The sequence below is a fragment of the Parambassis ranga genome, chromosome 4 (assembly GCF_900634625.1).
Source record: "Parambassis ranga chromosome 4, fParRan2.1, whole genome shotgun sequence".
In the NCBI taxonomy this organism is placed as follows: Eukaryota; Metazoa; Chordata; class Actinopteri; family Ambassidae; genus Parambassis; species Parambassis ranga.
The window spans coordinates 11,493,883-11,547,354 of NC_041025.1; the positions used below are offsets into that span (position 1 = coordinate 11,493,883).

At 41.2% G+C, this 53,472-nt stretch overlaps 7 protein-coding genes across 15 annotated transcripts; 4 read left to right on the forward strand and 3 right to left on the reverse strand.

The window, feature by feature from the left end:
- Positions 1-299: 299 nt before the first annotated feature.
- Positions 300-20,722, reverse strand: LOC114434227 (AP-3 complex subunit delta-1-like). Of its 6 annotated transcripts, none has more exons than XM_028403260.1 (35): positions 20,412-20,722; positions 17,640-17,735; positions 16,959-17,039; positions 16,641-16,721; positions 16,436-16,543; positions 16,195-16,324; positions 15,853-15,992; positions 15,511-15,584; positions 15,343-15,392; positions 15,001-15,050; positions 14,598-14,646; positions 13,144-13,289; positions 12,826-12,974; positions 12,477-12,707; positions 11,992-12,223; positions 11,756-11,901; positions 11,393-11,534; positions 11,028-11,099; positions 10,556-10,631; positions 10,209-10,408; positions 9,923-9,996; positions 9,544-9,567; positions 8,043-8,211; positions 7,733-7,876; positions 7,262-7,315; positions 6,064-6,177; positions 5,642-5,797; positions 5,237-5,284; positions 4,754-4,774; positions 4,242-4,431; positions 4,009-4,097; positions 3,788-3,873; positions 3,379-3,500; positions 3,180-3,259; positions 300-3,088 (listed from the first exon to the last, which is right to left on the reverse strand). In XM_028403260.1, the coding sequence occupies exons 1-35, from the start codon at positions 20,505-20,507 to the stop codon at positions 2,993-2,995; spliced, it is 3,816 nt and encodes a 1,271-aa protein (XP_028259061.1). In that variant the 5' UTR covers positions 20,508-20,722; the 3' UTR covers positions 300-2,992. The 6 variants fall into 6 exon arrangements, with proteins under 6 accessions (XP_028259061.1, XP_028259060.1, XP_028259063.1 ...); XM_028403259.1 differs by having other exon boundaries at positions 7,733-7,879; XM_028403262.1 differs by lacking the exon at positions 9,544-9,567 and having other exon boundaries at positions 7,733-7,879.
- A 416-nt stretch (positions 20,723-21,138) lies between these two features.
- hdgfl2 (HDGF like 2) lies at positions 21,139-26,854 on the reverse strand. The gene is made up of 16 exons (XM_028403744.1): positions 26,624-26,854; positions 26,086-26,162; positions 25,455-25,596; positions 24,922-25,113; positions 24,624-24,746; positions 24,462-24,530; positions 24,190-24,370; positions 23,993-24,077; positions 23,618-23,915; positions 23,381-23,514; positions 23,213-23,280; positions 23,035-23,105; positions 22,846-22,947; positions 22,518-22,671; positions 22,323-22,440; positions 21,139-22,171 (listed from the first exon to the last, which is right to left on the reverse strand). The coding sequence occupies exons 1-16, from the start codon at positions 26,693-26,695 to the stop codon at positions 22,072-22,074; spliced, it is 1,986 nt and encodes a 661-aa protein (XP_028259545.1). The 5' UTR covers positions 26,696-26,854; the 3' UTR covers positions 21,139-22,071.
- Positions 26,855-27,719: 865 nt separating this feature from the next.
- Positions 27,720-29,721, forward strand: fh (fumarate hydratase). Its single transcript, XM_028404525.1, has one exon. The coding sequence runs from the start codon at positions 27,774-27,776 to the stop codon at positions 29,271-29,273; it is 1,500 nt and encodes a 499-aa protein (XP_028260326.1). The 5' UTR covers positions 27,720-27,773; the 3' UTR covers positions 29,274-29,721.
- Positions 29,722-29,804: 83 nt separating this feature from the next.
- On the reverse strand, positions 29,805-31,560 carry fam32a (family with sequence similarity 32 member A). The gene is made up of 4 exons (XM_028404526.1): positions 31,416-31,560; positions 30,735-30,879; positions 30,120-30,173; positions 29,805-30,013 (listed from the first exon to the last, which is right to left on the reverse strand). The coding sequence occupies exons 1-4, from the start codon at positions 31,487-31,489 to the stop codon at positions 29,945-29,947; spliced, it is 342 nt and encodes a 113-aa protein (XP_028260327.1). The 5' UTR covers positions 31,490-31,560; the 3' UTR covers positions 29,805-29,944.
- A 96-nt stretch (positions 31,561-31,656) lies between these two features.
- mrpl54 (mitochondrial ribosomal protein L54) lies at positions 31,657-32,759 on the forward strand. The gene is made up of 3 exons (XM_028404265.1): positions 31,657-31,857; positions 31,978-32,134; positions 32,332-32,759. Exons 1-3 carry the CDS (start codon positions 31,731-31,733, stop codon positions 32,462-32,464), a joined length of 417 nt encoding a protein of 138 aa, XP_028260066.1. The 5' UTR covers positions 31,657-31,730; the 3' UTR covers positions 32,465-32,759.
- Positions 32,760-34,454: 1,695 nt separating this feature from the next.
- malt2 (MALT paracaspase 2) lies at positions 34,455-39,842 on the forward strand. Of its 3 annotated transcripts, none has more exons than XM_028404728.1 (17): positions 34,455-34,615; positions 34,887-35,153; positions 35,353-35,519; positions 35,816-35,946; positions 36,021-36,177; positions 36,250-36,437; positions 36,568-36,664; positions 36,800-36,850; positions 37,139-37,237; positions 37,310-37,513; positions 37,622-37,799; positions 37,884-37,958; positions 38,038-38,165; positions 38,276-38,428; positions 38,509-38,666; positions 38,745-38,882; positions 39,035-39,842. In XM_028404728.1, the coding sequence occupies exons 2-17, from the start codon at positions 35,032-35,034 to the stop codon at positions 39,464-39,466; spliced, it is 2,478 nt and encodes an 825-aa protein (XP_028260529.1). In that variant the 5' UTR covers positions 34,455-34,615; positions 34,887-35,031; the 3' UTR covers positions 39,467-39,842. The 3 variants fall into 3 exon arrangements, with proteins under 3 accessions (XP_028260529.1, XP_028260530.1, XP_028260528.1); XM_028404729.1 differs by having other exon boundaries at positions 34,982-35,153; XM_028404727.1 differs by having other exon boundaries at positions 34,985-35,153.
- A 217-nt stretch (positions 39,843-40,059) lies between these two features.
- On the forward strand, positions 40,060-47,516 carry safb (scaffold attachment factor B). Of its 2 annotated transcripts, none has more exons than XM_028404287.1 (21): positions 40,060-40,342; positions 40,624-40,720; positions 41,172-41,236; positions 41,465-41,671; positions 41,759-41,833; positions 41,917-41,956; positions 42,749-43,157; positions 43,507-43,550; positions 43,637-43,740; positions 43,835-43,984; positions 44,625-44,713; positions 44,932-44,981; positions 45,059-45,138; positions 45,235-45,377; positions 45,504-45,603; positions 45,707-45,903; positions 46,018-46,192; positions 46,343-46,416; positions 46,491-46,549; positions 46,651-46,705; positions 46,820-47,516. In XM_028404287.1, the coding sequence occupies exons 1-21, from the start codon at positions 40,190-40,192 to the stop codon at positions 46,938-46,940; spliced, it is 2,487 nt and encodes an 828-aa protein (XP_028260088.1). In that variant the 5' UTR covers positions 40,060-40,189; the 3' UTR covers positions 46,941-47,516. The 2 variants fall into 2 exon arrangements, with proteins under 2 accessions (XP_028260088.1, XP_028260089.1); XM_028404288.1 differs by having other exon boundaries at positions 46,823-47,516.
- The last annotated feature ends 5,956 nt before the right edge of the window (positions 47,517-53,472 follow it).

The following is a 53,472-nucleotide window of genomic DNA, read 5'->3' on the forward strand; positions in this document are numbered from 1 at the left end:
CTAATCAATCATCTTCACTCCCAAAAGATTGATGCCAATATGTGAACGCTAAGGCTAACTACTCATAATCTTACGATTTTATAATATTGGCATCTTCTGTTGTTTCCGGTTTTATTTTGTTAAACAGTTTGTTTTACTTCCGGTCTTCACTCAGTCTGCACCTATTCAGTTTTTGTTGTTCATAATGGATGCAATTATTCACTGTGTGGTGTGTTCAATGTCCTGTAGGAAATATAAAAGGGTTAAAAAAGGTTCCCTCCATCAATTACTTCTCTTTCATTTCATACACACAGGAAACATTTTAAACACTTTGCCCTATGTGTTTATTTACTGTAACACAAAAACACTACAGCAGCTTCTTACAGCCTTTATTTTTTAATTTGGGTGGACCTCTTTTATTGGGAATGTTGATAATTTATGTTGTCCCCTTTAAAACATGACATTGTACAGCTTGAATATGGAGAAATAAAAAGACAGGACCTTTTCAAAATCTGTCATACTAGAGTATAATGTCACAAGCCAAACCTGGTAAAATAACTCACGACAACTGGAACCGACAGTGAATTAAGACAGAGCGGGTTGCCTCTCAGTACACTGCTTTACGTGACCTGTTGTACACATTAATCGGAGCCCCCCATTACCTGAAGAACCCTCTTCCTTCCCCCTATGGTTAATAATTTAAAACATTCAATGATATCACTTCTTTAATTGTGTGAACGTAGAATAGATAAAAACACAATACCATCAAAAATAGAGAATGGTCAAGTAAACGTAATAAAAAAAAAAGAAAGAAAAAGGACAAACTGGAATGATTTTTTTTGTTTGTTTGTTTAAGCATGTCCATGGAACAGAAAATAGGGAAATAAAAAGTATACATTCCTAATCATGCAATATACAAATGTTTTTTTTTATCTAATATGCACAGAATCAGGACAATGTATGACTATGAAGGGGGTGTTGTTTCTTGGTTTGTCTGAGATCAGTCCTTTTCAGGAACAGGAAATACATACATCATTATTTTCTATTGACATTCCTGAAAAGCAGCTGATCACCTCCGTATTCAGACTTTTACTACTGGACTGAATATGATCTAGTGGAATGGCAAACGTGACCTTCAGGCGACAGACATCATTATCATAGTTGTTATCTACAATTGCAGACTGATGTAAAGGGTGGGGGGGCCTTACCAGTAATACATGACCAGAGACGCTACCAAGTCAGTTTATATCTTGCTACTACAAGGTTCAGTTACGCTGGACGGGGGTGGGGGTGGGGGGTGGGGGGTGGGGGTAGTGACTTGAGATGACAAATGAAAACATCAAGTACCTCTGAGTGGAAAACAAAAGACCTTTCATGATCTTCATAACACATTAATGCACAGAAAAAAGTGGCAAGGCAGTTTCTGAAGGGAAAAGGAAACACCAGGTGTACATGTTGGCTGTGTGTCAGCCAGCACAGGTGGAGCTATGTTTTACATGAAAACTGCAAACTGGTGTTGACAGACTGGATGTTTCTTTAGCCACTAATACTGATTCAGAGTGAGCTTTGAGTCACCGACCAGTTAAAGTGTCTGCTTACAGAGAAGACAACTTCAGCAACCTGATATATCAACCAGCTGGTTTTAAAAATGGAGACAGGTTGATAGAGTAACTGTGGTGTCCTTTAGCTAGTCAAGGAAAGCAAGACAGGAGAGTGAAGCAACATGGGCAGCTCTAATTATGTCAATAAGGTGACCAAGAGGGCCTTCTGCAACAGAAGCTTCATACAAATAGTCCTTTCATTTATTACAATAATATAACATCTTCTATACAACACCGAACCACCTGTGAGTAATGAGGTGAATAAAGGTGGCTTTGACCTGACAGAGCGGTCCTGTGGTGAAATAGAAATCTCACATTAAACTGTACACGTCTACTGCTTCCAGAGTGTCATCCATTCATTGTATTTGTCAAGTTCTTCTTTGATTCATGAGAGGAACGATATGCTAAAAGTCTTGGGGGGGTTGAACTGCAGCTCCCCAGAGATAGAGCAGAATTACAGATAAACTCAGATAAGAGGAGGGGCTCTACAAGTGCTGGGGTAGGTCAGACTGCAAGGCTAAGGCACAGAGCAAAACCACTAAACTACTGTACAAATCACCCGCAGCGCCACACAAGAATTCTGTTTAACTAACACCAGCAGATCTGCTCTGAGCCTTGCCAAAAGGCAAGTAGGGCACCGGCCTCGATACAAGTTTAAAACCCATGCCTTATATGTAGCTTTGGTTTCATGTCTGCTCTACTGACACTGCAGTTGCCCAGTGCCTAGTCTTCTCCAGGCCACCGGGTCAGAGTGACCATTTTTTCCCAGCTAGCAACTGTCTGGAAAAACAACTCACAAGGTCTTCTCAGGCCTACACAAGTGAGCAGCACGCTGATGTTTAGTGAGCGGAAAGAAAAGGGGTGAGACAAAGGCGCAGACAGGCTTCAGACAAAAAAAAGACATAACAACAAACAAAAACAAACCAAAGACAAAAAACATTAACTTCAAAACAATAAAAATACAATTCAACCATCAACAGCAAATAGTCCAGTTGTCAACATTACATTACATGACTGTCACAGACTGAGTTGCCAACAGAGAAGAGGATGGAAAGGTACGCAGGAAGGAGCAGAGGCATCCGGAAACAGGAGTTCAGTACAGAGCCAGAGTCAGGGTGGGAAAAACCAGGAAGTAAAAATGAAAGTGCGTTGTGGAGAAGTACACAATGAGTCTGTAAAACAACATTACGTGTTAGGGAGTGATCACAGAGCTCAGAGTGCAGAGAACAATGACGTTTGGGGCACTGCAGTTAGAAGGTGAAGAGGAAAGAAATCTTGCAAAACAGAGGACTAATAAATAGGGCAATACTGGAAATGCCAGCCGCAGTGTTTTGTAACATGATTATGTTGTGTTTCAGTAAAGGGGAGGTGGCGTGGAGGGTTCGGGGGCATCCTGGAGCTGTCAGACACAATCAGCACTGAGAGAAGGTCTGCTTGATCTCATCCAGCACATTCCCAAGCAGTGTTGGCTCGTCACATTTAGCGTCAATGCACACGGTCTGACCAGACTGAGAAAAATAAAGGGAGTAAATTCATTGTTTTATATTTTTTAACTAGTACGAATATTTGAAACAGAAGAAAACAAGGAAATTGACCTACAGTTTTGACCAGCAGACAGACATGGTGACCCTGGATAGACCTGCTGTACATGGAGGCACAGGAGTCGATCCTCTCTACAACTAATCAAACAAGGAAACAGCTCATTAAGCCAAATGTAAGTCCTGTGATTACCACTGAACAGTTTTAGGACAAGTGTGCCATCCCCCCAAAAAAATGAAATGTCCTGCTGCATACATACCAGAGAAGTGGTGGTGGAAGCAGATCCTGGCCAGTAGGTGGTGGAAAGGCATGTTGACTCCCTCCAGTCTGACAGAGCTGCCCTTCAGGTCTCCCGACTCCAGCAGCTTTGCAAACGCATCACTGGAAAAACCACAGATTGAACACAGGTTTACTGAAAGGTTTTCAAGGTTTCCAGAGGGAGCTTCAAAATTATTTTAGAGATCCTTTGACATCATCAAGTTAAACTTTCACTTTACCAAAGCTACATGATAAATATACAGCCATTTATGCTGCCTGAAAAATGAAACTGTTTTAAACTGTTTTAAACTCTCCTACACTAATGGGCACATTGACATTAGTGTGGAAAACTAAGCTTGAGAGCTGAGAAGCATTAAAATGATTGTTTAAGTGACACTTAAATCACAAACCTGTAACAAGGAGTAGTGATTAGGTAGGAGGTGCAGGTAAAGTGCAGTTTGAAGTCCAGCTTTTCATGGGTGGAGGAGTCCTCATTCTGTAGGAATGCAGCAGAGCAGAAAAAAAAATAAATCAAAGTAGTATGGCACCTCAGTGATTCCCTTCTAGTTAGATGTGACTATGAACAGACATGCAGCACAATCAATCAATCGTTGTATGTTCTTCTACTCACCTTAACAATGAAAGTGAGGGTTCCCTTCAGTTTCTGTGACATTACAATGCTCTGCACAGTGAAGACAAATCGCGCTTCATTGGACACTCCTATATATAAACAGAGATGTGTACTGTAAGTCGTCATCATTCCGTGTAGGTATGTAGTCAGCCTTCCTACGTCTAAGGGCTGTTCAATCTGTTTTGGTAAAGCATTATCTATTAAAGGGCTGCGTTCTACACATCATCACTGACCAGGAGGAAGTTGGAAGGGGACAGTGAGGCCATCATGTGGACCTGAGCCTTCTGGCCTCTGCAGCTTGGAGTTCAGAGAGTCCAGGACATTAAACTCCATGGATTTGAGGAAGCTGTCACACTTGTTTTCAAATATAACAGACACCACCACCTGACTGCCATCCTGCAGGTTCCCCTGGATGTCATAGACCTGAGGAAATCATTTAAAAAAAAAAAAAAAAAAAAAGTTATTAAATCTCTGAATTACAAACTCAAATTGTTTAATCTCCACTCCATTTTAATAAAGGAGCAATGATTCATTGGAGAAGGCACACAGAGTACAGAGAAAATCCAATTAATAACCCCAAACACCAAAACACACAAGAGATAGTCACAAGAACAGGATCATTTTCAGAAACTGCAACCATATTGCTGTGCTACAGAAGCTGGAGTACCGTAAACAGCATCCAGGGCAGACAGAAGACACACATCTAGGACAGAAAAAAATATTCTGCCACTAACAAAACCAATACCTGTTCAATATCCTCCATCATCTTTGAAGAGAGAGAGAAAGGGGAGATATCTGTATGTGTAGGTACACATATATTGACAACCTAAACGTTTACATTTTTCAACAAAGGAAAATCAGAATTCACTCTGGAGGGAAAATTAGGGATTTTGGCAATAACGGGGTGAACAAATCCAAACTTCACTTTGTCAGTCAGAAGGTTTCTCCTGTTTAGTAACCAGTCAGCTCTGGTTCTTGTCAGTTCTTGTGCAAATCATTTTATATTTTTTAACATCAATAACTCAGGTAGATAAAGAATGTGCTGTTGATATCTGAGTATCTTTTAACTAATTCAACTATGGGAACAGTCCCTTTGAAAACGATGAATACAGCTTTAGCTATATAAATTAAATCAGGGAAAATCATGTCCACGGGACTAAAACTGATGCCAAAAACTGAACTTTCCAATCCCAGTGGTAAAAATCAGTTATGCAGCAACATCACTTACCATCTTGATGTAGGAGTTCTCAGCCAGCAGGCAGTAATTGGACATAGGCTGAAAGCAGAGAGGAGCTCAGGTCACGTCAGGCATTCTCTGTCACTCAGTATGCTAACCAGGCAACAGGAGCCTGTTCTACCTGGCTGATACATAACAAGTGAAGCAGTGTGTGTGTGTGTTGTTAACGGCTAAGCTAAGACTGAGAATAAATTATACATGTAGCATTCAGTTATTTGTGGCTTTTTTTCCCCTTTACTAAAGATGAAGCAGATTGACATCAGGGTGACAATTTATATTTAAAATTTATAATACACAGCCTGATCAAACCTTACCAACACTTAAACAAAAAATGAAAGTCTACACTCTAAATGTTTTTATTCAAATCTGGCTGTGGTTAGGCTGATAAACACTGACCGGCAGAGGCTCTTCCTCCTCCACAGTGCCATTCTGAACAGACTCCTCTCCACCTCCATCACTATGGTGGTGATGGTGATGATGCTTCTTCTTCTTTTTCTTCTCTTTCTCTTCCTTCTCCTTTTTCTGCTTCTTCTTCTTGTGTTTGGAGGACTTCTGATCATTGAAACCAAAATGACAGACAAATTATTCTTTCTTCCAACACACAATCACAAATATTCTGAAATTGAATCGTTCCAGAGAGGCTAGTAGAGAGGTTCCTCCACCATAACTGGCAGCTCAATGGTACATCATTAACACAAACTTGTGAGATTGAGAGCTGACACTGTGCTGTATCTTGTCAGGGCATTGTGAAATGGAATCTCGAGCAGTGCAGCCAAACGTTCTATTTTGCAATTATCGCATCGTCAATAGTGACTCACAGTCTCCTCCATTTCTGTGTCTTTGGGTTCGTCAGGCTCTGAGTCTGGTGCTGCGCCAGATGGTGCCTCGGGCTCAGGGGCTGCTTCTGCTGCTGCTGCTACTGTTACGGCTTCCTGTTCAGACACACAAACACATTACCATATAAACACACAAGCAAGGCAAAGACAGTGTTGTTTGCCATTTCTGTGTCAATAGTGGTAAGTGAAGTTAGTGAGTTCAAGTCATCCATAATAATCTGCAGCCTACTGAGCCCTTTTCTCCACACGCATGCAAGACTAACCAGATAAAGCACAAATGTTTCATGTTTGTGTGTTGCTGATATGTACTGGTTGGATGAAAAGCCTGTTCTATAATGTCTGAGTGACAGAAACATTGAGTATGCTACTCTGAGAACTGTTTTGTTAGTGTGACAGACAACACAAACACACATGTTAAAGGTGGACATGTGGAGGCATGTTTCTAGGTCAGTTTTTACTCTGGGGCTGACAGCTCGAATAATTACAAAAATTCTCAGAAGTTAAAATGCCTGACAGACCTGTTTTAACTGAAACTGTGCCTCAACAGATAAGACGGCATTGAGTGGGAAGTCTCTGCTCATCTGTGTTAAATGTCAAAAGGTGTTTTGTATGGTTAGTGTGGCACTTTCACTTGCTTACTGCTGTTAGATTAGAAGATAAGCGTGCTCTAGATTGGAAAAGGATTGAAACAACTAACAAATTCTTCGTCTCTCTGTGTTGGATTCTGATACTTGAGGAATCAAACAAGGCAAGCACGACCACACGTGACCATGAGGGAAGCTGTCAGAAGACACATGATTCAAATAGAAGGAAATGACTCCAGGGCCAGATTCCAGCGAACCTGCCGACCTCTGCTCGTTTTTCCACAAGAAAAACAACAACATCCACTTTGACCTCAAGACAGACACAAGCCCCTGGCACTGTGAGACAAATAGACACAAACTGTGCACACACACATGCTAGAATATAGGAAGGGGGAATGAGAGAGAAGAGTGTTGTGTGACCTGTGGAAGAGAGGAAACTGTGCCAAAAAGATTGGCAAGATGAAGAAAAAGCAATAAAGACACAAAGTGTGGCAAACCTAATGTATGTGGTAAGAAAAGTCACAATGTTATGAAATCTTAATGTCTGAAGTGAGAGATGAGGGGAGAACAAAGATAGTGAGGGGGGGCGACTCAACCTGGGTGTTAGAGGGCACTGGAGCATTTGAGAGCCAGAAATCCAGATCCGAAACCTAGAAGAGCAAGGGGGGGAGAGGAGTGCGAGGAGGTGAGAGGGGTGAGGGTCAACAGGTTCTCCATCTTACTACTATTCATGAAAATGGATACAGAGATTACACCATTCTATTTCATGAATAAATCAAGTATTTGGCACAGTCAGCTACGAGGAAACTGATACTTGATCACTATAGCTGATTGAAAGGGATGCTGAGAAGAAGCAATGAAGGTGTTGAGTTAATAAAAATGAACAAACATACCTGTTTGCATGTAACCTTTTAACAGAAATTGGAGACTATATGTAGCAGTATCCGTAACCCTTTTTCATCATGAATTTTAGAGCAGATGATTTAATAAGGTCAAAGAGTCAAATAAGACACAGACTTTGTTGCTAGGCAGACACAACCTTGCTCCAACATGTCTAAAAGGCATACCTCTGCGCTGGTGGAAGTGGGCGGTTCTGCCACCATGCTGGTTTCGTCTGATTGGACCACAGACTCATCTGCTTGACCCCCCAGAAGATCCTCCTCCTTTTCTTCATGTTTGTGTTTTTTCTTCTTCTTCTTCTCCTCTTTGCTCTTCTGGAAAAAAAAACAGGAGAATAATTTCAGCCATGTGTCAGTCGGGTGAAGAATCACAAACACCAAGTCATCATAGTGAGAGAATGCATGCTTGGTTCTGGTTTTTACAGAAAGTGGCAGTTAACAGCACTTTAATAAAGTAAATCTTAATCTTAACCATCACCTTTCTCTCCCTGTCTTTATCCTTCTTCTTCTCCCTCTTTTCTTTGCTGCTCTTCTTTTTGGGCTCCTGAGAGGCAGCATTCTCTGTCTCTCCATCTTCTGCTGGGCTTTTAAGAGCCTCTGCTGCACGATGTGACCTGACAGGCAGCTTTTCACTGTCTGCAAGCGGCCTGGGTAAAGAAAACATTCAGACACATAACTTGGCTTAAATGAGGACATGAGATGACTATGGTCCACTACCTGAGAAAATATTTCCAACCTTCCTGGATACATTTGTTAAAAAGGAGAACAAGGCATGTAGGGTGCTGCAATCCACCATAGCCAAGCACATATTCGGTACTGTGAAGCAGCCAGGGCTCATTCAAAGCACTGAGTTAAGTCATTCCTCCAGAAGAGTTGGAAGCATCGGATGTTCCCAGACAGAAAGTACTCCAACACAAATTCCTCCACACTGAACTGATTGAGCTGTAAAGTTAAACTTCTGAGAGCCTGGCCATCATGAGATGCACTGTAGCCCCCTGCTGGTTACGCTCTGAAAAATCAACACTGTCCTTTCCATTGCTCAAATTAAATGTTTTGATTATTGATTTATATTTGCTTTTTTAGCTGCCTTTGGAGTTAATATACAGTTTCGGTCACCAAGTAAAAATGTATATATATTTATTTACATTTTTAGCTTAATAAGGTTGGAGTTTTGTACAAGCAATGAAACTTTGATGACACTCCCCAAAAATAAACTTCTCAACAGGTAAGTTTTGCAATTTTACACCATATTTTAAGTAACCTGGACTATTAAGTACTATTACTTTGTATTGTTTTGTCTTTCTTTTGACGTGTGTAATGATTACTTGTAATTGTATTCATTACTATGATTAATTTACCATATTTTCTGCATTATCTTTATATGGTGAAAATGTATCTGACAGCTGACAACATATATCCACTTTTAAACAGCTGGTGAGAATCTGATGGCCTGCCTGCCAATTCTGTGGAACTCAGCTCAAGCCGATGTGGAAGCTGAGTGCAAAAGAACTATACTCCAATATCTAACCCCAAAGGTAGGTTTTCTAAAAGCATATTGATGCTGATGATCTTTGCAGAGAAAAACATGTGCCAAAATGCTTTCAACGGGCTATTCCAGGAGGACAGATGGGAGAAGGAGAAAGTCCTGACAACATCAGCAGCAGCCTGTTAGTATTAATTTAACTATTTAAGCAAAGTCTTTTTATGTTTGAAGGCAGATTAATTATAGAATAGCATGTTCAGAAACAGATGCTGATGTTGTCAAGCTTCAAAAAATAAACCGGGTAAGAGAGAAGGGATACCGAAGGGTAGCAAAAACAGAGTAAGTAGAGGCAAGTATTTCAAGCTGTACATGAGTAAGACAAACAGCTATATTAGTCAAAAGGAGCAGGACAACTACTCAGAGAGAGGTTAAGAGAGACAGAGAGGCAGTCCATGGACAGTCAGAACCCAGGTCCTGTGGCTGGCGTGCTACTCACCTGCGCCCAGCCGTTTCCACCAAGCTGCCCAGACAAAGAGGCAGTGATGGGGATGTGTGTGTAGGCAGAGAAAAGAGGAAGCAGAAAGCAGAATGCCATGAGAAGGAGCGCAAGGAGGGAAAGAGGGCAAGTCACACTGACTTCAATGTAGTGGCCAAAAAGTTGAAGATAAATGCAGGAATTAAGGAAATAAGGGTATTGTTACGATAAATACAGACTAGATTTCATGTTCTTCAGAAAAAGTTGTGAGCTTTTTTATGACTTGTTGATTGTTTCAGACAGATAAAGCAAATAATAAAATTCAGCAACCTCAACACTTAAGGTTAAACTGATAGAGATCTGAGAATGTAGAATAAGGAACTATATGATGTAGACTCACTTGTCCAGGTCAATGTCCAGGGCTTTATGAGGGTCATTGGGATCTTTGTCATCATCATCACTGGGTAAGGCATTCTGAGGCACAGAGGAGTGGGAAGACAGAATAAATGTCAGTTTATAGCATGCCAAATAAATCTATGATCACACAGATCACAAGGCTCAAAGAGATATTGGCTTCCAGTCTGATCTTAGAACTAGCAATGATGTGGTATTTAAAACTGGCAAGGACACATGTTGACAGGCACAATCGACCATTTAAAAAAAATGGATAGACAAAGTTCTCTTACCTCTGGCATTTCCTCTGTTACAATGTCAACCTGGTGCGCAGGTGCGATGTCCTCCTCGCTCTCTGGGCCTGAATCATGTTTCTTCCCTCGTCCACTGTGCTTTTCTTTCCTCTTCTTCTTCTCCTTTTTCTTCTTGTCCGCTCTCGCCTTCTGCCGACGTTCCTCTTCCAGCTTCACATATTGGTCAGACATAGGCAAACCTGTGGGGCAGAGTCACAGAGCAAGGCATGTTTAAAAAGGTAGACACTACTACTTTAAGTTTTCCTTAAGTAGACAAATATAAAAAGAAACAGTAAGGACAGAATGAGAATTAGTGTTTTGAGGTAGTGTGAGAAAGTGTGTCCCACCTGGGACTTTGAGAGGCACGCTGAGGTCAATCTGTACGACTGGGATGTGCTCCACTCCAGGAGCTTCCTGGTACACCTAACAAAAAAAAAACAGATCATCATCAAGTACCCTTAAACATACACTGATCCGGAGTACATTTGTTCAATACTCTGTACAGTGATAAAAACTACTATAAATAGAAGACTACGTAGCACTGGTGAATATACACTGGTATCTAAAATAAAAAATGTTTTTTTTAAAAAGGCAGCAGTGGCTCAGTGGTATAGCAGGGTTGTGGTGGTTCGATCCCAACTCCTCCCTAGTCATTGTTGTGTGTACTTGGGCAAGACACTACCCACAGTGCCTCCAGTGCACTCACTGGTGTGGCGCTCCTTGCTGGTCATTGTACGACACTGCTTGGCAGCAGCCTTAAAAACAATTTCCCTCTGGGATTATTAAAGTATCTAAAATAAAATAAAATAAAAAATATACCTTCTGAGAGGATGGAGAGGCCTTGATGTAGAATGGGTTGTTGGCTTGCTCCTGCTTTCTGGCTTCTCTCCTCTAGGAGTCGGGTGAAAAAAACAGCAACATGAATTAATGAAGAAGAGCCAATCTCAGGTATAGCATGAGAAAGGATTTACATGGAATGTCAGGTTTACACACAGTAGAACATAGAGAAGACCAAAACTGTTTACTGAAAGTGCATGATTTGCCTACATAAACAGCCATCTCTGTTTTTGCATCGTATGCTTACATTCCCTACTAAAATATACTATAAAATGGTTGGTTAGAAAACAGCCAAACTATTTGCATATGCTACAGTTCATCATTGCTACGTTGATCCATTAACGCACCCTTGCCAGCTCTTTCTCGTCCACCTCTGTGTGACGGGGCCGAGAGTGTTTGGGTTCCTCCTTAGCAAAAATAGCCTTGGGCTGCTCATCCTCAGACTCGCTTTCAGATGGAGGCTCATTGATCCATGCATCCAGATCCAGGCTAACAAGGCAGGCAAACAAGATTTCACTTCATGGTCAAAACATAGTAGTATTAATATATAGATGATACAGTTACTCTCCCTGGTACACCATTAATTAATAATAATAAATACCATTATTAATAAAATAAACACTTTGGATCTCACAATAAGATAAGAGATAGTCAAAATAATACTTATATTGTTTTTATGGGTGCATTTGTCATGTAGTGACCAAACTCACCCTTCAGGAACAGGCACTTTTTTCTGTGCCTTGGGGGCTACAGGGTTGAGTTCACCAGCAAACAGTGCAGTGACTTCTTCTGCCACCTCTACGTCCTTCTGCTGCAGTTTCTGGATGTATTTGACCAGCTGCAGGATGCAGGATGCCTGAGGCCAGAGGGTGAGGCAGTGTAAATCATAGTTATTTATCTGATGAGCACTGGGGAAAAATATTCATTTTCTCCTCCATCATCTTACCCTCTCCTGAACTTCAAGGTTGGCACTCTGGACAAACAGTGGTAGCCTGTCAATCATCAGCTGACTGGTTTCCTGTGCAGCTGTGCTGTCTGTGTTCCCCTCCTGGCTCTTCAGCACAGTGGCAAACAGCTTGGCTGCATTCTGCACATACACTGCCTGGATGTGGCCTGGTAGGGTGGCCACCTTGGGTCGCAGCATAGCCTCCAATGTCTGCATCGGATTCTCCAGGTGTCTAAAAGGAGGAGAAAGGGTGATTTTTGTTACTCCTGGCTTCTTAACCTCTCACTCTGAGGAAAGTCACAGATGTATATTATGCAGATTCTGATCTATGGGTATACATGGAGCACCTGGAATGAAAGCAATTTCCCCCTGGGATCAAAAAAAGTATTTCTGATTCTGATAATTGGGTTGTAGTGCTGATATAAAACTGAACCAGCCCCTATACCCTATTCCCAGAAGACACATCCCATAGGTGGAAAGCTTACTCTGAGAACTCGCCACAGATCCAGGCTGCAGCATACAACACTTCACAGATGCCATTTCGCTGCATGTTGCCTGTCAACAGGTGGGCATTGTCCAGCAGAGTAGCCATCTGGGCAACAGCAAAGACCCGGATGGCTTTGACCCGAATAGCCACATCCAGCATCTGAGAGGCAATAAGGTGGCCGTGCCGCGTGCCCTCTAACCGGGTCAGCTCCACCAGGATGCTGATGTACCTATTTGACAGATATGAAGAATAAGGAGGGAGATGTTGAATCAAAGTAAAATATAATCAATAAATTACAATAACTCAATACTGAAACACTAAATAGGGCTGCATGAAGTTTAACTGACCATTCAAAGTTAGTGATGTACTGGTAGTTGCTCTGGCTGCAGATGTCGATGATCTTGGTAAGCAGTTCATCTCTGTAGGTGGTTCCTTCTGCTTTATCTACATGTAGCATCAGCTTCTTCACAATCTCCATTAAGTTCTTCTTGGAAACCTGGAGAAAGCAATGTGATGTAGCATGAATCTAAATTAAAAAACATATGTCCCAAAGCAAAAGAAGCTTGAGACGGCAATGACTAGCAATTATATGCTGTAAGCTGACAGTGAACTTATGATCTGTTTCTTTTTTCATTACTTAAACAAGAACCAAATATTTTGTATACCATGCCATAGAGCAGGTCCAGAGCCCTCAAACGGATGGATTCATCTTTGTCATCCAGACACTGGAGGATGAGGTCCTTATGAGACTGCACTGACTTGGGGTGGGTCTTCAGGATCTTTGACATGGCCAGCAGGCCAAGGTACTTCACTACACAAATAAACACAGCCTTAGTGTTGTAAAACAGCCATTGATGCACTTCTCTGTGCACCTTACATTTTACATCCATAAACCTAGCCTTCCTTAATTGTCACAGCAGTTACAATATTTACTTGGAGTAAAAGTGGATTCTGTGCATGTAATATTAATGTGTAAATAACTAGTAATAAACAATTGTTCATCCTTACTGGACTTATCTACTCATATAAAAATATGGATTAGTATCAAAAAAGGAAATAAACATATAACACATAGATTGATGGAAAGGACACACAAACACACACACGCAACAACACACAAAGGGGCACAGTTTGTTTTGCTTTATCCTTTTGTTGCATCCCTGGCAGCTCATCCTACACACACACCAAAAAATTCAAAAATCTGCTGAGTAATGCTGTTCTGTCGATCATCTAAACTGGCAGAGACTAATGCCTCTGAGATTTCTGGATCAATATTGCGTGTGGGTAGTGACCTTGTGGTGAGGTGAGGCTGATCACTGCAGTACAGAAATGATCAGGGGTGTGGCCAAAAATGACAATGGTGCCCGCAGAAATACCACAAAAGTTATAAACATCTGCATCTTAACAAACATTTCTGCATAATAATCAGAATCAGAAATACTTTATTAATCCCAGGGGGAAATTACTTAAGAAGTCCAGAGTTGACCTGGACAGGCATGTAAGGAGTAAATATATTAAGCACCCCTCGAATTTTGCTTGCATAAAATATGTTTTAATGGTGAAGGGTTGGCCTCTTTTCTTTTTAGTTGGGGCTTTTAAACAGGCTCTGACTTATCTCTAACCAGGAAATATCTGCATGTTTTACCTGATTAACTTATTGATGTTTTAGAAAGTATAATACCTAAAGTACAGTAGCCAACAAGAGGTGCAGATAAAGGATAACCAAAACCCTGTAACCAAGTTACAGTCTACTCTAATGGAACTGGAGGTCTACTGTCCACACATACATGTATCTATGTAAGGAGGTCCAGATAACTCGAATAGCTGCTCCAACTGGGATGTCGATACAGATTTAATAATAGCATAACTTTCTGTTGTTTCAGCATGGAGCAACAAAGCCATCACATGTTATTTTTCTGTGGGAAAGGCATGGATGTGACTCAAGGACCACGATATTCCAAGCAGGCCACCTGACTGGGAGTAAAAGGGTCATAAATTTCGAGTTATCCAGAGACAGGGACTCTACGTTATTGTCATCTAAACGGGTGGACTGTTCCATAGTCAGAAACACGCAGACAATGAGAAAATGACACACTGCAGGCATTGACAGAGGGCTCACAGTTCTGGTCCGAGTCTTCTATCAGGATTCGCAGTTTCTGCACACAGAGCTGTAAGAGAGAGAAATGGAGAAATAGAAGGAAGAGAGAGAGAGAGGGAGAAAGAAACAGGGGAAGAAGGGCAGAGATGTTAACACCACTGTCAACCTTTCCACACCAGTTTCATTCTTGTCATTCTAGTGCACTTCAAATGTCAAAAATTAGGAAAACAAAAGTAGACATGTTAGATGGTGTAAAATAGTCTTTTCATGCATTACTGACTGTTCATGCGTTTCTACTAAAGATATTTTGGATCGAACTGATCTGCAAAAACATGCATTGTGATTCAATTGGAGTGGAAAGGGTTAAAATCAACATTTCAACACATGAAAGTGCAGAAGGAAGACAGCAACTCAAGAGGCTTACCTGGATACTAGCACTGTGGTTAGGCATCCCAGAGGACAAGGAAATCAGCACTGCAATGCAGGACAAGAAAGCAATTAGATCTGAATGTGAAGTAAATACATGCACATTTAAATTTCACATTTCAAAAAGGAAATATTTTGATTTGTCAAATTTGTCAATGCAGCAAAAAAGGGATCTTATTACATCACCTTTAAAGTTAAAGTTTAATTCACTATTTTTGAGTGGACAGAAAACTGTCCAATAAAAACAAAAGAACTTCTAAATTAAAAGTCCCAAATTCAAAATCCCAACACGCTAAGCTGAGGGAAACCACAGCAGCAACCCTAGAATACTGGTACTGACCTGCAATTACAGTGTTGACACATTCATACAGCAGAGACATGGCAGAGGTACTGTGAAAAGAGGACAGGGCAAGAGAGCAGAGAGAGCACAGATTATTATTGATGTATACGTCAGAATGGACAGTTTGCAACAGTTTGGAAAAGATCATTTTTGATAAAGTCATCTCACCTGTGGATCAGGTTTGTTAGAGGTTCAATCAGCTTCTTCCCTAGCCGTGGTTCAAGTGGTGTAAGTGCACCAAACTGTGGAAAAAAAGCAGCACACCAAAGTACTAAATTAGTAACCAGTTATAATGTATACATTACTGTATCTATTTTTTACAAGGGGAGATCTTTTCAAACAAGACTCAGTTGACATTAGAAATGTTTTCTGGCCATGTGAAGACCTGTGTGAGGAACTATCATCAATTCCTTTTTCACAATAAATTAATTTGGCTCAGTGAACCAGGACAAACAATATAAACAAAATAGTTAAGAACCCTAATAAGTACCCTGTTTCTTTCAGACTTACCAGCTTGATGATCTTTATGAGAACCCAGTTGTTTGTAGAGGAGGTCATGAGTTTGAAAAAAAGCGGGGCCAGAGAAAGGTAGTTCTTAGGATTTCTCCGGGCCAGCTCGCAGATAACATTTACTGCTGCTGATTGGACGCCTAAAGATAAAATGTATAAACTTAAAATTAGAAAAGGTGCATGTTATTGTGATCACATGAATTAGGCATGTTTAAAAACAATTACAAAGCGGTATAAAAGATTTCCTTACAATGCCATGTTTGCATTTTTCTTTGCCATGTCTCTAACCAATGCCACAACCATTTCTGAACAATGGAGTAGGTTCACTGTATGTTCTGATACCTGGGTCTGGATCCTCCAGTTTCTCCTTGAGTCTGGGGAAGGCAGGGCGCAGGGACTCTGGGTACTTCAGAAAGACCTTATACATGATCAACACAGCTTTCTTTCTGATGTACGGTTTAGTGTGGGACATCTGAGGTGGAAAAACAGCAAGCAAATAGATGTGTTACAAAAGGACTGCAAGGTTCTAAGGTACCAAAAAGTGGAGACATTAAGGAAAAAACACGGAACATCTGTGACTCACCAGTGTCATAATGTCATTGGCCAGGTCCCGAGCCAAGTCAGGGGTCACAAAGCAAGACAGGCCAGTGAGGGCAACACCTGTGTCATACTGGTTAGGACTGCTGAGATCCTAGGGTAAAATAATAATATGAAAAAAAATTAATAGGATGAGAAAGAAAAAGGTGAAGAGATATACACAAAGTACACAGAACAAGCACAATACTGACCTTTCGAATCTGATTGGTTGTCAGCATGATGACGTCTGTGCTCTCATGAAAACACTGAGAAGCTGCCAGGTAGCCAATCCTCTGTAGGAGGAGAAGCAAAGCAGGAAAAACATTCATTGGCCTGCTGCAGTTTGCATATACACGGTTATCTGCTGCCTTATTCCTGGAACTATTTTTTAGTAAATCTCTACAGGTTTTTAAAGACGTAGCTCAAGTCTGAACCTAGACTTTCCTTTAGCATCTGTATGTGGAATTAGCTAAGAACATCTTTAAAAAAAAAAAAAGCTTTTGGATATCAGTGTTGTGAGACTGCCTTACTTTGTATGTGAACTTGGAGGAACTCATAACTTCAACGATGTTGAAAGCAGCCCAGCTGACATCATAGCCAAGCATCTGCAGCTGTAATAGAGAGAACACAGGGTTAGACGGTGAATAAAAGGGGAGAGGCGCCAAGGCGAGACACTAACTGGTTTGAGATGAAAGCTCTTAAAGCCTGCCCAAATACTAGAGTATAAATAGAAGAAGTGATGTCAATTAAAAAAACTGTTGCTGAGTATTGATCTTCAGCTATAAAAAACACAATATGCTCATGCACTGTAAACATTTATTATTTGGCTTGCAGGTTAGATCTATTTAAGTGTGATGCTGACAAACAGAAACAATATGCTCAGATTTAGCTTGATTCCGTGTGACTAGAAAAGATAATATACAAATACTGAAGGCTTTGTCGGGTTCCATTTAACAGCTATCAATGCCAGACAGAATTTTCCACTGTGTGCATGTCACAGTCCTACAATAGCAGCTTGTAACACATAAAGCTGCTGATTTCAAGCTACAGATATTATGTAAACAATAAACACTGAATATTGAATTGATCACTCTGCTGGCGCAATGACAGCAATAGCTTTTTCTTATGGGTATGCATATGAGTGTCTTTGTACAAAGCAGATTTGATGGACAAAAAACGTTGGTGAATCAATGGAAGGTGAAAGATCTTACGTAGGTGAGCTTGCACACAGCATTGGCTTTGACAGCGATGTTGTCCTGTTTGAGCTCCTGTTTGATCTCGTCAATGCATGTGGAGATGTACTTGGCCTGTGGGCAAGACAAAGGAGAGGACAAACAACAGACACCAGATCAGATTAGGTAGAGTGATATCCGGAGTTGTTAGACTGCTACCAAGAACCAGGAACAAACTGAAAAATCCTGGTCTGCCTGCTGCTGCTTTTCAACACACTAGAGACTGATGTTTTTCCAAATCTTTGCTTAAAACTTAAAATCTCCATGCTGGTAGTCATTACTGACACATTTTCCCTTCAAAGAAGAGTTCTGTGCACCCTCTAACAAGGATTTAATGACCAAATTAATAAGGATACAGAATTGAAATAGCAATTCAGCTCCCCTCTGAATATGTTTAATAATAATTTATTAAACAACTTGAACAAGCTAAAAATAATTTTTAGTCTGTTGCCACCGATTTCATCCCCACCCACAAGCCTTCTAGCTTTTAATTCTCAAATAGCAGGAAAATACAAAGATTATTGTTATTGTGCTATTGGTGGATGTTGACTGATCATGTTTAATGTTGAGTCATCAACAAAGGGATCAGGAAAAAAGAGGAACAAATTTAAATACATTATGCTCATTCAAATATGTCTGGTCTGAGAAGAAACCAGAGCCTAAAATATAAAACATATTTTAACTATAGTTGAACAGTCAATTTGCTAAAACAGCCATTGTTTTGTGCAAAGGTCAGGCTCCTTTTCAAAGAAATTCAACAGATAAGTGCCTGAGTAAATTAGTGGGGAAAAAAGCAGTGCCGTTATAATACACCAGATTTCCTCAAATACTGAGATCACAACATGCATTTCGTTTAACTTTGAGGAAAAAGCTAAGATCAGTCAGCGATTGTTGAGACGAGCAACCTTGCACAACCCAACACACACACACACAGCTCTGTGGAGAGTGTGGTGGTCATGTGTGTGCAGTCATGAGACAGCACACTGACAGAAGGCAGTTGGTTGGAGGAGGGGGGAGGGGGAGGCGCTGTTGTGGCTGCTCCAGGAGTAACTTTAGTTAGTAAGGCCAATGCCAATATGGACAACCTTTCTGCTAGTAATACTACGGACACACTGCTTTGTCAGCAAACTGTTAGCTGATGCTAACTAGCGCTACAATTTTTCTTTTCATTGAAGACAATTTCATTGAAATTTCGAGTGGCAATCCTTGAATTGAAAACATTTAGGACATCTTTCTTCAATATTCCTGCTGTTTCAAAGGCACAGAAGGGAGAGTGAATGAATGAATGAAGTGTGCAAAGACTCAACACACATGTGAAAGACAAACAGAGTGTGTGAGAAATTCTGGGAAGGCCAGGACAAACATTGACACACACACTCAATAGTACACACTGAGTATTAATATTTCAGCAAACTGTCCGCTGTTGACAGGGCAACCACCACCTTATCTAGACTGCCCGGGTTGGGTTACAAATGACAAGCGGCTGAGAACATACTCTAAAATCAAGAGATCAAGAGTTAACAGCCTTATTTTTTCCATTTATATATATACACAAACACAGATGACTGAGTTATACGGTCATTACAGGTGACAGGTGACATTCATTTAATGCGTATACATTTGATGAGATCTGCTGGTTTGCCCAACTAATTTTAAGAGCACTACTGAATTTTCCTATAGGGATGAATAAAGTGGCTATTCTACCTCACTAGCATTCAAGCCAGACATGCCACATTTATATTTCACACCTGACCTACAGGTTCTGTTGGCAGGTGTACACAGTACAGCAGCTCTATTGCACTATGTGCTCAACGGCCTCAGACACAACCTGATGCAGAGCTTGTAAGAGCAGTAGGTTGATGGGAGAAATGGAAATGTTGCGGGCCCCAAACAGTGCCCTCTAATGGTCCATCCCACCTCCACTCCCACTCAGGTCTGATGCTGTGATGAGCTTGTCATCACCCACAGAGATGTGACAGGGGGCTGACATCATCTATCAATAATGAGGGGTTCAACACAAGTTGCTGGCTGATTTTGCTCACCTCCATAGATGTATAAGTAGGGTCGATCTAAACCAGAACAGTCCTAAGCATATGTATATGTGACCTACATAATAAAGCCCGTTTCACAATTTGCCCATGTTACCAGAGCATCACAACAAACACTGCGGTCAAATGACCTCAACTCAAATAAGTGATTCTGGGTTCTCTTCTCTAATTAAACTAGTCACTAAACGCCATTAACTGTAACTCTGTGATGATGTTAACATTAATGTATTCTCTAGTTTAATCTCAGTTATGCTGAAGAGAAATCTCCAGGTAAACTGTGATAATCTAGCTGTCTGCTACCCTAACTGGGTGTTAGCAGGGTTAGCTAGCTGTCATTTGCAACCCTTCAATGAGCTATAAAGCTTAAAAGCTGGCGGGTTATGTTTCCACCACATTAATAACCGCTTGTTTCCTTATTGCTGTATGAAGTGAGTGTTAACTTAACAACAGTTCAGGTGCATTAGCCACTGTACATAACTATTTAGATAACTGCTGCTAGCTAGCGGGAGAAATGACTGAACTGATGCTAACGTTAGCTGGCCATAGCAAACATACCTAACGTTAACTTACCTAGCGTTAGCTATTAACGTTTGCTAGCTACTCAGCGATAACGGTAATGGCATTATTTGCAGGCTTAAAAACATTAATGAATGAAAAGCTAAAAATGTCCCAGGTGACATCGTTTGCTTGTTGGTCGTTTTACCTCATCCTCCTTGTGATTCCTAATGCCACGTACTAAATCCTGAAGATTTTTATCGAACATCCGATCGATGCTCCCTTTGACAATCTTCAAAGCCATGACTGTCTGTGACTTGTACCGCTTCTGTCCCGCGGGGCCAAGAGCCTTGTTGAGGTCTAGTGGGTTCCGACCGACCCGCTAGACTGTCTCTCATCCACCCGGGTACCGTGTGTGCAGGATCCGAAGCTGTTAACCGAGCCCGGGCAGATGAAGCTGAGGCCAGACGGTGCGTCCTGTGCTGTGCAGAGACGCTGGCAATGGATAAGTGTAGGAAATGGCTGACAAAATGGCGTCTGAAGTCAGCTGACTGGAGTATTATGCGAGATTCTCATATGGGAATTAAAGGTCTAGTCCCCTCATTTAGAGGACCAATCTGCTGATAGACAGTAAAAAGTACTTTATAACACTAAAAGAATATGCAATTAGAAAATGTAATTAGAAACGTCAAACTTGAATTTTTACTCTTCATAAAATTTACATTTAATACGTCCAAATTTTAAATTCTTATAGTAAATGGAGTATGTTAGAGACATGGGCAATGTATGCCACATGGACGTTTCATCAGGAAAAGACATAGCAACCAAACCATGCTGAGATTTTTATTCAAGTCTCAACTAAGTGATAGAAATACTTTACCAATTTACATAGCACTAAAAACACCTGTTGTATGCACACGACAGGAAAAATGCCTAAATATGCCGCAGCTATATGAGATATTTTAGGGTCATGTGTGTGTGGTTATTCCATTTATTATGCAAATTACTGAAAGTAGACACTAGTGGAGAGGAGAATGCAATGTGTTTTAAACGCCACAGCAAGTATTACTTTAGACAAAAATGTACCTATCTGAAAACAAGGCTATAAAAAAGTAGGTGGACCTCAGTTGGAAAACATTTTCAGTGACTATACAGTTCAGACTGGATTAACTGGATCAAGACCAGATAATTAATTAAAAAAAAAAATACTTAACATAAAAGACTCACAAATAAAACTTGACCACTCTCACAATGCCATACACACAGACAAAGAGGCCTTTGTGATGATTTACAGGCTTTATAAAAAGAAACAGATGCAAGGGCTGCACAAAATCTGCAAAGCAAGAAATAAACTGCATGCCTCCATTTCTTCCCTACCTCCCTGTAAAGTTTCACCTTATACTATCCCAGCCTAAATTCTGGTTATAGGTGCTAAAAATGTCATCATTCAATATACATGTGTAAGAAAGGCCAAAGTAAGAGTTCATGTGGTAGAAAGAACAAAGTAGCCAGGAGCAGGGGGATGTCTGAGAGGTGATCCAGGACGGGCTGAGTGTTGTATAAAAGGAAAAGTACATTTTAGAAATAAAAGAGGTTTCAGCAGCGCCACAAACTATCACGCTAATAAGCTCTTGTTTTTTTGTTGTTGTTGTTGTGATAAATAATGGACCAAAGGGGCATTCTGCTTTGATATCATCGCCATACAAAATTTTTCAAAACATCAACAGTGACGTGACAAACAGTAGGGAGGGGTTGTTGGGTGTGTGTGTGTTGTTATGTTGTTGTTGGGCCAGGAGCACTGAATGACGTCAAGCAGAGGCCGCCATCTTTAAGCACTTGGTCCGCTGCAGTGGTTGTTAAGGGTCTTTTCAGCTCTCGACAGTGGGTGTTTCTGTCTCTGCAGAGAGGGAGTTGTCTGCTTCTTCATATGTGTGTGTCTGTTGTTCAGCTGGGCTGTCTGGCGTCCGTCTGAAGAGAAGATAAACATTTAGTGACAGTGACCGCTGTGTTAAATCTACCAATGAATTAAAACAGGATGCTCACAGCTTTATATTGAATCATGATGTGTATACGCATGTTTTATAACTCTGTAAGACACTGTACATTTCTTCATGTTCACCTGTTTGGACTTGATGCAGCATCGTCATTGTTCTCCTCCTGTACAGGCGATTTTGGTTTTTCCTCATCCTCCATATCATTTCTCTTTTGCTCCGATTCCCCATTTACTGGAGTTGAATCTACAAAAAGGCAGATTTAGACGCAGGAAAACCTCAACAAACTAAATGTAGGCAATGTAAGAACTGCAGCAATATACCTGTGTTTTCCATCTCCTTCTCACCATCCTCTTCCTCCTTGTCTGTTTTCGGTTTAGCTGGCACTTCTGCCTTGCCCACAAAGCGAAGTTTCAACTTGTTGTACACATCACTAGCTTTTTCCATGACTGCAGTGCTGGCTTTATACCGCCGAATCTGTAAGTCACAACAAAATCAGCAAAAACAGGGACAAGTAGCATGGATATCACATGTGATTAAATAGGAAGTAGACTCTTGAAGAATAGCACATTCTTATATGTTATGAGTTATGTAGCGGCATAAAGCAGATAGTCCAGCAAAAGAGAAGACGCAATAAACAAGAAAATGCACCTTTTTAAGTGTGGCAATAACTTCAGCGTTCTTCTGTAGGATGTGGCTGGTGACAGGTACAGCCTCCAACTCCTCCAATGCTTGTAAACATCGTTCTATGTCCTAAAAATCACACACACACAAAAAAATCATGCTGGTAGAACACACACTAAAAGAGAAAACTATATTTAAGGCTCAGACGTCACTTACTGGGTTGTCTACTTTGAGTGCAAACTTTATATCTGTATGGAGTTTCTGTAGTTTTTCTTCTGGTGATGGCTCTGCAGACAGACATATATAGTGCTGAGCTGCAACTTCCTGTCTCTTAATAACAAACCACATTTGGTGAACCTTCACTGTGCACATGGAAGTGAAAATTGCCACTGACCCTTTTTCTTTTCCACTTTCTTCTCCAGCAGCCTCTCTGGTTTGCGTTTGGGTTTTTCAGGCTTAGACCTAGGAGAGAGGAAACTTTGTGATCTGGGTACGTTAATGTTTAATGAAGTTCTGCTAATTAGCTCTGCATACTAGAGTCTGGTCCCCATTGTACTCTCACCTCGCTCTAGACCTGTCCTCTGACCGTCTGGCTTTCTTCTCTTTTAGCTCTTTCTCCTTCCTTTCTTTTCTCTCCTTCTCCTTCTTTATTCTGGCCTTCTTCTGGTTGTCTAGCTTCTTTGATGACTTCTTCACCTGTTGATGAAAAATGAAAGTTGCATGTGTCAACTGCACAAAGTCACCTGCAAGTCAAGTAATTTTTACTTTAGCTTTTTTCCTCTCTGACTGAAAGTCCTACCTCAGCTGGCGGTGGTGAATCAGAGTCTGAGGGTGCAGGGATAGGAGGTGGAGGGGGCTTCTTGGACTTCTTCAGAGGGTGATCGTCTATGCCTTCATCTGAGCTACTGCTGCTGTCACTGTCACTTTCTTTTTTACCTTTGTCTTTGTTTTTTTTCTTCTTATCCTCTTCCTCCTTCTCTCTCTCACGTAACCGGCGAAGCTCCTCTGCCTCCTCCTTTTTCCGGCGCTCCTCTAGCTCTCGTCTCCGTTCTTCATCACGTTTCTTCCACTCACTGATTCGGTCAGGTTCACTGTCACTTTGGGGGAAAAGGGACAACTTACATGGGATATATTAAAATTGAAATGTATCTGTGGTGCATGAATGGGTAAAAACCTGTCGCTGTCGGAAGATGATGAAGGAGCTCGTTTTGTTGGCGCTGGTTTGGGTTTCCGTGCACGGGCCTTTGGCGCAGGCTTCTCTGTGAATCAGAGCATGCGCACATGAATAAAAAATCATAACCAACCTGCATCATTACCATTCTGGATGAAGCTATATTTAGTAATAAACATAACATAACAACAAACTTATACCTTTCTTGCGAGCCTGTGGACCTTTCCGGGGAGGTGCATCTGAATCTGACTCTGACTTTGACCCAGACTGGGATTCTGAGCCCGACAGAGCTGGTCGAGGCTTCTCATCCTCAGAATCGCTGTCTACTATTTTCTTCTCTGAACCTGATCCGGAGTCTGAATCTGAGTCAGACGAAGCCTTCTGGTAGTTGGAAATGTAGAGAGAGCACACTTAGCTTTGTGACCAAAAACACCTTAAATAATACGTTTGTTTGAATGGACTAATGGTTCACCTTTTTCTTCCCTCTGCCTCCTGCTTTCTTTCCACTACGTGCACCAGATTTTTTCTCTGGAGTAAAATCCTGTAAAAAAAAAAACATGTCACATGTGTAAACTGCTGTTTAGATTCAGACTGTCCAGCAGCCCCATTGTGATATGCACGTGCATGGCATTACTTGGTCACTGTTTTTGCCAGAGTCAGACTCTGAAGGTGTAGGCTCTGATCCAGAGGGGGATCCACTTTCCTCCTCATCTTGGTCACTGGATGAGCCCCGAGCCTTTTTTGGAGGAGGAGGTCGCTGAAAAGAGCATAAATGTAGAAAAACTCAACTAATGAAGTTCATTTTTAGGCCATTCCTGATAACTCCAGACACACACACCCTATAGTCATTGTTTCTATTTTCTATGAATCTCTCTGAACAGGTTGCAGCACCAATTTATTTCCATTGAAACTGAATGTCATAATTACTGTACCTTTGGAGCCTGTGGCTTTCGCTTCACTCCTCCTCCTCCTCCTCCTCCCCTTCCTCTGTCTTCACTCCCAGAATCTGAGTCAACCTCACTTCCTGAGTCGGCTTTTCGAGGAGCAGCAGCTTCCTCGTCATCATCATCCTCATCACTTCCTCCGCCGGCGTTGTTAGCCTCACTGTCAGATGAGCTAGCTGGCTGCAGATCAACCATAATGAGAAAATTAGGAGGTAATCTTATCATACATAAACAGCAGCCTATAAGGCTACAAATCTAAGCGGGGTAATCAGCCTTTCTAATGAATGCTTAAAGACAGTTAAAAACTTAAAGTTAAAAAACTCATTCTGTTTTATATTCTATATCCAGAATGGGACATTAGGAGCAAAAAATGTTTATACAGAAAAGAAAAGTGACCTTTGCTTCAGTGAAAGAACTCTACAGTAATGATGAATGGCTCCCACAAATATGGATTTTAAACAGTAAATTAGAACAGTAAATGTCCAGCAGGTGAAGTACAGTAAAACAGTAAAAAGACTTACTATAGGTGGAGCGCTGTAGGAGGCATGCGGGTTGTTCTGGATCTCCCATAAACCTTCATTGAATCCTTTTCGTTTGTTGGGTTTTCCATACCGTTCTCTGTACTTCTCATAGGCAAAAAGGTCCTTTGGTGCTAGGAATGCTCTGTGAAGCAGAGAATAAAGAAAACATCAAAACAAACTAATGAGGTTTTCATTAAATAACACAATGCTTGAGGAGGGTTTGAGTTACTGAGTTAAAACTAGAAGCACACTGTGCCACCTAGTGATGGATCAATATAATGCAGGTGTCATCTTTTCAAACAGATGATGTCTGACACCAGCTCAACTGTGTCAATATATCTAGAGAAAACACACTCTTTTCTTCTTGTTACTCTTTTCTGAAGTAATCCAGTGAGGAGGATGGTAAGCAAAGGACAACAGTACTGACTACACATTACTGCTTGAATAAAGAAGATATCAGGCTAATAATCATAAAGGCTTCAAGTCAAGTCAATTCACTGACACATAATAAACCTGAATTTCAGCCATTGTTGTGATCTGATTTCCGTTTTCACACATAAACACAGTGATCAATAACCATTCTGCAAATACAATTACATGTAATCTGTGAAATGTGTCTTGATGCACTCACGTTTCATGTGTCCCAAAGAAGAAAATTGGGATTTTATTAGGAGGAGGTTTGACTGCTCCATCAGCCACATCTTCAATCTGTGAACAAACAGGACATTCAACAAATGCATCACATTTTCTGTGGACAGGAGACTCGTGATTGTTTATGATTGAACTGATGTGTGGAAAACAAATCATCAGTCGTTTACCAGATTTAAAGTAAACGCTAGGTGCACAATAAACACGTTTTAACGCAGAGAGAAAAATATGTATCTTAAACGTCATTTCCAAAATAACGCTAGCTTCGCTACTGCACGTCTCCATGTAGATAGGCCAGCAGCATCTCATGCAAAGTACACCGCTCGTACAGTGCCTGCAGGCCTGCTGTCACGCAGCCCGTCAGCCCAGCTAATCTGAAGTTATGTATCTGTTTGTTGGTATCAATTAGACAGTGGCGAAGATACACAGAGAACCTTCTCCAGCGTCCCATGCAGAGCAGCCAGCCCCCTCCCCCTCCTCCTCCGCCCCTCCGGCTGCTGCTGTTAACGTTACTTGCTTACCCTGGCTGGCCAGTGGGGGTATCCCTTCATTTTAGCGAAGACCAGGTCTCCGGGCTGAAAGTTGTGCGGCATTGTCCCGCTCCTCTGTGCAGCCTTACTTTAAAAAGTGTATAGATACGCAGTCTTGCTGTGTCTCTCTTGGTTTGATGTTTTCAGGTCGACACGAAACCTGGAAACGATGGAGTTAGCTAGCAAGCTAACAGTATACTAGCGTTACCGCGAGAATAGACAGCCGCGTGAAGGTAGACGTGACGCTCCATGTACTTCCGGTTACTTCTTGCTTTCAGGCTTCAAAATAAAATACACACGTCGTCTGTCAAAGGCTTTGACATTAATTAATTAATTATAATTAATTATAATATATAATTAATAAATAAATAATATTAATAAATAAAATATAATTAATTAATTAATTAAATCCAGCTATCCAGCTGGATTTAATTGGGCTCACAAATTTGTTAAAATCAAATTAAGATTTAGGTGTAACGAGTTGAATATTCCATGACGGTTTGCAGACTGCAGGACCTCCAGAAAAAGATAAAGCACACACAGAGCCGGACTAATTAGCAAACAAATAAATAAAATAAATTGTATCAGTTGCTGTTAAGGCAATAAAACACACATAAAAATCAAATCTAGTAGTCCACAAGTAGTTGAAAATAATGCAGTTGTTTACAAAAAGATTAGTTCAAATGTGTTATCTGCACATACACAGAAAACAACTGAACTGAATACATTTGGAGTGCAGAAGTTATGCAAACATTGTGCACAAAGCTGAGTAGAACAAAAAATGTATATACAGATTTAAATAATTTAACTGTGTGTAGACTGGGTTCCCCGTGTTCCTTTATAAACATAACATATTAATATTTAAATTCCTGAAAAATGTAAAATGTAAATTTTTTTCTTGTTTCGTACATTCTCCGCCCGTGTCTCACCGGAAGTGTAGTTTGCAGTGTTTGGAAAAACTTCACTGTTCCGGATGAAGCTGTCGAACCGTCTGCACGCGATTGGACAGTCACAGCGGAAGTCCCTCCTCTTTCAACTCGTAATTGGCTGATGTGCGATCAGTTTCCTGTTCATCCAATGACAGATTACAATGTGGAAGGCTGCATTGACCTCCCCCCGGATTCACCTCTAATGCGAAGCCATGTTTCGGTCTTTGAGAAGCGTCCAGCAGTTTAACTGCAACCTCCTGACTTTGCAAAGAGTCCACGTGAACTCTAAATACTTCATCTGCACGTCCAGAATGGCCGGCTCAGAGTACAGGATTGAACGGGACACATTCGGTGAGCTCAAGGTCCCGGCAGATAAGTACTACGGCGCCCAGACCGTCAGATCCACCATGAACTTCAAGATAGGGGGACCAACTGAGAGAATGCCCCTCCAAGTGATCAAGGCCTTTGGGATCCTGAAAAAAGCAGCAGCTGTGGTGAACAAGGACTACGGGCTCGACCCAAAGATAGCAGATGCCATCAGCCAGGCTGCAGATGAGGTTTCAGCTGGAAAACTGGATGATCATTTCCCTCTGGTGGTGTGGCAGACTGGATCTGGAACTCAGACTAACATGAACGTCAACGAGGTGATTAGCAACAGGGCTATTGAAATCCTGGGAGGAAAACTGGGTTCCAAGGATCCTGTTCACCCCAATGACCATGTCAACAAGAGTCAGAGCTCCAATGACACCTTCCCCACAGCCATGCACATCGCTGCAGCCACAGAGATCCACCAGGTGCTGCTGCCCGGCCTGCAGACTCTGCATGATGCTCTGGCTGCCAAAGCTGAAGAGTTCAAAGACATTATCAAGATCGGCCGCACACACACTCAGGATGCTGTGCCGCTCTCACTTGGGCAAGAGTTCGGTGGCTATGTCCAGCAGGTGAAGTACAGTATAGAGAGAGTGAAGGCTGCCATGCCTAGAGTGTATGAGCTGGCGGCTGGAGGCACAGCAGTAGGAACAGGACTCAACACTCGCATCGGCTTTGCTGAGAAAGTAGCTTCCACAGTCTCTTCCCTCACAGGGCTGCCGTTTGTGACAGCTGCCAACAAGTTTGAAGCTCTGGCAGCTCATGATGCCCTGGTGGAGCTGAGTGGAGCCCTGAACACTGTGGCTGTCAGCATGATGAAGATTGCCAATGACATTCGCTTCTTGGGGTCAGGACCCCGCTCAGGCCTGGGAGAGCTCATCTTACCCGAGAATGAACCAGGAAGTAGCATCATGCCTGGCAAAGTAAACCCAACCCAGTGTGAGGCCATGACCATGGTTGCAGCACAGGTGATGGGAAACAACGTGGCAGTCACAGTTGGAGGCAGCAACGGACACTTTGAACTGAATGTCTTCAAGCCTATGATGATCAAGAACGTGCTGAACTCCGCACGGCTACTTGGTGATGCCTCTGTGTCCTTCACCAACAACTGCGTGGTGGGAATCCAGGCCAACACAGAGAGGATCAACAAGCTCATGAATGAATCTCTGATGCTGGTCACAGCACTCAACCCTCACATTGGTTATGACAAGGCAGCCACCATCGCCAAAACGGCTCACAAGAAAGGCTCCACGCTGAAGGCTGTGGCTGTGGAACTAGGCTACCTGACGGAGGAGCAGTTTGACCAGTGGGTGAAGCCAAGTGAAATGCTGGGGCCAAAGTGAACTGTGGCAAAACACTACAAAACAAATAAAATGCTCTTTCCTCAAGTGAAGGAGGAGTTTCCCAGTAAATCAAAGCTGTATGAATAAACGTTTACTAAACATCTCTTAATAAAAAAAAACATTAAGAATTATCCACTGTTGGTGCAATCTTGTGTTATACATACTGGTTGTTTTAAAGATTGGTTTGTTATGTTAATATTTACAAACCTGCTATTGGCTGGCACACCTCATTCAACAATGACATTTGAGGATGCTACCTGACCCATCTTCACCTGCATGTCTTACATTGACTGGTTTTTAAATTAGTAGAGATTATAGTTCCACCTGTTGCTCAAAGAAATTGTGTATTTTTCCATTTTTATTTTGTAATTAAAATCTATTATTACAGTTCATATGTTCAAACTGTCCCTTGTGTGCCATTTAATAATTAAAAAAAAGTTCTGATGTTTACAGTTTTCCCTCATTATATTCATACACACACAAATACAATCATCAAACAGCCATAACAACTTGTAAAAAGAACATGATAGATGTGTGTACTTACATTCTTTATTGAACACATTAGAAAAGACAGCAAAAGAATGACAAATGCTAATCGAGATCAAATAAAACTAGTAAACATTTTGTACAAGTAGTAAATAAAAACAACAAAGTGAACGTTTGCTCCTTTTCTATTTGGTCCAGCTGACCTTGGGGATGTCGTAATGCTCTGTCAGGTTGTCCAGATGGCGATTGAAATCCTTTAATACACACAGAAAAAAATAAGATTTACAAACATTTTCTCTTCATGAATTTGTAAAATGCATGCTTCGCTTTTAAGCCTCCATTAAAATTAACATGACTCACCTCAACTCTGTGTTTATGCGTCTTGGATGCCTTCTTCAAAATCCGCTCCATTTGCTGTAAGAAGGATTAAGTGCAAAAGATAAAAATATACATAAACACCACATCATTTTTGAGAAGAAGACATACACACAGACACTGTTGATGTTTTATCGGGGGTTCCACAGTACATTATGTTGCGTCATTCACCATTATGTAATAACCTTTGTCCTGTGAGTGTAAAAACACAGGACGACTGGAAGACTTCAGTGTGCAGAGACAATCTGAACTTTAGTGGCACAGGAAAGTTCAGACCAGCACATCAATAAGTTAATCTATTACCCACAGATTGACAGATTATTAACTGTACCACTAGAGGTAGTAGGGAAAACGTTCAGTTTTTACACACCAGGAAAGTTTCCATTCTAGAAGATGTTTTAAATGTTTTTCTGATCTTACATTACATCCTGTGCTTCTGATCAGTAAACAAAGGTTTATTGAGAGAATAAATAGTTACAATTGGCCAAATCTTTTAGCCAATTTAGACAACAATTATCCTAAAAATATAATTTTATAGTCTTTATCCATGTCTCAGTGTCTAATCTAATCAAAGCAGATTTTAGAATAACAGTAACTTACCCTCTTCTCTTGTGTCTTGTCAAAAGCAATCTGTGCCGGTGTCCTTTTGTCTATATATGCTTTCTTGGTGTTCACCTCCTCATCGTTTTGGCTGGTCACCACCTGCTCCAAGCGATGCTTGCTCTCTTTATTCTTCTTCTTCTTTCTAAAAAATAGAAATATGCTACCATCAATCAGGTGATTGACATTCTTTCCTCAATCAGTTCAATCAACAAACAGAATCTGGCTATACTACAGTGGTAATTATCTAGTGGTGTGTTTACATACGTGTGTATTTTTTAATTTAGGATTTTTATTCTATTCGTGTGTGACACATTGTAAATGACTGCGTCTTCCGTATTCTAAGAACAGTAGGCTTTTGTTTTTGTGTGGCTAATGCTAGCAAGCTAACACTTCCACCTCAATTTACAACATGTGATATAATTACCACGAACGGCACTGAGATCGCAAACACGACGCATACAATGTTACTTTCACGTCACATTTTTACCAGTTATTATTTTGTTTAAATTATATGACAATTAACATTAACAATGTAGTGCTTATCTTCTGACAAGCAAGCTAACGTTAGCCACACTAGAAGCTTCTTTCAGTTGATGTATGGACAACATACGTCAACTGAATTTAATGAGGCTGTATTTCGCCACAGCTTTTATTAAAGAAATTTATTAAAGGACTTACTTTTTTCCGGCTGAGATGTCCCCTACACCTTTTAGTTTCAGGGCACTCTTCTGGGCCGTGGCGTACTCAGACATTTTCGAGAACGATCTTCTTCTCCTCTCTTCGTCTTCTTCTCTTTTGTTGTTATGGTAACTGACGGAGAGAATTCAGTGCTGCCCCCTGTCGGATTAAATAGAAATTAATAGTGCTAGTCCTCCCTTCCACAGGGGGCAGTATATCCTTTTTTATTGAGCCTAGGACGAAGCCGAAAACGGAAGTTGATGAATGTCAAATTGTAGCATGGTGGACTACGTTTTCAAGTAACTCAACGTAAAAATGTCAGCGTACAGTTTCTTACGGATAGCACAGTTAACAAAATGCATCAGAAGCGACGCTACAACGATGCTGTGCAGGACGAACGTGCTAAACAGAGTACAGGCTTGTGGATACGCTAAGAAAGTCGGTGAGTAAAGAGGACATCTGCCTCACCTCTCATTCAGTTTACATACCAAACAGTAGATGCATTTTTCTTAGTCAACCCTTATTACTTTAATAAACAACACATTTTCTCTCTGCCTTCCAGCGGCCAAAGGAAAGGGTAAAGGCATGATGAAGGAGCAGCTAAACGGTCCAGAGGTGTGCAAAGACCCCGTCAAACTAACATCTTATGCAGTAGGGGCCAACATCCTTAAACAAGGGGAAGACCCCAAACTAAAACCCACTGAGGAATATCCAGAGTGGTAAGTGCACATTTTGTCACTTCTACTGTTTTCTTGGTCTTGTTACACTCCATAGAAATATTGGGATTTTTAGACATATTTGGGTAGTTACATCATTATGGTTTTCTTATCACAAACTGTTAGTATGTATTTTGTTTGATGTAACTGGGGCTACAGTTTGCATGTATGTGTGAATTCTCTGTTTTCTTATCACTAAGGTTGTTCCAGTTGAACCTGGGAACGGCCCAAAAGTTGAACGAGCTGGAGCCTGACACCTGGCAGTACTGGAAGCGCCTGAGGAAGGAAAATATTTGGCGTTCAAACAAACTAAGTAAAGGGAAGAAGTTCTAGGACTTAATTGGACTGACATCTGAGATCATCAGCCTGAACAGTAGCATGCTGACATTCAAAATGCTGTGTAACAGACTTTTAGATAAACTCTTTCTTCTCACTTGTCATTCATCTGTGTTGCTAACTGAGCTCAAGCTCCCTGTTGAGTGGTGACAGAAGTCAAAAGCAGAAACTTTGCAACTACAGATGTAGGCTTTCCATACAACATGTCTGCAGGAATCTCAACTGTACATACTGTTGAAATGTTTGATATAAAGGAGATGTGCTTTTCCATAAAACATATACACTACTCAAAGGTGTTGATCCCATTTGGTCCTGTACATTAGGGTTGGGCAATATTGGCAAAAAAATTTATCACTATTAATTGTGGTATTTAGCTGATCAATTGATGACAATTGCACTGACATGTTTTTGACTCTAAATTGCCACATTGTTCTAAAATGATACCGACAAATCATCAGTCAAGTTAACTACTTCATTCTAACAGGTTAAGCTGGTAAGTAGTGATTAGTCACCAACCAGCCATGTTTGAAATATGTATTGGTAACAGATGCACAATGCACAAACTGCTTCAAAATAATAATGAAGCAAACATTTAAAGTAACTTTGTCCTTCAATGTTCTTATCTTAAGGTCACAGAGGAGTGCATGTCAACATTAAAATTAAACAGCACAAATAAGTTCAGAAAAGTCACATCAGTGATTATTTCAAGTTAAAAAAAATGTGTCTGTGCAAATTAACCTGTGACTGGAATATGTCACACACTAGCAGAGGTGGGAGTAAGTGACTTCCAAGATGTGCAAGTCTCAAGTCAGTCCCAAGTCAATGTGATGACACTCAAGCAAGTCAAGTCATACAAAAATCTAATGGTCTTCAAATTAAAATGCTCACAATGGCATGTTTAAAAGAAAAAAAAAATCTATTGCTCATAAAGTGTCCCTAAAAATATTGACTTTAAGATACATTTATAATGTTAACAAAATAAATATTCTTCACTGACTCACGTAATAATGCAGCCTCCCTCTCCCTCTCTTTGAATAAACGCGATGAAGTTGCACTTATCACTCACTACTGTTGGTACTCACCACGAAACTGACTGTATGAAGAATGTTGCTAAGATGTTAAGCTCCTCTGCAGCTGTGCTTTATCGTTCTCCCTCTCTGATGCTTCTGTTCTCTGCCTTCAGTCCAGTAATGGCCTGAGTCCAGCGCCTACATTTGATCTTTGCCATTATTTTCAAAGATCAAAAGTATCCAACAACACTTCAGGATACAAAAATAAATAAAATCAGGGTGCTGGCCGGATGAGAGAACGTTGCACACAAAAATGCGTCATCATGACAAGGCACGTAATCGCCATAAGTGGCAAATATTAATCGGTGACGATTTTTCTGACGATTAATTGCACACGATACGATTTTGTACAAGCCTACCGTACATATCTTGCTCTACAAGGTTTTTAATTATATTTATATCATTTATGCAACAGTCTCAAGAGCCTTGATTTACAAAGTCAAAATATTGTTTGTGTGTCAGACATAAGTACAAAACCTAGGACATATTAGTATTGGTATCTCACATAGGAGCCACAAAGTCCATTAAGTAGTTCTCTGAAGATTTCAAAAATATCTTCTAATTAAGGTTGAAACTTTGGTTTGAAATATTTGTGGTGTGACTATGAAAGTTTCATGATGGCTATGTGGTAACAGAGACGGTAGTAAATGGTGATGCTCACTGTATTTGTATTTTTATGAATTAAAGATGGATTTACTTCCTACTATCTTTGTTACTTTAATATAAAAAATATAAATAACTCCATATTATAAAGGATTCTAATAGCTGTAACTAAAAACCATCCTAGGTGACACAACCTTTTTTTAATCACCATTTTTTAAAGTTGAAAGTTTTTTTTGAGGCTGATGAAAGTCGACCTTCACGTTCACCGTTGCCATGACAACGTGACATATGCAAATGATCGCGCGTACCGGAGGTGTCAGTAAATGAGGAACCGAAATGAGAAGCAAATATTTTGGGGAACAAAAATCATGTAAGACTGGAAAAGCCAGTGGTTATAAAATGCATCACTCTGGCCCCTGAAGTTTCGAGCACTTCCTGTCTGTGTAATTGTGATTTGATTACGGGCCTGAACTCGGTAAGTTCGACTATTATTTTGTGAGTTCGATATTTAAATGCTTTACGTTTATGACGCAGATAATATTCTAATATGCTAACGTGTGGTTTCCTGGTTTCACTCAATAAGATGAATTGTTCTCTGTTGCGTGAGTGAGGTAGTTTTTTTTCTGCGCCACGCATTTTGGACGCAGCTGAGCGCAGGGATATATCCGAGGCTGTGTTTACTGCCTGTGGTTCTGTGTCGTATCAAATACTGGGACTTTTATTCAACCATGTCACTACTGTTGTAGGTCATGACTGTCAGTCACACCTCTAAAGGAAATCGATAATTAGCATGATGGTGGAGTTTGCTGCCAGTTTCACTTTGCTGTCTCTGCCTGCTCAGCAGACCTCCCGGTTTTTGACACATACAAAAAGACAGAAGAAGGGAAGAAAATGAACATCAGCACTCTCAAAGAAGACGTCTTAAACAAGTTGTCAAAGATGCTGGACAACTCCACCTGCGGATGGAGGCAGCTGGCCAACGCGGCGTCCGAGCACCCGAGATTCCACTGCAGGTGAGACCGTGAAGGCATCACTGCAAGAGGGCAGCAGCTGTACACACCAGCAAAGCAATTTGTCAGTCACTTCTATACCTTCTAGACTGAATCCTATTACAAGTATGCTCTCTGATGTATGGCATGTGTTACCCTAGTGTACTTTATACCCATGTGCTCCCTCTGCAGGCTAACACCACCTTTTGATCTCTCCCTGCAGTGAAAACGAGCTGACCAGCTGCTCCCTCCAGGTGCTGAGTGCTGCTGGCAGTCCAGGGCGAGCCCTCCTGGCTCGGCTGGCTGATCGCTCCTGCTCCCTGGACTTCCTCCTTCACTACCTGAGGAAGATAGACCACCAGGAAGCTGTGCAGTTCCTCACCACCACAGGTAGAGTAATGGAATCATATACTGTATGCAAATGTTCAGAAACATGTGTTTCAGGAAATAACTACTAAAAAGGACGGCAGCTAAGAAATGATTGGGTTTTTATGTTCTTAGAAAACATCGACAGCATAATCATATATCATTTGATTTCTTCCAGGCCACAATCCAGTCTATGAATTATGCTAATATAAACAGGATCAATATTTCTATGCGTCTGGCTGGTTCACTGTTTTTGTAGTGGCCTGTTCTCTGTATCTGTTTGCCTGTAAATGTGTTCGTGTTGTGTGTCTGTGTGGTAGTGGCGGAGCTGATCCAGATCACAGTGCAGCCGCAGTCCCAGCAGGCCACAGGGGGAAGCAAGGTGGTGCTGACCTGTCATGCCTCCGGTCCCACTGGACTGAGCTACCAGTGGTTCAGAGGCAAAGAGGAGGTGATGTGCATTATTAAATGACAGCTATAAACTGTCCCATAGGCTGTAGACATACTGATATCATCTTGTTTTAGATTTTGGATGAGACAGGGAGATCTCCAGAGCTGACCTTGTGTCCTTTAAGCCCAACACATCAGGGTCACTACATCTGTAGGATCAACCATGGAGAAAACTGCATCTTCTCCCAGTGGGCTCATGTTCGCTTGGTCCGCTCCGCAGGTTCTAGTCCAGGTGCTTCACATTTTTTCCTGCTGGTCCTTTGTTTTACTGAACAGAAGTGATGTTAATGCCTCGTTATCTCAGGCTGCAGCAGCAGTCTGTTTCCAGGCTCAGTGAGCGGGTTGCATATCATCTGTCAGCCTCGGTCCCGGATGAGTTCTGAGGGGGACGTCCTGATCCTGGAATGCAAAGCAGAAGCCAACCCCCCTGCTCAGTATGAGTGGTACCACAACTCAGTGCCAATGTCACAACACAAGACATGTTCACTTAATGTAAGTACAATAGCCATTAATATACTTTACAGGTGTGATTGGTTAATAACTCTATAAAATGTATACGTTGAGAAATTTAAAGAAAACTCTTCCTGCCAGTCTCAGATGGATATTCTTGTGTTTCCTGTAGATCCCCTGTGTGACCACAGCAGACAGAGGAGAATACAGATGTAAGGTGTTCAATTTGTATCACGAGGTGTGGAGTGACACAGCCACAGTCACCATAGGTGAGATCCAAATGGAAAAAAACATTGCTGATTTAAATGTTATAATTACAGTATGTGTGACACGGGACATTTGTACAGTCAGCATGACACATGAGCAGTAACTAAAATAACTTTCTGTTTCACATTTTTATGCAGGCCCCAGTTCCATCACTGATGCATCATGGGTAGAAGTTGACCGTGGTTTAGGTATATATATTACAAATCCTAGTTAAACACTTTGGGTAAACAGGAAACTGCAGCATTATTATGTTCCTCTGTCCTTTTTCAGATTTGTGTATGCATTAACAGAACGCAGGATAGATATTAGTTTTTTTTTGTCAAATGAGCTGGTTCTGTGTGTCTTGCTCATTGATCACCTGTAGATCAGGTTCATCTGGTTGAAAGCATAAATGGTAGTTAAATGGTAAAAACAAAAAATGTATATTTACTGGACGTAGACATTTGTACTTAATTCTTTTTATGTTGCTGTTTCAGAGTCAGAGGAAGTCCACAGGTCAGCAGCATACCACACACTACAACAAACACCAGAACAGCAAGTGGACGGTCAGCTTCCATCTGCCAAGAATGTCTATGGTGAGATTTACACAAGTAATTTACACATTATCAGTAGGAATGTTGCATTTTTAATAGACTGCCTCTCCACAGCTACAGACAAAGTTGCCCTTCTGATTGGCAACATGAACTACCTCCACCACACTCAGCTGTGTGCACCCATTTCTGATGTCCACGAGCTTACCAACCTCCTCAGACAAATGGACTTCAAGGTGGTTTCCCTTCTTGACCTCAATTGGCAGGAGATGCACAGTGCTGTCACAGAGTTCCTGCTGCTGCTTGACAAGGGAGTGTATGGTTAGTCTACAGTCTGTTCATGTTTGAATCTATCTCCAGTGTTATTGGCTGCTACACTACAAAGAATGCTACCCTTTTTGCACTTAACGCGTGTCTTTGTTTTCTCAGGCCTGCTGTATTTTGCTGGTCACGGCTATGAAAACTTTGGCAACAGCTTCATGGTTCCTATTGATGCACCAGCCTCCTACACATCAGAGCACTGCTTGTGCGTTCAGAATATCCTTACCAGGATGCAGAAAAAGGAGACTGGACTCAATGTGTTCCTGCTGGACATGTGCCGCAAAAGGTACATATTTTTTGTATTTAATAATTAGAGAATTTACACTCAGCTGTGTGTTTTGTGGTTTTTATGTTTCCCTTTGTTTTTTAGAAACCCACATGATGATGTCATAGTGCAACCTGGACTGCTGAAGGTGACGGCAAATATAGTGTTTGGTTATGCCACGTAAGTTGCAGATGCAATGAACGCTGAATGTTCCTACTACACTACAGTTTGTCACTCATGTGTAACTTGTTGTATTTAGGTGCGTTGATGCAGAGGCGTATGAAGTGAAGAGGGAAGATGTGTCCAATGGTATATTCATAAGCTTTCTGAAACGACGGGTCTGTGAAGATGAGAAGGTCACTGTCATGCTAGACAGAGTTGCAGAAGGTAATACAGTAATGTAATAATTACATTGTTATGCTGTTATGGTTTCATTATATCAAATAGTCTTTTAAGGCGACAACACAATCCACACTGTTCATTTTTATTCTTCCCAGACATGGGTCGTTGTCAGATCACCCGTGGAAGGCAGGCTCTGGAGCTGCGCAGTAATCTGTCTGAAAGACGTTCTCTCACTGATAGAATCAAACAAACTTCTGCCTGCTCTGCATCCTATTCAGCCCGAAACCTACAGTGGGCTGTTGCTCATGGTACTGGATTCGTTAAATGTTATTGTCATGTTTTTAGCATTAAGACAAAAGATATTTTGTTCAAATGCATTTTTTCACAGTCCTACCTGAGAGCCACTACCTCCTGTTTGACTGTGGCGTGAAGGTTCAGCTTGGTTTTGCTGCAGAATTCTCCAACATCATGGTCATCTATACCCGGATACTTGAGAAGCCCCAAGAAATCATCTCTTGCACCGCTCAGCTCACCGATTTCCCTCAGGTGTGTTTGCCAATATTACAATGATATTGGCGACACACAAATTTGGTTTAACAAAGGTTTTTTGTGTTTATTGGGCAGGATGTGGATGTTGATCTAAAGAAGACCAATCAAGAGACTCTGCTTGAAGCTGGTAGTTTATTATTGATCAAGGAAAATCTTCCATCACCAGAGGTCCCCAGTCTTTACACACGCATCCGCAGCCTGCAGAGACTCAGGGTCAGATATTTATCATTGAAAAAATATATATGTGCCACAGTAAATCAGTATTTAGTACAGTAAAAAGGCTGACTTTAGGTTGACCCTTTAGAATTAAAAGTATACTTTAAATATGTTTCATTAATTTTTTTCTGTTCTCCTCTGGTTTATAGAGTGGGCTCACATTCACCGTTTGTCTTCATTACACCTACTCCAACATGGATGAAGAAGTACAAGAAAGGAAACCAGTAACAGTTGGCAAACCACTGGTCTCCAAACTCAATCTCCATGAACCACGACCATCACATGTCTCGCCTGCCTACTCCTCAGTCAGCCCTGACTTCCTCAGTGTTTCTGAGAGCTGTTCTTTTGCCCAGGAATTTGACTCTGTTGATTCGGCCTCAACTACGTGGTCAAACTATACAAAAACTTGCAGCACATCATCCATCTCTCCCACTACACCAAGAAGTGCCAACATACCAGAGGAGACTGACTGTCCGGAGTTATTTTACACCCCGCAGCCTCTTGTTGCCAGCAAAAGCTTGCCCCACAGCCAAGTGAATGACACCAACTACAAATTTAGTGACAATTTCCACTCTTACTAAGCATTATAAAACATGTTTCACTTTACACTCTGAGTATAAAAGTCAAAATAAGGACAGAAAACTCTTGTAAATTTGTATTTATATGCCCTTAAAGCTCACCCAGCACTTGTGTCCTAGCTGGTAGACTATTTTATTGACAATGCATTAGGTTTGTATAACATTTTGTAACCTTTTTATAAGAAAGTGTAACAGTTGTTTTACATGCACTGTAAAACAATCAAACTGCAAAATATAACCTTTAAAGAATGAGTTGTCAGGGTGGAAGGAACCAAGATTATCTGAATATCTTGAAAGACAATTTAAAGTAGTTTGCACTAAAACTATCTTTGACCCAGACATTTGTATAATAAATAAATATATTAATAGGGCATTACACTCCAGGAAATATAATAAAAATACTGGAAAAGCATTTTTTCAGAACACTGCCTGTCATGTGGGCTCTGCTATTAATGTTTGTGTTTAACCCTTTGATCCCAGGTATTTGACATATGTGTCAGTGTCTTGATTTTCTCGTAATTAACGCAATCAGAGCATTTCTTCTGTATTTCTGCGCTTACTAGCGGACTACGCATGCGCCGTGACGTAAACTTCTCTAGTCTCACGGCGTCCGCCATTTTGCAGTAGTTTTGCAAAACAGCGTCTTCCGTGTGCGGTGTAGCATCAGTTATTAAAGTTCTTATAGGGGTCATTCAGAGCTGAGGAGACATTTATACAGACAGAGCGATGGCTGCCCCATCAGCAGATGTGGAGGTTCCGGAGGGCACAGAGGTTCGCAAACTGTCGGAGCTGAGAGTCATCGATCTAAAGGCCGAGCTGAAAAAACGAAACCTGGACACTACTGGCGTTAAGAGCGTGCTATCAGAGCGTCTGAAAAAGGTGTGATATCTTTCCATTAGTTTCGCAGCTGCCGCAAAAGGCATGGTGGACTGTGCGCTTCCTAATTTTGAATTGCATCGCTTGTTGAGCGTAAATATTATTTCAGTAGTTAATGCTAACTGAGTGCTCACTGCGTTAGCTTACAGGACCCGTTGACCTGAAAGGTCTCTTCTAACCGTTAGCTTGCTGGCTAGATGAATTAACTCCTGATGTTCTTTAACATATAGTTCCTCTAAAATGTATGTTACGCTGAAGTGTTTTGCTCTACTCTATTTAAACAGGCAATCGAGGACGAAGGTGGAAATCCAGACGAGATCATTGTGACTCCGGAGTCAGTCCCTAAAAAAGCTAATGCTGCAGCTAAACGGGCTGCCAAAGGTACATTCTGCACCCAGCAACAACCAAATAGCACCGGAGACTGTGCAGCTGTCAAACCACACATGCTCATCGGTGCTGTGGTACTTACAGCGTGGACAACATGCACACATCTCACACAAATCACACATGAGCACTCAGCAGCAGCAATCGTTTATATAGTGTAACCACAGCTTGGGGTGATATGTTCAGTGAACAGATTCATGTATTCACTTTTTTATTACTATTAGTAAACTTGACGAGTTTGTAAAGACAAAATTACTGCTACTAATAAAATCATCAAAATGTGCATGATAATCCTCAGCACATGGTCTCCAATAGTCTTACTTTGTTAAGTCAGTCAAAGACTACAAAAGTAGCCTTGGATAACTCTGTGGTAATTTTGTTAGTTGTTGATGATATTCACACTGTAAGTCCTTAAATGCCTAGATTAAATGAATGCATGTTTCTGTAGATACCCGGCAAGAGAATGAGGAGCAAGAGGACAACACACTAGAGGAGGATTCCCGAGAAGAAAACGTAAGTTACTATAAAACCATAACAACATAAATACATGTGGTGAACAACATGTGTTGTAGTTTTATAAAAAATGCTATATTGTGATTGTCGACTACTGTCATCTCCACACACTGTGTATCACAAGTAATGCTGTCTACAGCTGTAATGTCATCTTTTGGGGAAACACAGCATTTTTCCTCATTTGTTGCTCAGGACTTTATTTCATTAATTTATTCTCTCTCTCTTTAGGAGGATCTTCAGGATGATCACGAGAACATGCAGGAGATGGACATCCTTGACATGAATGTTCTGGATGAGACTGAGAATGACAATGAAATACCAGTTGAGCATAATGAGGATGAGGCAGACAATTTTTTCCAAGATGAAGACGCAATTCTGCGTGAAGAGCATGACTACAGGACTTTTGAGTCAGAATTTGATGGAGGAGAACCAGAGGTGACAAATTTGACTTGAAAGGTATCTAATAAAGTCTCTTATCACATGGCTTTTTACAAAAATGTTACTCTCTTTCTGTGTATTCAGATGGATGAATTTGAGATGTTGGATAAGGATGAAGACATGGAGGGTGAAGATATGGAGGATCCATCGGGAAATGTGGTGTGTGCACACAAATGTTTCTTTCTAGATTGACAGTAAAAGTACAAAAGCAATTTTTGTAAATAATTTCATTGTCGTTTTAGGCTCCTAATGAAGATGCAGATGGCGGAAAAGAAGAAACAGGTACTGTAGAAAAGGGTTCATCAAAAGGCAGAGACATCTTTTACAGTGTTGAGCCTGGAAGTGCAAACGCTTTACAGTTTAGATTCAACCAGGAAGAGAGACTGGAAGCCCAAAGGTAATTGCTTGCTTTGTGTTGAAATTTGATTAACCGCAATTAATAACTTAAAAATCCTGGGTCATGTTACCCTGTGTGTTCTCACATGCTAAAGTAGCGGTGGTTAATCCAATTGATGCACATTGACAGCAATGATGTTTGAAGGTCTGCGTGGTTTGCAGGTGATTGCAGTGTTTTTAGGTTGCTACAAGAAGATCAAGACAATGAAGATCCCTCAAGATTTATCAACTGACTTAACAGACGACTTTTTATGGACACTGACTCATGAATCAGATGGAAATGAAACTGCTGGACTTGAACTGAAGTTCTGATTAATGGACATTGGAAAAGAAAGAAGATGGACTGCAGCAAGTCTTCGCAGCTACACTGCTGATCTTGTGGTTCTTTTCGGCACTGAACTCTTTGTCTGCTTTGGATCAGGTGATAAGAGTGATGTGGCTCAGGTTGAGAGATGAGCCAAAGTTTTAGCCTCATTAGTTGCTTGGTTGTCCTTAAGCCTTTGGGCTCTCTTCCAGTCTCTCAATAGGGTCTACTTCACCGTTTACATACATAATTCTAAGAGCACAGGCCAGTGGTCATGACGTTCCTAATCCAGGCCTTGCCAGTTCCTCGTTAACCATTGATGTGTTTCAGAAGTGATTAAACTCTGTGCCATTCTATTCCTGTTAAATCCGTAGAAAATGACAAAGTAGCCGGGTCTTGTTTATCTGAGCCGCTTAATGAAGATCGCCACCAGAGCCACGAGACGAGTCCAGAAGAAGAGCAAGGTTCCACCACCAGAGAGGAACACGATGTGTCCAGCACCGGTGTCAAGCCCGACACGGCAGTCCCTGGAGATGTGGAGAGTGATGTTGTGGATGCCCAAGAGGTTGGGGATGCACAGAAAGCCCCAGAAGAGACACTTGACGCTGAAAACAAAAGCTCGCAGGCTGTTAGTGTAAGCGGACAGGGTGGTGAAACTGTTAATTCAGAAATGGGGTCTAAGAAGGGTGAGGAGGATGAGAAGACAGAAGAACAAGCTGCTGCGGATTCAGCCTCCACACTGAAAGAGTCCTCTTCTGTAGAGGGCGATGATCAGAAAAAGAGGTTTGTTGCTTTCTGTATACTAGAAACCAAAATGGCTATCTCTGTTGCATTGGCCCCTTCGTGCTAGCAAAAATTGGATGCTCTTTTGGAGGTAAAAATGTTCTGCGCATTTGTGTGTTTTCATTTGTCATTCTTTACACTCACATATCTCACCTGATTATCCATTAAGGAGTAATGTTTTGGGCTTGTCCGTGGGTTTAGTTCCATTTATTCACTGTCAAATCACAACAGTGTTCATGATGGGTTGATCACTGCAAGTAAAATGTGCTATGCCATAGAACGAGTATACTCAGGAGATGCCAGGTGTCCTCACTGTTTTATGCTCATGGCTTTTTTTCTTTTTTTCTAGCTCTGAGGAAAAAGATGGCAAGACAGATTCTAAGGATGAAAAGGGTGAATAAAGCAGCTTCTCTTGTTGTCCAGTTTCAGTTGATATAAGCATCATTCAGCTCATCATTTTGTTCTGTACACATCTACAGCCACTGGAGCTGCAGCAGGCAGTAGCAGGAATCTGTGGGTCAGTGGTCTGTCTTCTACCACTAGAGCGACTGATCTGAAGACCCTTTTCAGCAAATATGGCAAGGTTTGTCTTCAAATGTCATTACATTTTTATTTTCCAGTGTCATCTAACAAAAGTAACATAAATGATTTGACATAATTTCACATAATTCCTGCAGGTAGTCGGAGCAAAGGTGGTAACAAATGCCAAGAGCCCTGGGGCTCGCTGCTATGGCTTTGTCACCATGTCATCCACAGAGGAGGCCACTAACTGTGTGAGCCACCTTCACAGGACCGAGCTGCATGGCAGGATGATCTCTGTGGAGCGGGTGAGTTTGCTTTCAGTGTCTTTGGTTCTCTTTTAGTGCTTAAAGGGATAGTTTGGTTTCTTGAAAGTAGAGGTGTTGATGCAAAGTTCCGACAGGAATAACAATACAGAAGTAAAGTGTTTAAATGCAAGTGATGGGGTCAGCAGCAGAATATAGACACTTAAAACAAGGGCTGTTATTGGTTTGAATGTACTGTGTATTTTCAGCCATTTTGACTGGACACCAATTATGTTATGGGGCTCTCTTTAAAGCCATCATTAATGGGGGAAAGCAATTTTACCAGCAAAACAAATGAGTTGGTCTACTGCCGTGGGGCTTTTGTCTTTTTAACACATTAATTTGAAAATTAGTACTTGAAAAGAAACATTCTTTTAAAATTTCTCTACAGAATTGCATTAGACATTTGTGAGTAGTGCTTCTTTTTACAAACAATAAGCTATATCAGGTATAAAAGAAGCTTCCAAGTACAGCTGTTTTGTACTCAATTTGTGGAATCTATCGATATCTCTTAATCTCAGATTACAGACCATGTACATTTAAAACAGATAATATCCTGTTTTCTGTGTGGTATGATTGTTGTGTGATTGAAGCTGTTCACTAGACTCCCCTAAATTAACATGCTTCTGTTAAAACATTGTAGGCTAAAAATGAGCCTGCAGGAAAGAAGCCAGCAGACAAAAATGACACCAAGAAGTCTGGCAGCGACAGGAGACACTCTTCTGACTCCAAGTAAGACTGCAAGCATGTCGCCATATGCAAAAATAGAGTCCTCCACTGAAAATGTCACCCAGCTGGATAATTTTAGGCCAGTGCTATTTTAAATATCATGGGTGACTTTTAGTTTGCTTATGTAAATAAAGATAACAAGCTATTATCTATATATGAGAAAAGTGGCGAGGCTTGTAAATGGTGGCTGAAAAGGTCACACTGTGTTTGCATCCCGGCAGGTCTGATGGAAAGGATGAGAAGTCTGAGGGAGAAGGAAAAGATGGAAAAGGTCAGGAAATGATAAAAAGAAAACACCTAACTAATGTTTAAAACATGTTCTTATACCCAACATTGATTGTTTGACAGGCCGGAATGAGAGGACGGTAGTTATGGACAAGTCCAAGGGAGAGCCTGTTATTAGTGTCAAAACCAAAAGCAAGGAAAGGGTAAGTAAACGTTTAATGCCACAACTGATGTACTGGGACGTCCCTTTCATTTTTAGCTCTATCACTGACCGTTGTCATTTCTTCTAATTTGTTCAGAGCACAAAGAGTCGAGACCGCAAATCATCCAGTAAGGAGACAAAAGACATCTTGTCATTTGACCAGATCAAGGAGCAGAGAGAAAGGGAGAGGCAGAGGCAACGAGAGAGGGAAATCAGAGAGGTTGAGAGACGCAGATTCACGTAAGGATGATAAGAGATAAACAACAACCTACCAAATATACATTACTGAGGAGCTGAGACATGAACAGTTCTGTTGTTATTTTAGTCAGTCACTGAAGAGGTTGATTTTTCTATCATTTCTTTCAGTGATCGTGACAACCGTTCTGATCGTGAGCGGGAGCGAATCCGTCTTTTCCGGGAGAGGGAAGAGAGGAAGCACATAATAAGGAAGAGAGACTGGCTGGAGGTACGGTCACATGACCAGCAATTTCTCTGCCTTCTCTGCCATTTTTGGCATTATAGTTTTTTGTACAAATCTTAGTTCAGTACAGGAAATCTTTCATTCCCAGGATGAAAAACGGCGCCTTCATGCTGAGCGTATGGAGTGTCAGTTACTGGAGAGGGAAAGGCTACGTATAGTGTATGAAAGGCGGCGCGAGCAGGAAAGGATCCTCAGGGAGCGCGAGGAGCTGAAGCGGCAGCAGGAGCAGCTGCGCTATGAACAGGAGCGACGCCCTGTTAAGAGGCCTTTTGACATGGACAACAGGTAAAAAAAACAAATTCACTAAGACGTCTACGTGCACACTATACATTAGCTGGTTATAAACAGGATGAAACTCATTCTTCGGTTGTGGCTCTGCTCTATTTTATTTTTTTAAAGGAAAGATGACTGGCCTGACAAGCGCATGGCCATGGACGAGCGATACGGCCGTTCAGACTTTGGTCGCCAAGATCGTTATCAAGATTTCGATCACAGAGATCGGGGGAGATATCAAGATGACATGATGATGGATAGGCGGGACAATCGTGGTATGGGTGCTGACAGAGAAGGTCAGGTAAGAAGCCTATAGGTTAAATCCTTTCAAATACAAGCTTGTGTTTTTCTGACTGCAGCGACTGAATACTGAATCTTTTCTGTGTATTTAGTTCAGATGCCCTTGAATAGTAAATACTCCAAATTTTAACTGTGTTGGCTCTTCTTGCAGCACTTCTCTGATCGATCCGACCGACACGGCCGAGACTCTTGGGGCGGAGGCTATGACAGGCGTATGAATCCACGGTAAGTTTTCCACTGCAAGTTTATTTTTTTTCTTTAAACCATTGCGAAATTTATAAAAATAATTTGTTAATTAGGGACGGTGGCCGTGACTGGGACTCTGGCAGGAAGATGGATGGTGACAGAACATGGCAAAGTAGGCATACCTGTGCTTTACTTAACCCCTGAAAGGCAGAACAGAGCTGTGAATACTGTGGTCTTGGCCTCTGTGTCTGACGTTTAGCTTTTCTATTGTAGGTAGAGATGGTGCTATCCCAGGTCAGAGCCATATGGCACGTGGAGGAATGGCAGGGTGAGTAGGTTATGAATTCATTCTCATTGTTTTGATCTCTTGCATATGAGCAGCCACCACTTTCTTTTTATATAACCAGCAATGATTGAGTGTCTTGTGTGTTTTTCTTGTCAGTGGCCGTGGAGGCTACATGAACACGGGAACGTCACAGTCCCTCTCTGGAGCTCTTAACAGACAGAACCAGCTGATGCAAGGCGGGGGGATGCAGGGTGGAGCTTTTGGTCGACGCTACTGATGATGTCCCTGTGTTTTTCAGCTCATCATCTCTTGAAAGTCATGACTTTCTTCCTTTTGTACATTTTTAAAACAAAATAGGATTATTTCTTGCCACATTTCCCATCCAGTTTTCTTCATTGTAGTGATTTTCTTCCACACATTTATCAGTCAGTTCTTCCTACCTTGTATAAAATGACTGCCTTGTGTGTGCGCAAGTCAGTGTGTAAGTCCTGTTGGAGCTGTGTGTAATAATAAATTCAGATGTTTATTAAGACAGCTGGATTAATGGACCTAACAGTCTCCTTTCTGTTTTTCTGAAGGTTCACTTCTTGTTTTTGATGTCCTTCTTTTTAAAAACAGATGCTACTGGAATATTTTCGCAGTTTTAAATTAATTGTCACATTTTTTTTAATTTTTTCTTAATTTCAAGCAATATTTGTGATAACTTCACAAAATTAGTGTATGATTTCTTTTTTTAGTTTTGTGCGTTTGTTTATTCTTGAGTTGACAGTGTTAATTGATTATTTTAATGCCATGCTCAGAGCAGCTGGTGCCTGTGAATTGTTGGGAATACACAATAAAACATTTTCCATTATTGCTGTGGTGCTGCTGAAACAGAAGCTCTGTGACTCATTTGTAACATGCCACAACAGGGCAGGTTTTACAGACACATTGAATATATGCCTAAAAAAATTACCTAAGTTGTATTGACAAAATGGAAGATGTTTGCTTTGTTACAGTTGAGTTGGTAATAGTGGTAATAGTTGCTTCAGGTTAGCTTCTTGACTCAGTAAATATGGCCATATATGGTATTTTGTGCCATTCATTTTAGCTGTATCTAAACCAATGGTCATACATGATGACATCTAAGAAAGGTTAAAGTCATTTGAATATTTTTCCAGTTAAAACTTCCTGAAAGGGTTCAACTACTCAATATGCAAATATGTTGATGAAGATTCTCAGTCATCCAGGTCATCATACGTAGAGAAGATTGAAGCAATGTCTTCTCTACATTACACACAAATTTGACTTCTACAGTATGTGCATGTAATGACTTCTCCTGCCCTACACCTCATTTAATTGATACCTGTCATTACAGAAAGATGGATATTGATCAGAATTAAGAGTACCATCCATGAAGGATGATTGTGCCACTAAGTTAGATGTTGCCAAAGACTGAAGCAGGACCAATGGTCAGGCTCTGTACATACAGCCTAGTGACTTCAGGAAATTTTGAACTTTATTTATATATATTTGCAACAGGAAATCATGTTGACCGTGGGAGGCCCCTTTGACCTTTACACTCAGAGGCATCCTGTAGTGAGTGTAGCAATGTTTATGTTCTCATGTCTCTGACTTCATTCAGTCTCATCTATTAGTGGCTCCTATGTAGTTCCTCTTCTAGATAAGTTCCTGTATTTCACAAAATACTCCCCACCCTCAAAATGCTGCACATCATGTGTCATAAAGAGTTAAAGGTGAAAGTCATTTGTCACCCCGAATTACTTCTGTCAAAGGGAACATTTTTAATGCAGTCATAACTAGAAAAGGGCATTTCCTGAAGAAATTGCAAGTTTGATTGCTGCATACTTTGAATGCTGATGTGAAGGATGTATCAGGCTGACACACATACATACAGACATACAAAGCTCTGAATTGCTCTGATTCTCCAGCAATTCAGAGCTTTGTATGCCTCTGTGTGTCAGCCTGATACATTTGGCAGATGACACCGAAATTGGTTAATATTTGAAAAACTATAATTTTTTGGAAAAAAACTTGAAGTTGACCCGGAATGTCCTCTATGAGACATTTTGATAGTTGAATGGCCGAAATAGGTGAATGTATGCTGCAATCAAACAAGCTGAAATAATGTCTTAAATGTCTTTCATCAATGATCATTTGTTCATTTGTTCCTTTACTTTTTCATAACAGACTCTGGATATATTTCACAGTGTGATTATCAATATTTTATTAGATTCCATTTTGCTCTGATCAATAATGAAGTCTATCTCAAATGGAAAGAATGTGGAAAGTGAGAATTAAATGCTGCAGTTGTGGCCCCTTAGGAAGAGCTCGGCTGATAGATGAGCTGTTCCTGAAATCTCTCAGAGTAAAATGAATGCATCCTGTGACACAAAGTGGAACCAGTGCACACACAGTGCATCACCGTCTGTTGTCCATGGGGGCCACCCATGGGGTCATTATGTTAAGGCTGATCCGAGTATGTGTCACATGTGAAAGGCTCAGGGACCGAGCAGTGGAGGAAAAAAAAAACATCAACAGATACCTGAGCTGTGGTCAGATCACAGCTGGACCCATGCTCTGCTGGTAGGATGGGCCTAAATCAATAAGAACAGCAGGACACCCTCAGGTACTACTACTGCCTTGGCACATGGCAGCTCCATAAAAGGTGAGACTCAGATCATGTTTCAGAATATAAACATGGTTTTATACACTGTATGTGACACGTCAGCCTGTTAAAGAAGCTCCAAAGTTTTTGCTGGTCATTCACATTCTGTGTGTCGCCATTCAGACTTGAAACATCTTCAACATCATATTTGCGTGGAAACTTTTTAAGACATTTCTGATAGGAAAAGATTTTTTTTTGCAGGGACAACAATCTCAGCCAACTGACACACAAATACAACCCAACACAGACTGTGCAGCCCCATGCTCTGGCACAGAGTCTTCCACTGTGGTTTTTGGCTCTTGCTCTGGCACAAAAGCCTCCACTGGAGTGACCTCAGGTAACTCCTGCTTGGGCCACAAGGTCTCCTTCAACCTCTGAAGTATTCCCTTTCTGGGTGGTTCTGAAAGCTCCATTATTCTGTTACTCTGTGTGCACGTGTTATGCCTCCCCCTGAAGAATTCCTGCATCATCATTTGCATGTAGTGGATCATCATACTGAGTTCTAGGAACATATCTTCTCCTTACATCAGGCTCCACACACTTCTTGCCATTCAAGACGACAGTATTAACCATGTCTGCCACCTCTTTGGCAATTATAACTGAAAAAATGTCTGTGGTTGGACTGCGGGCTTCTTCAGAAATGTCCAGAGCGTTGGCAAACGTCTGAGGAAGCATGTTGACCAGTGCGGAAAACACTTCCTCACAAGAAACTGTTTGCTTCTCAGGGAGTGACACCAGAACACATTTAGTGATCCTGAGTATGAGTGTCTTAAGTAACCTTATAGTCCTCTTCACCATTTCAATGTCAGGCTTTCCTGAAACCAATCCTGCCCACTGTTCTTTACTTGTCCCATCATTAAATGCCTTAATAATAGGATCAAGTTCCTCTTTGGCAATTCCAGTGATTTCATCTGTGTCCTTTACTTCCACAGACTGATGAGGAACACTTGCCTCTTCTAAAGTCTTTGTGTCGTCAGAGGTTGTTGACTTCTGCTGTGGCACAAAAGCCTCCACTGGGGTGACCTCGGGTGACTCCTGCTTGGGCCCAGCAGTCTCCGTGTACACCCTGGATAATTTCTGCACTTCAGTGACCTTTGGCATCCAGACCATGGCTTCGTCACTGTCAGAAATGATTGGTGGGATCCAGTTGAAAATGTTTCTACAACGCTTGGGTAGAGCAGTTTTCTTTCCTAAAGCCTTTCTCTCTGTAGACTTTGACAGAGAAAACACCTCAGGTTTTTCCTGCTCTGACACAAAAGCCTCCACTGGACTGACCTCAGGTGACTCCTGCTTGGGCCCAAAGATTTCCTTAAACCTCTTAAGTATTCCCTTTCTGGGTGGCTTTGAAGGCTGCATTATTCTGTCACTCTGTTTGCACATGTTATGCTTCACCTTGAAGAATTCCTGCATCATTTCTGCCATGTAGTCGATCATCATACCAAGCCGAGGTTTGTTAGTATATTATCCTCTCCTCACATCAGGCTCCACACACTTCCTGCCATTCAAGACGACAGTATTAACCATGTCTGTCACCTCAATGGCAATTACAAATGAAAAGCCATCTGTGGTTGGACTGCAGACTTCTTCAGAAATGTCCAGAGCGTTGGAAAACTTCTGAGGAAGCGTGTTGACCAGTGCGGGAAACACATCCTCACAAGAAACTGTTTGCTTCTCAGGGAGTGACACCAGAACACATTGAGTGATTCCCAGTACCACTTCCTTCAGTAGCTCCGTAAGCCTGTTCTCCATTTCCTCGTCAGGCTTTTCTGAAACCAATCCTACCCACTGTTCTTGACATGTCCTATCATAAAATGTCTTGATAACGGGACAAAGTTCCGCCATGGCAACTCCAGCAAGGTTTTTGTTCATCGTGTCGTTTACTTCCACAGACTATTAAAGAACACCTGCCTCTTCTAGTCTTTGCGTCGTCCTGCGTCCTGTTAGTCCCAAAAACACAAAAAAAAACATTTCTCAGCATGTCTGCATCTCCTCTCACACTAAAACACTTGACATTCTCCAACTCACTCACAGCAAACAGAGTAACACAGACTATCGTGTAAAATATCACGTTCACAACTTTTTTGTTTTTTTTGCCTTTGGAATACTAGTAAACAAAGACACCGTTCTGTATGCCACATAAGGAAAGCTAATGTACATGGCAGATTCAGGGTTTCTACACATTTTCAAGTAGAAAATTCCAGACTTTATACATTACTCAAAATACATGATCCCACCCTGACACACGCACCTCCTCACACAGAAAAGTTGACTTTAAGACACACTAAAATACAGATGTGTAAAGATGTGAAGCACATATGTTGTGCAAGTGCACACACAGGCTTACTAACTAACTAAGCTTACATTTACCCATTGTCGCGTGACTTTAACTCTGGTGGAATTAATGTGCATCCATACTATGTTGATCTAATGTACATGGCGTAGCAGTCCAACGAGATCACTGAGAGCATAAAGTATGAAGTATCAGATGAACATATTTATTAAATGCAACTTTGCAAAATAAACATGAATGGAACTGTATGGAACTTAGAACTTCTCCTGATCTTAGTTCAAAAAACTAAGAAACATGGAAGGATTTAAAAATATGAGCCTAAAATCTTTCATTGTGTCCACTAGAGGGCATCATATAGTCATAAATGGAAAGTGGTCAATCCTATTTTTGTTTAGCAGTTGGCAATGAGTACAACCGTAAATTACTTTACAATCACCTGTGAACACTGAAGTCTGGCAGAAAGGCTTCCTTCCATGTGATGGCAGCAGGAGAGGGGAAATAAAATAGAAGGCAGGGGCACGGAGGACATGACTTGTGGGTGAAAGGGAGTCAGGGGATAAAATCAGGACATGCTCCAGGGACTCCTTTCTCCCCAACAGACTCCGCTCCTCTGCTTAAAGTGGTCCACCAGATGTAGGCCAAGCAGCTTAAATCAACATATGAGGAGAGGTGAAAAACATATTGACCATCTATAGGGCTGCAGACAGCTCACATAGACACATGTGCATGCAGCCACCCTTTCACACACTGAGGTCAGCTTCAGAGGAATGCACGCACACACACACATATCCACCTCTGATCCTCAGTGTCACCCCATGCTGAGCAACATCATTTAGCCAGATTCTTGTCCTCTGGAGTAAAGTGTCTGTGTTAATTTACTCTGATGTCTGCTCTGTTGATTCGTCTAAGTGAAGTGTCCTTTATGTCTCATTGTCTGTTTTGACCATGTTTCTTCTGCTTCTCTCTTTGTCCATATCTAACATGCTACATCTCCTTCATATGTATCACATTAGCAGGTAGCAGCTGCCAGTCACACCTCTACAATGCTACACGTGAGAAAGACAAACATTGTGAAACTCACCTCACATCACATGGCAGGGTTTTTAGTGAAAATGTCCACAATGTGTGGGTTCCTACCTCTGAAGTAAAACCGGTGCATATGAGAAACTGCAGCAGGATAGCTAAGGCAGAAAGGTAATGTAATGATTTTCTGTATGTTAGTCTGAAAGGCTCCAGACCTGAGACCACCACAGGTGGATCCACCAGGAGCTTCCTCTGTCAGCTGAGGGAAAACAAAGCTGAGACAACATCCTTATTATGTTTCAACAGAGGTGAAGTTCAGAGCAAAAGCCTAGATTGTGAGACATGCAGCCCGAAGAAATAGATTGTATGAAGTTTTGAGGACAGCCATGTTTGCCATTTAGAAAACTTTTACCCACAATGCAATATAACAGCTGACAGTTTATTCAGAGATCCACATGTTTTCCATCTTTTCTAAGGTTCAAGAAACAAGACAACAGACTGAGAGGTGATAAAAGTATCTTCACTTCACAGACAAATATCTGACCACACAGGTCTTCTTAGAGATGGTCCCCTGTATTGTTGAAAGACAGTGGAGGCTTCTTGACAGTGGCATAAGAGCAATGATGCAAACTGTGTCTCCTGCCAACCAGACAGCACTGATGAAAAAAAAAGATGAAAAGTTTAGGCAATGATGAAACTCTGACCTCACAGGCAAGAGCTGAACCTGCCGTTTCCTCCTCCTCCTCTCAATCACGTCTGCAGGGAACAAGCCACTCCAATCCATTAAAGTCATTAAAATCAGTTTACTCTAACATGTTTGTTAAAACA

Coding starts and splice junctions, on each gene's coding strand:
- LOC114434227 (XM_028403259.1), bottom strand. CDS start 20,507: ATGGCTTTGAAGATTGTCAAAGGGAGCATCGATCGGATGTTCGATAAA. Junction 14,647..15,000: donor ACCACAGTGCTAGTATCCAG/GTAAGCCTCTTG, acceptor TCTCTCTTACAG/CTCTGTGTGCAGAAACTGCG. Junction 7,316..7,732: donor CCACTTCCACCAGCGCAGAG/GTATGCCTTTTA, acceptor TTGCTCTTCTAG/GTTTCGGATCTGGATTTCTG.
- hdgfl2 (XM_028403744.1), bottom strand. CDS start 26,695: ATGCCGCACAACTTTCAGCCCGGAGACCTGGTCTTCGCTAAAATGAAG. Junction 25,114..25,454: donor CCTACAGCGCTCCACCTATA/GTAAGTCTTTTT, acceptor GTTGATCTGCAG/CCAGCTAGCTCATCTGACAG. Junction 24,078..24,189: donor TCCACAGGCTCGCAAGAAAG/GTATAAGTTTGT, acceptor TCTGATTCACAG/AGAAGCCTGCGCCAAAGGCC.
- fh (XM_028404525.1), top strand. CDS start 27,774: ATGTTTCGGTCTTTGAGAAGCGTCCAGCAGTTTAACTGCAACCTCCTG.
- fam32a (XM_028404526.1), bottom strand. CDS start 31,489: ATGTCTGAGTACGCCACGGCCCAGAAGAGTGCCCTGAAACTAAAAGGT. Junction 30,880..31,415: donor GACATCTCAGCCGGAAAAAA/GTAAGTCCTTTA, acceptor TCTATTTTTTAG/AAAGAAGAAGAAGAATAAAG. Junction 30,014..30,119: donor CGCATAAACACAGAGTTGAG/GTGAGTCATGTT, acceptor TGTGTATTAAAG/GATTTCAATCGCCATCTGGA.
- mrpl54 (XM_028404265.1), top strand. CDS start 31,731: ATGTCAGCGTACAGTTTCTTACGGATAGCACAGTTAACAAAATGCATC. Junction 31,858..31,977: donor TGGATACGCTAAGAAAGTCG/GTGAGTAAAGAG, acceptor TCTGCCTTCCAG/CGGCCAAAGGAAAGGGTAAA. Junction 32,135..32,331: donor ACTGAGGAATATCCAGAGTG/GTAAGTGCACAT, acceptor CTTATCACTAAG/GTTGTTCCAGTTGAACCTGG.
- malt2 (XM_028404728.1), top strand. CDS start 35,032: ATGAACATCAGCACTCTCAAAGAAGACGTCTTAAACAAGTTGTCAAAG. Junction 35,154..35,352: donor CACCCGAGATTCCACTGCAG/GTGAGACCGTGA, acceptor CTCTCCCTGCAG/TGAAAACGAGCTGACCAGCT. Junction 35,520..35,815: donor GCAGTTCCTCACCACCACAG/GTAGAGTAATGG, acceptor TCTGTGTGGTAG/TGGCGGAGCTGATCCAGATC.
- safb (XM_028404287.1), top strand. CDS start 40,190: ATGGCTGCCCCATCAGCAGATGTGGAGGTTCCGGAGGGCACAGAGGTT. Junction 45,139..45,234: donor AAACCAAAAGCAAGGAAAGG/GTAAGTAAACGT, acceptor TAATTTGTTCAG/AGCACAAAGAGTCGAGACCG. Junction 45,378..45,503: donor GTTGAGAGACGCAGATTCAC/GTAAGGATGATA, acceptor CATTTCTTTCAG/TGATCGTGACAACCGTTCTG.